This window comes from Talpa occidentalis, unplaced genomic scaffold (assembly GCF_014898055.3).
Source record: "Talpa occidentalis isolate TD23 unplaced genomic scaffold, MPIMG_talOcc4v2.1 talOcc4.12, whole genome shotgun sequence".
Classification (NCBI taxonomy): domain Eukaryota; kingdom Metazoa; phylum Chordata; class Mammalia; order Eulipotyphla; family Talpidae; genus Talpa; species Talpa occidentalis.
The window spans coordinates 41,537,130-41,594,487 of NW_023601212.1; the positions used below are offsets into that span (position 1 = coordinate 41,537,130).

General features: G+C 51.7%; 6 protein-coding genes across 7 annotated transcripts; 1 reads left to right on the forward strand and 5 right to left on the reverse strand.

Annotated features, from left to right (window-relative positions):
- Positions 1–1,426: 1,426 nt before the first annotated feature.
- On the forward strand, positions 1,427–3,784 carry MISP3 (MISP family member 3). Its single transcript, XM_037504381.2, has 3 exons — positions 1,427–2,504; positions 3,031–3,104; positions 3,379–3,784. Exons 1-3 carry the CDS (start codon positions 1,961–1,963, stop codon positions 3,394–3,396), a joined length of 636 nt encoding a protein of 211 aa, XP_037360278.1. The 5' UTR covers positions 1,427–1,960; the 3' UTR covers positions 3,397–3,784.
- Positions 3,785–7,498: 3,714 nt separating this feature from the next.
- CUNH19orf67 (chromosome unknown C19orf67 homolog) lies at positions 7,499–11,137 on the reverse strand. Its single transcript, XM_037504382.2, has 6 exons — positions 10,701–11,137; positions 9,581–9,725; positions 9,363–9,463; positions 9,088–9,273; positions 8,606–8,740; positions 7,499–7,902 (listed from the first exon to the last, which is right to left on the reverse strand). The coding sequence occupies exons 1-6, from the start codon at positions 11,033–11,035 to the stop codon at positions 7,728–7,730; spliced, it is 1,077 nt and encodes a 358-aa protein (XP_037360279.1). The 5' UTR covers positions 11,036–11,137; the 3' UTR covers positions 7,499–7,727.
- A 1,008-nt stretch (positions 11,138–12,145) lies between these two features.
- Positions 12,146–15,363, reverse strand: SAMD1 (sterile alpha motif domain containing 1). Its single transcript, XM_037504385.2, has 5 exons — positions 14,095–15,363; positions 13,336–13,630; positions 13,150–13,246; positions 12,942–13,053; positions 12,146–12,846 (listed from the first exon to the last, which is right to left on the reverse strand). The coding sequence occupies exons 1-5, from the start codon at positions 15,037–15,039 to the stop codon at positions 12,688–12,690; spliced, it is 1,608 nt and encodes a 535-aa protein (XP_037360282.1). The 5' UTR covers positions 15,040–15,363; the 3' UTR covers positions 12,146–12,687.
- A 1,365-nt stretch (positions 15,364–16,728) lies between these two features.
- On the reverse strand, positions 16,729–33,613 carry PRKACA (protein kinase cAMP-activated catalytic subunit alpha). Of its 2 annotated transcripts, none has more exons than XM_037505991.2 (10): positions 33,359–33,613; positions 25,183–25,244; positions 24,610–24,738; positions 22,596–22,694; positions 21,444–21,526; positions 20,516–20,642; positions 20,332–20,427; positions 20,111–20,233; positions 18,254–18,418; positions 16,729–17,833 (listed from the first exon to the last, which is right to left on the reverse strand). In XM_037505991.2, exons 1-10 carry the CDS (start codon positions 33,402–33,404, stop codon positions 17,708–17,710), a joined length of 1,056 nt encoding a protein of 351 aa, XP_037361888.1. In that variant the 5' UTR covers positions 33,405–33,613; the 3' UTR covers positions 16,729–17,707. The 2 variants fall into 2 exon arrangements, with proteins under 2 accessions (XP_037361888.1, XP_037361889.1); XM_037505992.2 differs by lacking the exon at positions 33,359–33,613 and adding an exon at positions 29,976–30,198.
- SMIM46 (small integral membrane protein 46) lies at positions 27,154–29,968 on the reverse strand. The gene has a single exon (XM_054693321.1). The coding sequence runs from the start codon at positions 28,466–28,468 to the stop codon at positions 28,292–28,294; it is 177 nt and encodes a 58-aa protein (XP_054549296.1). The 5' UTR covers positions 28,469–29,968; the 3' UTR covers positions 27,154–28,291.
- Positions 33,614–35,548: 1,935 nt separating the features above from the next.
- ASF1B (anti-silencing function 1B histone chaperone) lies at positions 35,549–45,492 on the reverse strand. The gene is made up of 4 exons (XM_037505993.2): positions 45,228–45,492; positions 38,841–38,956; positions 37,054–37,230; positions 35,549–36,725 (listed from the first exon to the last, which is right to left on the reverse strand). The coding sequence occupies exons 1-4, from the start codon at positions 45,334–45,336 to the stop codon at positions 36,519–36,521; spliced, it is 609 nt and encodes a 202-aa protein (XP_037361890.1). The 5' UTR covers positions 45,337–45,492; the 3' UTR covers positions 35,549–36,518.
- Between the last annotated feature and the right edge of the window lie 11,866 nt (positions 45,493–57,358).

The following is a 57,358-nucleotide window of genomic DNA, read 5'->3' on the forward strand; positions in this document are numbered from 1 at the left end:
GTTGTGGGATGACCATGCTAACCTAGACTGCTCTCTCTCATCAGGTAGCCCCAGTGCAAGCGAGAGGGGAAGTCCATTGATGTCAGTGAAAGGAAGGTGCCTGGGTGATAGGAGGGAAGCCAGGAGAGGGTGCTGTTCCCAACATCAAGGAGATGTTGGGGACATCCAGTAACCTAGCCTAGCAAATAAGGTCATCAGTGTGCTTGGATGGAGAAGGCTCATTGGGATGGTGGGAATGAGAGCTGGGTGAGCACGGCTGGAGGATGGACAGGAAGCAGTAAAGTGAGGATGCAACTATAGAGATGACTATTTCCAGAAGTGTAATTTCAATCCTCCCTACCTCCAGTCAGTGCTGCTATCCCCACGGAAACAGCCTTGAAGAGGGCAGATGCCCCTCTCAGGTTAGGAGTGGGCCTGATTCCAATTAGGCCAGTGGGATCAGAGGAAGAAAGCACAGAGAAGATCAGAGAGAGAGGGGGGCAGCAATTTGAGACTGGGTTCCAGGAAAGGGAGAGAGGATGGAAGGGGAGGGGTGTCACCAGGGTTGACAGAGTTGGGTAATGTCCCTGGGGTGGGTCGCCGGCCCAGGGGCGTTGATTCTGTCCTTGACAGCCGGGAGCTCCGTCCGGCAAACTTGCTTGCCTCTGACCTCCAATGGGTCTTCTAGCAGCCTGGGCCCAAGGTGACCGCCATCCAACCGCAGCCGCTCCGCTGCGCGCGGCTGCCCCCGCCCACAACCCTCCCTCCCGCCTGCGCAACCCCCCATCTGGGAGGGCAGTTGCCCGCCGACGCCAGGCGAACTTTTCCTCGAGAGAATGAGAAGCTGCCTCCGGGCTGGGCGCTGGCGGCCGCGCGTCGCTATAGCTTCTCTGAGTCCAGGTACAGAGAGGGAGGCCGGGGCGTGCGTGAGGTGGTTCCTGGCGCCCCCTCCAGCCCGAGCGGAGCGCCGCAGTGTTGGAACCGGGAGAAGCCAGGGGCGTCACTGCCTGCCGGCTGGCACTGGCTGACGGAGCCGGTAAGGCTTGGAAAAGATGATTTTGGGAGCCATCCTCACCGGAGGGCTTGTGGTTCAGAAGCCCAACCCGGCGCACCGCTGGGGCTAAGTTTCCTGTTAATGCAGGACACTGGCCGAAAAATTGCCAGGATGGCGCCCAACGAGAGAACGCACGTCACCCAGGCCAGTCCCCCCAGGTAGCAAGCCAGATCGAGGGAAGCCTTTTTTCCAGAAGTCCGGTGTCCTGAGCTGACAGGAGGCGCGCCTGTGGACGAAATCTGGTGACCAGTCGTGGCGCCCTGAACCCATGGGCGGGGCTGGGGCGGGGCCAGAGTCCTCTGGACAGGTGCAGGGGGCGGTGCCCGGCCTGCCCCTGGGGGCCGTTCTCCAAGGCCGGGGGCGGGTCAGAGGAGAGGCCGGTGCCGCCGACACTTAGGATCCCGCGGGCGGCGGCTGAGGCCACAGGTGCCGCGCAGGGCACCGTGTCCCAGCTCTAGGCATCAAAACTCCGTCCCTGAGAACTGAGATTTGTGAACCGCTTCCAACCCTGGACACCGAGGCCCCCAGGCCCGGGACGGAGCCCTGGGGTCGTCCCCAGAGAGGGGCCCGAGCCCCCAGGGTCAGACAGCGAAGTCCCGGGTACTGGCACAGGGGGCACCGAGGTCCCGGGGCCAGGCGAAGAGGTCCTCGTACCCTCCACTGAGCAACGCGCAGAGACCCTCGAGCAAGATAGCATAGTCCTTGGACCATCTACCGGGCAGGGCGCAGAGTGCCCCCGGACTGTCCGAGCCTGGGGTCTTTGAGAGTCCTGGGCCAGGCAGTGACGACTCTGCGCCATCTGAAACGCGAAGCGCGGGGGTCCTGAGACAGTGTCCTTCTCTGGGTACCAAGACCTCCTCTTCAGTCGCTGGGCTGCCTTTTTCTTTGTGCCCTGAGACAACAGAACATCTCCGAGAGGAGTCGCTCATGGAGACGCCCATTGAGCGCGAAATCCGCCGCAGCTGCGAACGTGAGGAAAGCCTGCGCCGGAGCCGGGGACTGAGCCCCGGCCGCGCGAGCCGAGAACTCGTCGTGCTGCGCGTGCGACCCGTGCTCACCCTGCCTGGCCCGGGTCCCGCGCTCCCGCGCGCTTTGGAGCGCGCGCGCGCGGGCGCGCAAATGCAGCGAGACATCGAGAGGGAGGCCCACCGGCAGGCGGCGCTGGCGCGCCCCGCTGTCCCGGAACAGCAGCCGCAGCCGCAGCCGCAGCGGCTGGGCCAGCTCAAGCGCTTCTTCGAGGCCGCTGGCTGGTGTGGCGCTGGTCCGCAGCTGCTGCCAGAGGCAGAAGGCCGGCCTCGCTTAGCAGTGCAGGGTCGGTACCCGGTGCTGGCCCGGGCCCCGCCGCCCATTGCGCCGTCACTACTGGAGCAGGAGGTTCGTGAGGTGCAGGAGCGCGAACTGGAGCTGCAGCGCCAGCGGCTCAGCGTCTATGGCACCGCCGAATTCAAGGAGCCGGCTCCGAGCCTCACGGGTAAGTCATGCGAGCCCCAACACAGGGGACCCCCCAGGGCTCCAATCACAGTCACCGACTGCCCAACTCCCGCTGGCCCCCTGACTCTTAGGGTTCCCCCTTCTGGCTCCGAGATCCTGAGACACCCCTCCCCAACTTTGTTCTCTGCCCTACCCTTCTGGGCAGCCCAATCTTTGTGCTTCAGCGCTCCTCCGCCCCCTCAGTGGTTTGCTCTCAGATCCACCCCACCTAGGTTCGTGTGGGAGGGTGGACTCTACATGTCCTTGTTGGGTTCTAGGGAACCCTCCCTGGGTTCTGGCACTCCTGGATCATCCCTTTGAATTTTCAGATTCCTATCTTCCCACTTTGGGTTCACCTTCCTCCAACCTCAGGTTCCTCCCTTGGAATGGAGGCCCTCCATAGGGAGAGGGGTGTGTGTGAGTGCCTGTGTGTGTGTTTAAGGGGAGCAGCCGGCCTCCTTACTCCGGGCTGCCTCCAGCTGGTAAGAAGGAGGGGCAATCCCGGCTGAGCGCTCCTTCCCCCGAAGCGAGCAGGGGCGACGGAAAGCTGGCGGTGATCTGGCCTCCCCGCAGAAAGGCCGCGGAGAACGGCCTGGAGCAGGTGGGAACCCTTACCCCCCTCCCCGTTCCTCCGGCGTTTGTCAACCCCACCTCACCCCCAACCCAATCCCGGGGCGCCAGAACGCCAGGCCGGAGAAAATGAACTCCTGCACCCCCTGGGAAGCCACTCGTGTCTGGGACACAAAGTCTCACTCTCTCCGGGTGTGATGAGGCGGTGGTCCTGGATCCTAAACCGCCCTACCCTGTGCCTGAGTGTCCCTACACAAGGTTCGCGGGTCTCTGAGGCCGGCCTTCGGTCTGGCACCTCTCCCCAGGATGAGTGGAAGCCTTGAGATTCGAGCAGGCCGTGTCCCTGACCTGAATGAATGTGCCGTTCAGAGGACACAGGCAAGGGCGCTCAGGAGCACCCTCTGGACGGGACTGGAGAAGGGCCAGAGGTCTGCGCCAGGGAAGATGAAATCGACCATCCTTGAATCTGATTTTTGTAAAATTGATCAGTCTCTTCTATAAAACCGTCGGTCCCCATTAGGAAACACCACTACCCATAACCCCTCCAGTGAAACTGTCCATTCCTCTCTTAATTCCAAATCAAACCAGCCTCTCCCTCTGGCCTTGACTGTTAAGAACAGCCTCGGCTGTTCCCCTTCTCCCAATAAAGGCCCTTCTCTCTGGGCAGTGCAGACTGATTTCTTTAGGGTTATCTTCGTTTGGGGGTGGGGCGGGAACACTGTGAGCAGAAAGAGGTCTAAGAAAGCCGCAGAAGGTGTGGGCCAGCATGTCGGAATGTGTGCTTAACGCCTAGTTCCCAGGCTGCGGGTCTTCACCAGTGGGCTGGGCCCGGGTCCCTAATGCCTCCTGGTGGCACGGGCGTGAACTGCGAATTTCTGACAAATGAGTTCACGTCTTCCCCCTCCAGACTTTGTCAACATTTATTGGTGCCAATGGTGTGCCCCGTGCAGGGCGCTGGCTAGACAGAAACGATAAGAAGTCGTTCCTGCCCCGTGGAGGTAAACAATAGCTACAAAAAATAACAAAAGAGGATAGTGGTGAGAGTACAACAAGCTCCTAAGCAGGACATACAAGGCTATTTGTAATTTGTACAGCAATTGCACTCCTCAAATGTCTAGAGGCCCCCGGCAAATAATAAGGAGCAAGATTGGGGGTGTTGGAAAACAAATGCTTTTCAAGGGGCAGGTAGGTATTCCTCCACAGCAGTGTTACGGATGAGGGAGCTGTGGGGTATCAGAGCTTCTGCTTCCCCAAAGCAACTGGAAACCCAGCTCTTAAAAAAGTAATCTGGGCCTCCCTGGTGGCGCAGCGGTTGAGCGCTGGGCTGCAAAGCTGCCCACAGCCTCTGCAGCTCTCCTGCCATGCCCGCTGCTCCCCTCAGCAGTGTATTTCGTCAGTCTGTCTGTTCTGCTCCCTGCTCTGACTCTGGTGAATTCTCTCACCCTCCTGCGCTTCTGACTGTACCCAGTGCTTGTATAAATAAATAAATAAATCTTAAACAAACAAAAAAAAAAGTAGTCTACTGAACTTCAAATAATTGTGACTATTATTTAGAAAACTTTTTAAATGGGGGGGGGGGTTTAGAAGGGACAGCAAACACCTGTTTGCAAAAGAGCTTGTGGCTGTCAGTTGGCAAGCCCTTCTTAATTTTTCTCTGTCCCAAGATAAGGGGTTCAAATGCCTATCAATAGCGTTCAAGAGGGTCTATGAACACCCTAAGTTGTGCAACTGTACCTTTGCAGTTAGCTATATGCTGTGTTTTTAGAGCAACAGCTTCGTAAAGGCGCATTGAGACCCAGAAATGACTGTGATCCAGGATCATTGTAAAATCATCATTTGAATTGGATTTGTCCAACTCTGTGCCCTGGCTTAGCAACAGCCCTGAGGTTGAATGGGGACAGCAAATGAATACTGAAGGATGAAGAATGCTTACACAGCAGCACTGTACCCCAAGAGCAGCTGAGCTCAAGACTCACCCCTTCCCTAGCACACTGACCCTACACTTGCCCTTGACTCTGGGAGGTCTGTAGAGAAAGGCAGGAGGAAAAAATGGCAAGGTGGGTAATGAAAACACCCAGAGCCTGTTCTTAATTCCCCACCAGGAAACTAAGAATTAAGCCGTGTAAAGAGTTGACTAGGTTGTTTCAGTGTAAACCTGTGTTCTCAATTTTTCTGTATATTACAATCACTTGAGGCTCACTTATGCCATGTACATCAGAATCTGATGGAGCCTTGGCATTGGTATTTTTGAGAGCACTCCAGGTGATTCTGACATAAAGCCAAGTTTGAAGCCAGCAGTTCTCAAAGTGTGGTTCCTGGAACAGTATTATCAACATTGTTTGGAAACTTGTTAGAAATGCACATTCTTGGGCCCCATCCCAGACTCAATGAACAAATCCTCCACTTGATTCTGAGGCACGCAAATTTGAAAGTCACTGACATAGATAGTTCCCAAGAGGACCCAGCCTGTTTCTTCCCTCTATTGGTACTGCAACCATCCCATAGCAACATTAAGTGTACTATAAGATTTGTCTAAAGGGAGACAGTCTAAAGCTGTCGTGTGACTCATCCAAATTGAGATGTGCTGTAAGTATAAAATGCAAACCAGATTTCAAAGACTTAATACCAAAACAGAAGGAAGGGTAATCTCGATAATTTCTGACACTGATTATGTGTTGAAATATTTTGGATCTATTGGGTTAAATTAAGATGTCACTAAAATTAGCCTTAAAAAAAAGTGATTACTGGGCCTCCCTGGTGGCACAGGGGTTAAAGACAGCACTATCAATCTATCATCAGCCATTGCAGCATGAGTTCGGTGAGTTGATCCCCCCGCTTCTCTGGCCAGCCAGGGAGCAACCCACATGGCGCAGCAGACCTCTCCTGTCTCACCCACTGCTCCCATCAGCAGTGTATTTCAGTAGATCTACCTCTTCTGCTCCCCACTCTGTCTCTAGTGAATCCTATCACACACACCCTGCACCTCTGGCTTACACCCCAGTTCTTGTATGCATAAATAATCTTTAAAAAAAGTGATTATTAGGAAAATCTGAAATTACATGTGACTCACACTTGTGGCCCACTTTAATCTATTGGGCCTGGCTGGTTTACTTCTCTAGAGAGTCTTACAAAGAGAAAGAGGAGAGACAGAGGAGAGACAGAGGTCACAGGGGCTACCTCGAATCAGTATTAGGGAGCTTCAGATCAGAACCACCTTGAATTCATTCAGACCTGAGCTGTGGACTAAAATGATCCTTGAGGGCCTCCCTGGTGGCTCAGCGGGTTGAACACAGTGCTGTGGAGCTGTCCGCAGCCTCTGCAGCACAGGTTCAATTCCTGGCCGGCCAGAGAGATACCCACATGGCGCAGCAGACCTCTCCTGTCATGCCCGCTGCTCCCCTCAACAGTGTTTACGGTCGTCTGCCTGTTCTGCTCCCAGCTCTGTCTCTGGTGAATCCTCTCACCCTCCTGCGCCTCTAGCCTGTACCCCAGTTCTTGTATACATAATATAAAAAAATAAAATAAAACTATCCTTGCTGCAGTCATAAATTGTGACCAGAAGCATCCTCCACCCCCAAAGCAGCAAGAGTTTTGGGGTTCAATCCTGATTCACATCATCTCTCACGTCTGTTTTTCTTCATCTGTAAAATGAGGCTTAGCATACTACTCCGTGCCAAAGATAGTAGCTAAGTGAGTGCTTTGCTCTAGAGCATCGAGGGTTCTCAGACTGAAAATGACAAGGGGGAGGGGGGGCAAAAAGGTGTCGCTTAAAGTAAGTAACTCGCAGATGAATGACATCCGGGTCTGAAAGACAATCCCCTTTCCCTGGCAAAGAACCACTCGCAATCAAAAGGATCCAGTTCGAATCAGAACCCCAACACCTGCTCGCCGTATCTTTGGTCAGGTGAGTCCTCTCAACCCGGATCTCCTCTCCAATCCAAGGTAGGGGTGAGGCTTAGCTATCCCCAATTGGAGTTTCTTCTGGCTCTCTCATACTGCCCGCGCCCCGACACCCCTCGGGGTACGACGACCTGCCGGCTTCAGCACCCGAAAGTAGCTAGAGAAATACCCGACTTTGGCTCTTAGGAAATTGATCGCCTGCCGGTCCTCGGGGCACGACGGGAGAGAGAGTCTTTCAGGCTACCAAAAAGTCATTTCCGGGTCAAAATATGGGAGTGGGTGGGGCGCCGGGCTCCTTCACCCTAGTGGGCGTTGTATTTCCCGGCTACCCGAAACTTGCGGTTTCTGGGTTCCGGTTGTTGACAGGCGCCGTAACTTCCCTTTTTGCTTCATGTGAAACTGTGCGCATGCCCCAAGCTCTCGCCGCCTGCCGGTGCCTTCACTTTTGCTTTCCAAGGACTACAATTCCCGACGGGCCGCGCGAGGGGGCGGGGACTCTTGTCCCAAGGGGTGGGGCACCGCACTCCGAGCCGACGCTGAGTTGGTGACCTCTCTCTTTTATTTAGCGTGAAACTGCGGTGTCCACGCGCAGGGCCGTGTAGCCGGACAGAACTAGGTGCAAACAGGCGAGCTTAACCTGACCCCTTGGAACGCGAGGCCGAACAGCAGTAGGAGAACGAGCGAGCCCCTCCCAGGCCATCTCTGCTGGAGTTTGGAACTGTCAAGCCCCAGCTCCCACCCTTCTCTTCCAGGTTTAAGACCCCTGCGCGGCCCATGCCGAGGATCCGGCCGCGCTCGGCGGCCGGGCCGGGCCTGCCTGGCCCATGAGGATCTGCACCAGTAGGTCGGTGGCCAGCGTGTGCGACGGCTCCTCGAAGCCAATGGTCAGGAGTTGCTGATAGTCCCCAGGCGGCTGCGGGCACAAAATCCTGGGGACCAGGGACAGACAGGCCTGGACGTGAGCGCCCCTAGCTTACTCTGAGGCCCCGCCCCTTGAGGGAGAAACTGGCTGAAAGAAGCTTTGTTTCAGCTGGGGGTGGGAAAAACCCTGGGGGAAAGTTGCTTGCTTGTTAATGAGAAACCTAAAGGGTAATGGCTTGGGAGGCTAACCCTAACCTGGCTACTCAGCTGTATGTCCTTGGGCAGGTAACTAAACCTCTCTGAACACCTGCTTCTTTTGCAAAAATGGGACCAGTAGTATAGACTTCAGTTAATTGTTACACGAGTCTACATAAAGCATTTTTCAGGGCACAATAAAATGCTGTCGTTATTTGACCTCCCCAGTGGTGCAGTGGGTTGAGCGCAGCCTCTGCACAGCGGGTTCAATTCCTGGCCGGCCAGGGAGATTCCCACATGGCGTGGCAGACCTCTCCTGTCGTGCCCGCTACTCCCCTCAGCAGTGCATTTCGGTCTTTCTGCCTGTTCTGCTCCCGGCTCTGTCACTGGTGAATCCTCTCACCCGCCCGCACCTCTGGCCTGTACCCCAGCTCTTGTATAAAAAATAAATAATTTTTTTTTAAAAATGCTGTAGTTATTACCAAAGGAAACAGTATTGGGGGGGTTTGGTCTTTGGTGGGGTTCTGCTCCTCCCTCCAGAGCCCACATCCACCTTGCCATTGCCCTAGCTCCTACCATGAATAAAGGTCATCCTCCGCTGGTCCTAGGGGAACCCATCTGCCGATGGACCACAGCTTCTGAATCTGAGGGCACGAGTTAGCTGGACTCTTGCCTGTGTCCTCCCATGTATCTCGATAACACAGGAAGTAGCTGGGAAGGGAAGATGTAGCAATTAAGAGTGGTCACGTTTCCTAGTTTTCTGTTGAGTTTTTGTGTTGGAGAGGAGGTGCAAATTCATCAGAAGTTGCCCTCAAGGTCTCAGGTAGGGACTTCACTGAATATTGAATAGTGAAGACTTTTTCTTCCTGCTAGCCTGGTTTTAACATGAGCACTTTTATTTCGATAGGAGGACATTTTTTTAAAGGTGAAGATGCAATGAATGGATGAATGAATGAATGAATGAAAGGTGAGGACGGCTTTCAAAGTTTCTTGGTTTCCTGGTTGGTTGTCCACACTTTAGTGGTATTTGCTTTCCATATAGGAAGGGGAGGACTCACTATTCCACATGGGAATCTTGCCCTCGGCTGCTGGGCTCTGGGGTAGTTTCCAGGTTCCAGCGCATCTTCTTATAGAGGTAGCGGGGGAAGCGGCTGGCGGTGTAGGCGGCAGGGGCACAGTATCTGAAGATGGACACCTCGTGGGAAGGACTGATGGAGAACCTCCCGCAGAAGAAGCAGGAAATGCTGGCAAGAGATGGGCAAGTGGGGAATAACACTGGGCCCTGGATTTCTCCCCTCCAATCCCAGCCGCCTTTTCTTTTTTTTTTTTAAACCTCTGGGGGTCAGTCTCTTCCAAGTCCACAAACCCAAAGGAGGCATACATGAGGACCAGCTGTTCCAGGCGCAGGATCAGCTGTTGGGAGATCTCCAACAGCTGCATGGAAGAGGGCAAAATGAAATGAGCTAGCCTCCAGGAGTGCCTCCCCTTACCATCCCCCAAGACTGAGGGATGGAGAAAGGGTCATGGGGTCTAGGAAACATGCTCACACACCCCCTTTCGGACAAGTTCCTGCAGGGCTCCATAGATAGGGGGCACACTCCGTGCAGCTGCCTCCAGGTATAGGAAGTAGGGCTCACACATCTGTAAGAAGGTGGGCATGGCCTTCGCCAGCTGTTCCTTCTGCACTCTGTCCCTGCTGAAGGGAGAAGGGAGCCTTTGCCTGGGGTCCCCCATCCCTGCTTATTTCACCTATTCTCCTATTCTGGATCCCTGCCCTTTAACCCCTGCCCATACAAAATCCTCCAGTGCCAGGCCTTACCAGGACCACCCTCATCAAAACCACCTGGGGGACTCCCTGGTGGCACAAGGGGTTAAGCACAGCACTGTGAAGCTGTCCGCAGCCTCTGCAGCATGAGTTCCATCCCCGGCCAGCAGGGAGCTACCCACATGGTGCAGCAGACCTCTTTTGTCTAACCTGCTGCTCCCCTCGGCAGTGTATTTCAGTCAGTCTGCCTGTTCTGTTCCCCACTCTGTCTCTGGTGGGTCCTCTCACCCCCCACACCTCTGGCCTATACCCCAGCTCTTGTATGCATAAATAAATCTTAAAAAAAAAAAAAACAAAAACATTTGGAACACTTGTTAAAATGCTGACACCTGAGTCCCACAATCAACTTTGACCCAAAATTCCCTGCAGGGTGAAGCCTAGAAAGCTAGGATTTAAACTGCTTCCAGAGGGATTCCAGTGGACATTGAAATGTGAGAATTACTGTCCTTTATTCCCTGAGCTGGGAATCACATTAATGTTAGGGATCTCAAACTGCTAACCAGAAGGTTAAATCTGGCTCAAATAGGTTTTGTTTAGCTGTGTCCACCCCCCCTCCCCATCCCCACAATCTTGGCCCCAGGTTAAAAACCCAAACTAACAGTTTAAAACTGGGAGCAAAAAAAAAGTCCTACAGATGTGGCAATCCAGGGACCCACATAAGAGGAGGTGCTCCCAGATTCTATAGTCCTCATCCCTTTTTAAAGTTGGATTCCTAATCAGCTGGCTTCATTACCATCTCTGGCTTCAAATGCCTTTGAGTTTGCGATCCTAGGGTGTGCCACCCATCCTGTCACGCTGTTGTCTGCTTCCTTACCCACGGGGACCCAGGACCCCATCCTGAAGCACCTGTAGAGTAAGTAGCTCTGGAAATCATCCGCCTTCTTCAGCAGGTAGCGGAGCTGTTCGGTAATGGGGCTGAACATGGTGTCCAAGGGTAGGCGAGGAGGGGCGGGCCCTGGGCCCGGCGCCAGAGGCCCTGGGGAAGGCGTGGAGGTGGGCGGCTCCAGCAGTTGTCCCTGGGCGTCATCGGGCTCCGTCTCCGGTAGATCCCCTTGTCGGCCAGGGGGCGTCGACCAAGAGTGGTCTCCGCAGGGACGTGCCCCAGGTTCCAAGTCGTCTGGGGGCGGCGTTTCCCCAGAGCCGGAGGGAAGCGGCTCCACGAACCACTGCTCGCTAGCCATGGGTGGGGATTGGGGCGGGGGGGAGCGGCGGAGGCGGACACCCAAGCTCTTCAAGGCCCCGCAGTTCACGCTGGTAGCAGGACCCCTCCTCCCCAGGTACGGAAGACTAACCTGCCCTGCGAGCGCGGTCCCAGCCTACTCACCCGCGCCTAGACCTCAGCCCGCACCGCGCCGCTCAGAGGGAGTTCGCCTCATTTGAATTTCAACACGCGGGAGGGGCGCTGTGCTCCGGTGCGCGCTGCGCGCTCGCGGAGCTCCGCGCACACGCGCGCTCCTGGAATCTGGCGTGGGGCACGCGTGCCCAGCGGCGACCTAGGCCGGCGCTGTGCGGCCACATCCTGGGTGTTCTCTCTCTGAGGTGGTTTACTAGGGTGAAGGGTTCTCCACTGCTTGTCCAAACCCTGGAGCGCTTAGAGAGGAGGTCCGACTCCAGTCCCCTCCAACTCCCAGACCCGGGGATCTGTATGTATTTAAAAAACTAATGGAGCTGAGAAACTACACTAGAACTTAGCATGGACTTGTGATGTAGTAATTACCACTATTACTAATAACAATAAAAACCTTCACTAGGAAATATTTTCCCATCCCATGATGTCATCAGATACCCAATCCCTTGTTCTTTTATGGAGAGGGCCTGTGAGGCCTGGAGACTTACCAGGGCACAGGACAGGCCTCTGCCCCCAACATTTGTCGACTGGATTCTTTGTAGCATGTAAACTATAGCTATGAAGCTAAATACCTAATTGTATTTGGACCCTGAGTAGAAGTGTCAGATCTCACCCTGAAGATCTTTGCTGTGCTGAGCCTGTTGCCATGTCTGTAAAGTGGGTCATTGTGAGCTCTCACCCCAATGGGTTGCTGAGAGCACCTTGAAAATGTTTGAAGGAGTTAACTCAAAAGTATTTGGGCACCTACTGTGCCTACCCATTGTTTTGGACCTGGTGAAAATAACAGAACTAAGCAAATATTCCTGCCCTCCTGGAGCAGTTACTGTAATAGGGAGCAATCATATAGCTTCATTCAAGACCTGTCCCAACCCTGCAATCTCTCAGGAGGCTAACACCCCTCCCCTACTCCATTCATAAAATAAACTCTGGTATTTTTCTTTTCTTTAAAACTTTATTTAAAAAACTTCCGATGCAATATTAAAAAGCAATACAGCCAGCTGGAGAGACAACCAACATAAAGGAGGAGGGGTAGGGAACACCCTGGTACCCAACCCCAGCTGTTTCCAGGGGCTACAGGCCAGGGGCAAACTGGGGAGGGGCAAGGGTGATGGGGGAGGGAGGAAAGGCCACCCACCAAAATGAACAGGCGGAACAAAACATTTATATCAGAAACATCTGGCTGAACTGAAAAGGATTTAGATAGATGAAAAGACCCCATGTTCTTCTTTTCAAAAATGTCCTGGGCTGAGTGGGGGTAGGGTTGGCCTCCTGGGGTAAAATGAGTAGACCCTGTCCCACCCCACACTCCATCATGGAGCACAGGATGTACGTGTGTGTTGGGGAGACATAGGTAAGAGATGAATAGGGAGGGATAACCCCCCGGAATCCGTTATGAGGACACTGAGGGTGCCCTCATCCAGTTCCTGGACTCTGGGGGTCTTGGGTGAGATGGGGGCTGGAATGGGCAGGGGCACAGCTGGGCATTCAGCCTAGAAAGCCATCAGGGTCATCATCCTCAAAGTGGCCTTGCTGCAGCACCTTGATATGGTGCTCGTAGATTTTCAGGGCTGGGCCCAGACGGATGGATAGCCCTGTCAGCACATCTGTGCGCTGCATGAGCAACAGTGACTTGCCGTCAATTTCCTGGGTAAGACAGAGAGAGAGAGAGAGAGAGAGAGAGAACACAGGTCAGAGCAAAGCCCACTGAGGCCCTTGATTTCAGTGGGATGGGAACTCACCTGTTCTTGGAAAGCTGTTGCCTGCTCAGGGAAGCCTGCCTCGGTGAAGTACTCTACCACATCCATCACCGTCCACTCTACAGGGTCCGCTGGCTTTTCCTTACGCCCCGAACTGTGTCAGGATAGAGGGAGCCAGAGAACAGTGATGCCTCTACGATCCTGTTACAAGTACCTGGCAGCACCCCCATATTCAAACACCCCAACTTACGGGCAGCCAAAGGGGGTCCCATCAGCCCCAGGCAGGGCTGGTTTTCCTGGGGGCAAAGGCACGGGGGACGGGGAGTCTGGCCCAGTGGCAGCAGAGGCTAGCAAAGAAAAAGCATATGCCTGTGGGTTTATCACGGGGCTTGGTTCCTCCCCACAGGTACCCTCTTCTACCCAGAGGGATCCTTACCTGATCCCCCCTCCTTATTCATGGCGGCCATGGAGAAGACCTGGCGGGTGCCACTGCCAGGTGCTGGCCCTCGTCCTTCATCCTGGCCCTGGTGGGGTCCACAGGGTGTCCACTCCTTAATCCTCTCCTTGGCATTCTGAGGGCCCCGCTCGCCATTAAGCTGGTGGTGCTGCGCACCTGCAGGGCGGTCACTCTCCGGCACTTCAGAGCCCTCAGACACATCGTCTTCGTCATCTTCATCTTCGTCATCCTCCTCTTCCTCTTCCTTCTCAAGCACTGGCTCTTCTCCACCTCTCTGGTAACGGGGGGGAAAGGCACACAGGGTCAGTAGCTGTTGCGGCCCTGAGTCCAGTGCCTGGGGTCCAAACCCAAAGGGTATGCCTACGGCAGCCTTGAGCAGCAGCAGCGGCTAACTTTTACACGTCCACTCTGTGCCAAGCTCGGGGCCAATAAAGCCCTGGGTAGCCAAATCTCACTAAACTCGCTCAACAACCCCAAGGGGTCGCTACTGTTATTAAGTCGCGTTTTACAGGGGAGGAAACTGAGTCTCGAGAAGATTAAGTCACTTGCCAAGGTCACCAGGCGCTGAGCCCGCAGGGAAGACGCGCACAGCGGCGGCCACCCGGTTCCTCCAGGGACTCGCGCGCCCCCGTCCCCTCGCCCGCCCGCCCCGCACCCCGCCGCCAACTTCACCCGCACCTGCCCACCGCGCAACGCCCGCCCTGCCCGCCCGCCCGCGCGCCCTGCCCGCGCGCTCACCTTGCTCCGCGACGCGCGGGAGCCGGCGGCGGGCGGCGCCCGTCCGGGCCTGTCCCCGCGGGGCAGCGCGAGCGCTCCGAGGCGAGTGCGCTCCAGGCGGCCCCGCGCCGCCGCCTCCTCCTCCAGCAGCCCCTGCACGCGGCCGCGGGTCAGGCGGCCGCCCGCGCCGCCGCTGCCCCCGAGGTAGCGCACGACTTCCCGCAGGCTCACGGGCCGCGCCGGGCCGCCGGTCCGCGCCGCGCCCCCCTCCGGCGGCGGCTGAGGCTGCGGCGGCGGCGGCGGCGGCTGCTGCTGTGGCGGCGCCGGCGGCTGAGGCGGCGGCGGCTCCCGGGCGGCGACGGCGGGGGGCGGCGCGCGGCGCGGGCCGGCCGGGGGCGCCGCCGCCGGGGGCGCGGCGGGCGCGGGCGGCGGCGCGGCCAGGGGCGCGGCCCGCTGCGCGCGGGGGCCCGGCGGCGCGGGGCCGGGCGAGGGGGGCGCTGTGGCGGCGGCCGCGGCGGCCGCGCGGGGCGCCCGGGCCGGGGCGGCGGCGGCGACGGGCGCGGGCGGCGGCGGGGCGGGCGTGGGCGGCGGCGCGGCGGCGGCGGCGGCGGGGCCCCCGCGGGGGGCGCGCGGCGGGGCCGGCGGGGTGGCTCCGCGCCGGGGCGGCTGGACGCGCGCCGCGTTGCGGTACGAGATGCTCCCCTTGTAGCTGACCCGGAGCACGGCGCGCTGCTGGATCAGTTTCTCGAGCTCGGCGCGCGTGCGCTCCGGCTCCGGGCCGTGCCGCCGCCGCACCATCCGGCAGATGCGCTCCAGGTCCGGCCGCGCCTTGCGCGAGCGCAGCGAGTCGATGGTGTCCAAGATCCACTCTTGGTAGTGCGGGGAAGCGGCGGACGACGAGGCGGCGGCCGCCGTGGTGGCGGCCGCCGCCGTCTCCGGCGGGGGTAGGGCCGGGGGCCCCGCCATGCCTCCCGCCCGGCCCGGCTGCACCGTGCGCGCTGCCTCCCTCCCAGAGCGGCGCCCCCCTCTCCCGCTCCCCTCCCTCCGCCGCTGCCCGCCTCCTCCGCCTCCCCCCCGGGGGGCGCAGCGCCTCGGCGGAGCGGCGGCGGCGCTGCTGTTTCTTTGCAAAAAAAAAAAAGCGAGAGAGAGGGAGCGAGAGAGGAAAAACAGTGAGAGAGAAAGAAAAGAGGAAAAAAATATGCACACACTCACTCACTCGCACGCACGCACACCCGGGCCCGCTTCTGCTGGGCGCGCGCGGGGCCGGGGATGCGAGCAGGAGGAGGGAGCGCGGCGCGGCCGGCCCCTCCCCGCCGCCGCCGCCGCCGCCGCACGCGCGCCCTGCGCCCGGGACACTCCGGCCCCCCTCCTCGCCCGCCCTCCCTCCTCCCCGCCGCCCGCCTTCCTCCCTCCCACCCCCACGCGCCCGCTTTTAAGGTGGAGCCCGGGCCCCCCGCCCGCCCCTTTACCCTGCGCTCTCGCTCACTCCGGCTCGCCCCGGCCCCCCCTTACAACTCCCGCGCGCTTTTTAAGGAGGCGCCGCGGAGTTGGCGCCGGGGCGGGGGCGGGGGAAAGCGGAGGGCGGGGGAGGGGGAGGGGAGCGCCGGGGGGAGGGGAGAGGGGCGGGCGGGGCGGGCGGGCGGCGCTCGGCCGCCCTCCAGCCATTGGGCGCGGGACCCAGACGTCCCCGGCGCCCAGCCCCCCTCTCCACGCCTCCCCGGCGCGCTCCGCTCTCGGGACCGCACTTACCGGGAACTCGCCGCCCGCTGGCCGGGCCGTCGCCCTGGCCGAGCGCCGCGGGGACCCCGGGACGGCCACCGCCCCCGCGCCCCTTGGGCGCGCTCGGCCCCTCGCCCCGCGCGGAGGCTGCGGGAGGGGGCGCGCACCGTCTCCCCCCTCCCCCCTCGGTCCGCCCCCGCTGCCGCTGGGCCTCCGGGTGCGCCGGCCCCGGCGTCTTCCTGGAGCGCCCTCGGCCCAGAGCTGGGCGCAGAGGGGCGCGCCACGGATGTGGGGTCCCCTAATTGAGGGTCAAAGGGCAATTTGGCGCCCCCTTCTACGGGGCAGGGGGAGTGGCGGAATTCCAGCAAAGCCCAGTCTTACAAGGCAAGGTCTAGATCAGCGTGAGCGCTAGGGTCTGAAATTCCCTCCCCAACCCCTTTGGGGGTGTGTGTGTGTGCGCGCGTGGGGGGGTGTGTGTGACCGAAGTCGGGAACACCGGAGACACTTTTTTTTAAACAAAACTTTATTGGTAATAGTTTCAAATATGTTTACAACAGCACACTGTTCAAGAGGAAGTCGCGTCTTTCGCAGCACACAGGTTGACTCTGCGCCCACCCGGGGTCCCACCCTAGGCCTGAGAGCTCCACCTGGGATGGGGAGATAGTTCAGAGGGATAAACTTGGGGATGAACGGGGTGGTTCCCCACTTTTAAGAGGAAAATGCACAAATCAGAGAGGGAGAAGGGGTGATGGACAGTTGACAACTAAGCAGAGGCGTGCCCAGGATGGGGGGGGGGGCTGCCCAAGGCTACTAAAGGAATAAAACTGGCGACCCCTCCCCAGCAACCCTGGCCTTCAACTGTGGCCAGGAAGGGGAGGTGAGGGCTTGGCCTCTTCAACATCCTTTTTTTTTTGGGGGGGGTAGGGGGTGGGGGGGGTGGGGGGGGCGGTGGGATGTTGCCTTCCCAACCGAACTGAGAGGAAGCTGGGCATTAAAATCTAATTGAATAAAATTTAAGCTTTTGGGGGAAGTGCTGCTGGGAGGAAAGACCCCGGGCTCAGGGCTCCCTCTCTGTCTTTTCTGGGGACAACAACTCTTTGGCAGGGAGAGCAGGGGCAGCTGCTTGTCTGGGTCCCAGAGGCCAAGGATGAAGAAAGGTCTGTTGAGGCAGAAGCAAGTAGGGACTTCCTAAAAGGGCTGAGACCCTTCCAGGCTTGGCAGGGGATCCCCAGTTATGGGGGTCAGGGGACATTAGCAGCTTGGGGCAGAGGTTCAACCCCAGCTCCTTCCTTTATAAATTCAGCCTGCTTCCCAGCTTTGTTAAAAAGAATTTCAGGAGGGAGGATGGGAGAGGACATCAGAGAGGTAGAGGGAGGCAGGAAGGAGGCATTGGTGGAACTTAAGATTGTAAATTTGTTCTTTTAAAAATTCTTGCAAGCAGCCCCACTGAACATGTCACTAAAAATCTCTCCTTCCCAGGCAGAGTTTTTGTGAAGGGAAGGGTGGACTTTCCTTCATTTGCCCTTAATGAATGGTGCCTGTGGTTTTTTTGGGGGGGTGGGTGGGTGCTGGAGTTAAGTTTGGGCCCCTCTTTCCACACCCTGTCCCTGGATACACCAGCAAGACCTGGTCTAACTGGAACTGAGAAACTCGTTTAAAACAGGCAGAGGTGGGTTTGGGTGGGGAGTTAGGGAGGAGAAAGGCAAAAGCAATAGAAGGGGCAGGAGGACCAAGGAGGTGAGGGGACCAGCTAGTGTTTCCCTCTGACTATCTGGGCTTCCTGCTCCTCCTATCCTGGAGGGGAGATGGGGATGAAAATAGATACAAGGAACTCTGGGGCCCTCTGGCTGTTCAATCCAACCCTCCCCCCCACCCCCCTCAAAAAAAGAAAACCCACTGGGGCACAGGCACACCCCTAAAACTCAGAGAACTCCTTGCCACACTTTTCATTGATGGAGACTCGGATCTCTTCTTCCTCATAGTCGTCAAAGTTACTCGTGTCCCCAGGGCCTTTAAACTTTGGTATGAAAGGAGCTTCCACCTGGAGAGGGGTCAAGAATTATCCAGACCTCAGCAGTCACCAGAATCAGTCTTTACAATAAATGTGAATGGCCTAACTTTTGTGAGCTAACTCACTCTGATCCAGGCCTGTTCTTAGCATTATGTTGTAGACTAACCTTAACAACCCAAGATACTTATAGCTAGCTTACACCCATGGGGAAATTACTCCCCAGAGAAAGTTGTGTCTCCTGTCCAAGGTCAAAAATGATCCCAGAGTGGCCAAATGACTCTGGAATCCCATTTCTAGACTTCCATTGCTTTACTCGGCCTCCTTCAGGTAGACTCAGAGCTCAAGGCCTACTTTCAAATCCCTCCTCCCTTCTCATCTCTCCATTGACACCCAGCTTTTGTCTCTCCTTCCCCCACAAAAGCATTAGTGGGCCAAGAGAGGGGGTCCCACCTTCCTCTGGTAGATGGCAATCCAGTCAGTTGTGGCAAACCATTTGTGGTTCTTGATGTCATTGACCCCATTCTTGAGGTTCCCAAAGCGCTTGGTGAGATCCACCTGCAGGAGGTTCCGCAGCAGATCCTTCAGGTCAGAGCTGAAGTGGGATGGGAACCGCACCTGAAGAGGGAGTATAAGACAGGATGGGGAGCTGGCCAAGAGCCCAGGGAGCCCAGAAAATTGCCTTAGCCATTCAACAGTCCTACTGGGCAGTGGGCCCCAAATGTGAGTGTGCATTTGACTCTCATTAAAACAACTCATTGGATCTGCTGCAGTTTCCCATCCAGGTCTGGGTGGACCTAATAACTTGCAATTCTAGCCAACTCCCTTAGCATGCTTGAGAGGAGGCTATGTTGACGCCTGGTACTCTAAGGTCACTGCTATGATACTTCCCACTTTAGAGAAGAGGAAAATGAAGTTCAGAATGGAAAGTTAAACTGTCTGCTCCTGGCTACAGAAGTGACCTGGACTGGGCGATTCCATCTAGGGTCTGTTGGAGACTTTAGAACTTGCCTTCTTAACTGCTGTTCCCTAAGGTAGTCCTGCTGGGATCTGGAGGTTTCTGGAATATTCATGCTTATGAGAGAAATGATTATTTTTCTACTTCTCTTTGCACTGCTAAGGCTCTTCCAGCCTTAAGACTCAGCTCAACTCTTCCAGAAACTCTTCCAACACCCCGAGTCCATTGCCTTGTATGCAAGCAGTTGCTGAATTTACAGCCACAAGAACCAGCTCTATCCCTGCTCTGCCTCTTACGCGCTTGCTGCATGACCTTGGCCATGGCCTTTAACCTCTCTGGGCTGTTCCTGCCTCTCTGGCAGGGGGCAGATATCCCAGGGTTGCTTGAAGGAGAAAATAAAGCTGAGGGTGCATGGGACTGTATAGTTCTTTAGAATCTTCTATGGTTTTTTTCTTTTTTCCCACTGGGTCATTTTTTCAACAATTTCTATTCTACTTAATTTTTCTCTTACTGGCCTACTGTACAGTTGGTAATTTCTCCCAATCGTCCCAAGAGGCAGGTGGCTGGCACCCCAGTTCCCAGATGTGCAAGATTAGGCTAAGGAGACAGGGGTAAAGGGACTTGCCCAAGGTTTCAAAGTCAGTAAGTGATAGAACCAGCAGCTAGAGTGGGGTTGGCCCACCCAGGCTGACCTCAGAGCTGCTCCCATTTCCCGTGATTCTGCCCCAGTCACAACTCCCATGTGTAAATGCTGGGCCAGGGGGAGGGGTAGGCAGGTCCTCCTGGAGAGGTGGGTAAGTTGAGGACAGAGGTGGGGACCCCAATCCTCTAAGGCCCTTGGTGCCTATGATGATACCACACATATGCCTTTTATATAACTCTGCTTTCTTACTCCCTCAGAGCGCTGGGGTACAACTCAGGAGCACAGCCAGGCTGGGGTCTAAGCAGGGTGGCAACCACTGAATACCCAAATCCTCAGAGGTAGCTCTAGTAAGGAGTTGTATGCTGGACACCCTCAATGATGTGACTCTCAGTGAGTTCTGGGCACAGAGCACACCTGATTTCCTGCTGTGTAACTTGTGATCAGTGATGTTGAGGAGGATACTAGAGATGGGAAGAGCCTTGTATCAGGCAGAATGGGAGTTTGGGTGAGGCCTGGCCTTTTGGAGGTCTTGAAATTAGATAGTATGGTTGTGCCAGCTATTGGCCTCAGCATGGCCATTGTGCCCAGCTTTACTATCTGGCCTAGCTTAATGAACTTCTAGATTGTTCTGACAAGAAGGACTCCTCAGTGAGCAGGATGGGTGAGGAAGAGTCTATCTCATAGCTGAGCCCCCTCATTCAGGCCTCACCTTCCCAGAGACAATCTTCTCATAGATCTGGATGGGCTGGTCAGCAAAGAAGGGTGGGTAGCCGGCGGCCATTTCATAGATGAGCACCCCCAGGGCCCACCAGTCAACAGCTTTGTTGTAGCCCTGGAGTGAGAGGGTGAACAGGGTGAGGGGAATAGATTGAGGCAGGGATGTGAGTGGAGAGCACCTTGGCATCCTGGGGTGGGTGCAGGAGCACCTACTTTGCTCAGGATGATCTCAGGGGCTAGGTACTCGGGGGTTCCACACAAAGTCCAGGTGCGGCCTTTCACGCGCTTGGCAAAACCAAAGTCTGTCACCTGCAGACACAAAAAGAGCAGGTTGGCTGGGAGGGAGGGTTCAGGTCCAGGCTGCCTGGGGCTGCCCCTCGCCTGGCTCGGTGAGCACCTGAATATAGCCCTGCTGGTCAATGAGCAGGTTCTCCGGCTTCAAATCCCGGTAGATGAGGTCCAGCGAGTGCAGGTACTCGAAGGTCAAGACAATCTGGGCCGCATAGAAGCGGGCATGGGGCTCACTGGTGGGGACAAGCAGGAAGGAGATGGGTGAGTGCCACGGCTCATGCCCAGCAGGACTTGCCTGCCCCCAGAGAGTCCAGCAGGTGGGCCTATAGAGCCACCTCTGGTCCAGCTACCCAAAATGCACAAGCAAAGCAGCCTTATTCATATAAACCCAAAGTGGAAAGAGCCCAAATGCCCATCTACAGAGGAATGGAGTCACAGACTGTTCAATTCATACAATGGAATCCTACCCACCATCACCAGCATCAGGACCAACTCTAAACATACTCAAGCATCTATGTCAAAAATAGTTACATGAGGTGAAAGAAGAATGACACAAAAAGAACATGAGTTGTGTGAGTCCATTTATATCCAGCCCAAACCCAGACCAAACAAGTTGATGGTATTTGGAGCTGGAAAGGACAATGGCCTATCTCAGAGCAGTGATTTGCCAGGAAAGGCATTGAGGGAATTTTCTGCAGTGATATAAATGTTCTATATGGGGTTTTCGGTGGGGGTTACACTAGTGGATGCAAATATTAAAACTTAAGGAACAGACCTGTGCATTTTTTGGAAATTAAGTTCCTATTTTCATAAATAAAGAAAATAAAACAAAGCAAGTATTTAAAAACTGCATGGAACTTGGTAACTTAAAATCATGACATCTAAGCTACCATGTTTGTTGTGTTTTATTGTGGCTGAGATCCAGCAAATCCTTAGCTTGGGGGAACAAACAAAAACCCACAAGGACCTGGAGAGATCACTTGATAGTGTTCACCAGATAGCTTGACCTGGTGTGTTGGGGGCAGCTGGCTTACCTGAATCTTCCGATCCGCCGCAGGTGTGAGAACATCTCCCCACCAGGCACATACTCCATGACCATATATAAATTAGAGTTGTCCTGTTGGAAGCAGCAACTGGTCAGGGCTCTACTCCTTGAGCTCTGGACCTATCTGAAGACCTGGTGCTCAGGGCCAGCAGGTGTTCAGAATAAAGTGACAACAGTAACCCTGGCTCCCCAAATGAAGCATGTGCTGAGCAAGTGGTGCTGCGCACAGTGAACTACCTCTCATTTCCTTCTGCCTGGGAGGAGAAAGATACAGCTGTTCTTCTACCTACCGGGGGCAAAAGTGAGGACTGGCATGCCCAGGTTAGAGGGAGGTCACTGTGGCATCTCATGCTAGAACTGTCTTGGGCAAGGCTCTTGGCCATAGTCTGGCCACCTGTAAAATGTGACCAGGATGGACTGCAGAATTTGCAGCAAAATTTTTGGCAAAAATGATTACAGATTTCAATGTAGTTGTAGCACAGAATTAAACCAGGTTGGAGGCCCTGTCACTACTTGGTTGCAGCCCTTGAATGAACTCAAAGTCAGGACTTAGGATGGCACTTCTGAATAGATCAGTTGGGGTGCTCATGATGAGCTCAGAACTGTCAAGACAAGTCTGCCAGGTGGGACTGATATGACTCCCCATTTACAGATAGGAAAACTGTGGCTCAGGACAGTGAACTCCTTTGCCAGGATCACACGGCCAGGAAGTGCAGAGCCGGGGTTTGCACCTGTGTTCCAGGTGGTGTGGCACAGAGTGTGTGGCCATACTCATATGTCAAGTTCTTGCTGTAAACAGTGGTAGCAATGCTGGTGGAGTCAACAATGTTGGGGGGCTCACCCAACATTGAACAAGAGGCTGGCAGGTCCAGAAGTTGGATTTGGATTTAGCAGAGTCCCAGGGCACTCCTGTACAGGCATGTTCCTGTACTCCCTACCCCCATATCCCTCTTCAAGGGGTCTCGTTCTTGCCCTTCAGTGGGCCTGCCTTCTTGGACGGCCACTGGTTGTCCTTGGCTCCAGTCCCAGCTTTGAGAAGCAAGGTTGTACCTAGTCATCCTGGGCTGCTCCCCCTTCCCCTGATGGCTGGTACTCACTGTAGTGGCCCTAGCATTTTGCCCTCAGCAGCTGGGAATCCCACCTTGAAGGAGAACTCGAGTTTGACGAGGAACGGAAAATTGACAGCCTGCAGGATGCGCTTTTCGTTCAAGGTATGCTCGATCTGTTTCAGTTTCACCACCTGCAGGGGTGGGAACAAGGCAAGATGAGGGGACGTGAGAGGCACCTCCACTCCCTGGTGCCCAGATTAGGGTTGCCACTTCCTTTGAGTGCCTGAGGTCTGCTGGGTCAGGTGCTGAGGACACAATAAGATGACAGGGGCTGCCTGTTCCTTCATGGCATGCAGTTCAAGGCAAGAACACATGAGTTATCTAGCCTTATGGTCCAGAAGGGTCAGAGCTATGGTGGAGGAAGTGTAGGGACTGTGGATGCCCAGATAAAGCATTGGCAAAGTCTAAGAAGGAATCAGAGAATGTTTCCTGGACAAAGGGGCAGCTGCACTAATACTGAAAAGATACATGGGAGTAGCTACTCAGGAGTAGGGAGCTTAGAAACACCTTCCATCGAAAGTACCCCCCTACACCCACCAGAATCCTGGGCTAATTCCTGCTCCACCCTCAGCTGTCCCCAGCAGGTGCTTCGACACATATGACAAGAGTTCCTAGGGGTGTGCACTATGAGCATGCAGGCTTCGAAGTCCAGACACAGAGAGGGAAGAGACTGGCCCAAGGTCACATGCAGATAGTTAGGGTCAGGCTGGAGCGTGACACTCACAAATGACTGGGGAAGCAGGATTAAAATTTTGAGTAAAACAAAAATTTAAAAACTGACAACATGGGCCTCCCCGGTGGCACAGGGGATAAAGACAGTGCTATCAAGCTATCGGCAGCCACTGCAGCATGAGTTTGATCCATGGCCAGCCAAGGAGCAGCCCACATGACGCAGCAGACCTCTCCTGTCTCGCCCGCTCCTCTCTCAGTAGTGTCCTTCAGTAGATCTACCTGTTCTGTTCCCTGCCCTCTCTGGTGAATCACCCCCACCACCTCTGGTCTGTACCCTAGTTCTTGTATGCGTAAATAACTAAATCTTAAAAAAAATAAATAAAATAAAAATTGACAACACAATTAGTGCACAGGTTTTCAGCCTGTTTGGGACAACTTAAATTATATAAAATCAGCTCTTTCAACTTCTCTTCTTTTTTTCTGATAAAAATTTAACATCCAACAGAGAAGCATCATACGACACACGTTATGTTTTAAAGACTTAGTATAAGAAAAAAAATATGAAATGTCTCATTAAAAATACTTTTAACGTGGGTTACCTAGAATGAAATGATGCTGTAGATATATTCTAGCTTAATTATAGCACACTATTAAAGTTAGCTCCACCTGTTTCTTTCTTTTTTTTTTTAAAGATTTATTTATTTATGCATAGAAGAACTGGGGTGCAGGCGAGAGGTGTAGGGGGTAAGAAGATTCACCAGAGACAGAGTGGGGAACGGAACAGGCAGACTGACTGAAATACACTGCTGAGGGGAGCAGCAGGTGAGTCAGGAGAGGTCTGCTTTGCCTTGTGGGTCAGCTCCCTGGCCAGGGATCGAACCTGTGCTGAGGTAGCTGAGGATTGCCTCATAGTGCTGACATCTAACCACTTGCGCCACCAGGGATGCCCTCCACCTGTTACTTTTAACTTTTTAAAAGAAACTTCTAGAAGATTCAAAACCACATGTGGCTTGCGTTACATTTCTACCAGAGAGCACTGCCCCTGAGTATTTATTGCCTGGCCAAAAAGTGGGGTCTCAGAAGTATTTAAAGAAAGAAGGGTAATGTCACTTCCTGTGGGAAGATTTCAGGCTTTCTTGATACCTGGGAGGTGTCTGACCTGTCATAGTGCTTAGGTTGGCAGTGGTGGCCTACCTGGAAGGGAAGCTTAATGAAGGCAGCACCCTGTTCTCTGGCCCTCAGTCCTAGTACTTTATGGAGGCTAAGGAAATAGCTGGTGAGTGGATAGGTGGCAAGAGCACTCCAGGTGGCGAGGACAGCCCAGGCAAAGGCCATATGGGTGGGGCTGGGCTGTCTAGGAAGGCCGGGACTCACCTTCTGTTTGTCGAGGATCTTCATGGCAAAGTGGTTCCCAGTCTCCTTATGCTTCACTAGCATCACCCGCCCGAAGGAGCCCGTGCCAAGGGTCTTGATTCGTTCAAACTGATCCAAATGGGCTGTATTCTGTGGGTGGAGGGGTTGGGAGGGTCAGGGAACCCCTCACTGTGGCCTGCTTGTGGGGGCGGGGGTCTGTAGCATCCCCTCTGCCACCAGCAGAGGGGGCCCTGGGCAGCAGGTGGAGTGAGGGGGTTGAGGACAAAGAGTGGAAAAACAAGATGGCAGAGGGTGCATTCCTCCAAGAGGGCAGCAGAGGCCAGATCCAGTGCTGGCTTGGGGCCCAGGAGCTGCTGGCAGCTGCAAGGGGGGCAGGGGCTGCCAGTTGAAAGAGGGTGTTGGGGTAGGGGAGCATGGCAGTGGGCAACTGGGTACCTCCCCCAGGAGTCCCCATGGGCATTTAGGGGTAGGTCTGCAGCCCACCACAGGCACTAAAATCCTACCCATGTTACAGGGATGAAGCCAAGGGCCATTAACGTCCCCTTCCCTGAGCTCTGTACCTGGGGCGCTTACCTGAGCAGGACTTTCCCATTTTTTAAGAAAATCTTCTTTGGCTTTAGCTAAGAATTCTTTCACTGAAAGGAAGAGAAGGGAAAGTTAGGTAGAGTCACCATCACAACAGGGTGGACCCAGGCTTTTCCTTGGGAGATGCCCATTGGTGGAAAGTGAGGTGCAGTTGTCTCAACCCAGAACATGACCTTTTCCCTGTGCCTTCCTGTGCCCTGGCTGAGCCTGAGGGCAGCTTGCGGGGGGGGGGGGGGGGGGGGGGGGGGGAGGCCCTAATCTGGGCTGGGACCTGGGCTCCCTTTACTATAGAGAGGTGGGATCCAGTCTCAACTCTGCCCAAATGAGGTACAGAGTAACCCAGGGGTCACTCTCAGGGGGACATAGAGCAACACCCAGTCCAGCCCACCCCCACTCGCCCCAGTTCTGACCAACATTCCATGGCCAGGGATGCTGCCAGCTGAGGTATTTATAGCCTCAGGATTTGGCTGCTGCTCCCGCTCTTCTCTGGGGAGGCTGGCCCCGGGTGGAGGCCTCTGGGGCTCGGGTAGCAGGCGCCCTTGGGGGGCTCAGCTGTCGCCTTGGCCCCCAGCTAGCTATGTTACTGCCTTTGCCAATTGAGGGGCCCTGGCTCCTGAGTTGGTTCAAGGGAGGCCTTACCCAATACCACCCCTCCATGGGTCCCTCAGCACCCCAAGGTAAACACTGTTATCCTGCTAACAATGAAAACTTCCCTGGTGGACCCTAAGCCTGATGCTTGTCTTATTATCTTATTTGGCTCCTGGGCCAACTTTCTTTTTATCTGCCCTTCCCATTTAATACCCTAGAAAATGGAGGTTTGGAAAAAGGCATTCTTGCCAAAATGCTGAGATGCAGCCCAGCAAAGGACTCTGGGACCAGGTGGCATTCAGGTCCCTGGACTGGCTGTATGACCTTATGCAACTAATCTTACCTCTTTGGGCCTCAGTTTTCCTCATCTGTAAGATGGGGATAACAAGTAATGACCTGGCAGGGTAGTTGTGAGGACTGAATGAGTTAATCTTGGCAAAGGGAATTAGACAGTGGCTGGCACAGGGTTAGTGCGATAAAAATAACAGCTATGACTTTTGCTTTTTTTTTTTTTTAAAGATTTATTTATTTATGCATACAAGAACGGGGGTACAGGCCAGAGGTGTGGGGATCAATGAGATGATCCACTAGAGACAGAGTGGGGAACAGAACAGGCAGACTAACTGAAACACACTACTGAGGAGAGCAGCAGGCAAGACAGGAGAGGTCTGATGCGCCATGTGGGTAGCTCCCAGGTTGGCCAGGGACTGAACTTGTGCTGCAGAGGCTGCAGATAGCTTCACAGTGCTGTGCTTAACCCCTTGTGCCACCAGGGGGCCCGACTTTTGCTTTTAAGTAGTTTAATTGAGGCATAAAACACAGGGGAGGCGGTGGCGCAGCGGTTGAGCGCTGGGTTGCGAGGCTGCCCGCGGCCTCTGCGGCGCCGGTTCCATCCCTGGCTGCTCCCCGGCCACTGGAGGAGGGTCCCACGTGGCGCGCAGACCTCTCCTGCCGCCCGCTGCTCCCCTCAGCAGTGTACTTCAGTCCTTCTGCCTGCTCTGCTCCCCACTCTGGCTCTGGTGAATTCTCTCACCCTCCTGCGCTTCTGACTGTACCCAGTGCATGTATAAACAAACAAACAAAAACTAAATAAATAAATAAATAAAACATGCCTCTATAAAAAAAAAAAAAAAAAACAAAAACACAGGGGAGGGCCTGAGTTCAATCCCCAGCCAGGGAGCTAACCCAGATGGCACAGCAGACCTCTCCTGTCTCGCCTCCTGCTCCACTCAGCAGTATATTTTGGGAGATCTGCCTGTTCTGTTCCCCACTCTGTTTCTGGTGAATCCTTTCACCTTCCCTTCCCCCCCCCCCCCAACTCTGGCCTACACCTCAGCTCTTCTACACAAAATACAATCTTTAAAAAAACAAACAAAACAACAACAGGAAAAACACAGGGGTGTATCAAGTTCTCAAATCCTAGATGCTTAGCCTGACAAATTCTTCCATCATGAACCTGTCCTCACAACCTACCCGGAGCCAGGCATGTTGTAGGGGCTCCTCTGTATGCCATTCCTATGATGAGTGCTTGATTTCTATGCTTCATTCTGATCCTGCCCGGTCAGAGCTGCTCTTACTCCCACTGTACAGCTGAGAAGACTGAGCAAGCCTGAGGTTGCCTGCCCCACTAAGTACAAGTGGTCCAAGCACACAGGGCAGCCCGCAACAGAGCTGTCCTCAACGCCCTGATGTTCCCAGGACGGGCGCTACCCTGATGTGTCCGGCCTGTCCCATCTGAACAGAGAGCTGGGGATCCACCTGGCCTTTGCTCCCCCACTGTCCCCAAAGCTCTCCCTTAGTGTTAAGAGTGAAGAGCCCTCTATGGGGCTACAAGAGTGGCAGAATGGAGAGTGCTGACCAGACAAGTCTTGTTGAGGGTGACTGGGAAAAGAGGGCAAGAAATGGTCAAGACTCATAGTCTGGCACTTGACTGGGTGCCAAATTGTCCAAGAGACCTCCCTGAACCTGGGACAACACACTTTACCCCAACGCTGTCACCAGCAGAAACTTTTAGACACACAACACCTCCTTTGGAAATCTCGAAACAATGCGCTCTGAATTCTAGATGGGGTTGGGGAGGGAAAGGATACCTCCTTGGGACTCTGATCTACCCACCCAAGAAGGCAGAGAGCAAGGGGCTTGGGAAGAATCTAGAATCAGCTGGCCCAAAAGAACTGCCATGTCTGTCTTGTTCTTTTTCGCGTCTCAGTGGGGCTGCACCTCTGCTGTCTGCTGATACCCTCCTGACAGGTCCACAGGGTGCCTTAGTTTTACCATAGCCCTGCAAATGGTTCCCCCTGGTGCCAGAAGCTTGCCAGATTTGGGGATAGGACATGGGGGTGGGGGGTGGGGCAGACATAGGAGAAGCTGGTTCACAAAGGGATAATGAGGCGGGAACCACCAGAAGCCCCCCACTCACCTCTGCTTCCTGCCTCTTCAGCAGAGAATGTAATGAGGGGTGCAACAGGATAGGCTGATCTAGGGCCCACCTGCCCCTGGCCAGTGTGGCTCAGGAAGCAGGCTGTGGCTTAGGAGCCCAAAGGGTGCGGCACAGGTAGCCCAGGAAACGGACAGCCAGGTGGGCCCAGAGAAACAGCTGCAGCCACAGCTGGAAGGTGATCTCTGAGTCCCCACCCTGGCCACTGCCTGATCCCCTTTCCATCCCAGGCTTCCCTGGACTTTCCATGGACTCTCCCCTTTGCAGGGGGACCAGTAAATAGCAGGCCTCTGAGCCAGCTTTCTTGGGAGGGTCTCCAGGGACTGGGGAGGAGGAGCTGGTTGCCACGGATGCATTTAAAGGTACCTGCTCCTGGATGGCCAAGGTTTGCAAAGGACCTCCTTGGCAGGAGGCAGTGGGAAGATTTTCCAGAAGGTGTCCCTCTTGGCTGGCCAGTCTGCCCTGGGGTGGGGTGCTAAAGCTAACTTCCTGTACCAGGGACTTCACTGTTTTTGGATGCCAAGTTCTACCTCCCCTAGTGGGTGCTAGACTACCCAAAGGATGGCAGTGCCCACTGGGTAGAGGAGAAGGAGTTAAGACTCAGGTCCAGGCAGCAGCTAGGGGCTCCCTGGGGGCTAAAGAGGCCCCAGAGCCCTGTTAATTAGCTGAAAGAGCAGCCGGAGAGAAATGAGGCGGGAGTGGTGGTGAGCACCACCCTAACTCCTCCCTGATTCCTCTTTGAACCTGTAGCCCTCAAATCCTGCTATCCTGGGAGAAGTGGGTACATCTGCCTTTGTCTTGCTGCTCTATGGGGGTGGGTTGGGGAATGACTTTCTGGGATTTCCTTGGCCTCTGTCAAACCTTGCCCTGTGCTTGGCTTTGCTCATCCATGAAAGTCCAAACTGTAAATGAAAGGCTAAACCCAGAGGTAGGGGAGAGGGAGGCGGCTTTCATCATCTTCCTCCTTTCTGAATTCCAAAAGTAGTAGGGGATTAGTGGGAACTTCATGTAGAGTGCCCAGCACCCATAGCCCTTGCTGACAAGTCGCAGAGCGGGGAAACTTAGCCAGTTGCTGGCTTGCAGATTCTGCCACCCTACCCATGTCTCCACATGGGGGGGTGCCAGCTTCCACTCTGGCTATGATTCAGTTGGGGCTTGCACAGGAAACCCCAGACATCCCTTGAAAAGGCAGCAGGAAGGAGTCCACCACACTCCCATCCTGACAGTACCACCACCTCCTCCATCTGAAATAAGTGTCTTGGGAATTCTGGGGCATGGATACCCAGCCAGAGCTGGGGCTCCTGAGTTGGGCTGGCTAAGTCATCTAGTCAAGCTTGGATCTCCTGCTCTAGGCTGCACCACCTTCCAGTCTGAGCTGGATCCCAACATTGGACCAAAGCCCCATTCTGAACAGGACCTATTGTGTATTGGATAATTCCCCAGTCTGACTTGTAACCCAATATTAGGCTGGATCACTCTCCAGTCCCATAGACCCCCATTCTGTACTGGACCATTTGTCCATTATGATTTGACCCCAATACTGAGCTGGACCCCTACTCTGAACCATCCCTCTTTTTCTGAACTGGCCCAACCATCCCCCCAGGCTTTCCCAGATCACCAAATCCAGGACTGTTGGTAAGGGAGGGGTTTCCAGGGTCAGCCAGGGTTCTAGAGAGTCTTCCTCTCTACCTGCTCCCCAAGACTTGAGGGGCAGGGAGTATCTGGGAGTTGCTATAGCAACAGGGCTCAGCCTCACCATCGATGGATGCCATCACTCAGTCTTCCTCTCAAGGCACCAAAACTACGGTGGCTGGGAAGGCTCATGAGACCTGTGGCACCAGCGGGGCTGCCCATTCTCAGAGCCCTCCCTACAAAGGGAGTTAGGGGTTGTGAGGTGGTGGCAGTGAGAGGAACCCAACCGGAGACTCAGCAGATGCAAGGGAAGGTCAGACAGGACCTTCAGGCTTCTGTAGGCCACACTAGGCAAAGAAAAAAGCTACTTATGCAGGACCCTCTTGGGCACCCATACAACTGCCAATGGAGAGGTGTTTGGCTCGCCTGGACGTCTATAGGATGTTAGAGGGGAATAATACTTTCCATTGGGGGACTTCTTGGGGACATTTCTCACTCTCAGTGCTTGTCCCTGGAGCCTGAGGGATTCTGGGGGGCTTCTTCTCCCTGGCTCTGCCCGCTTTCCTGTAGGCCTGCTCCCAGGGGTGCTTTCAGCCAGTGCCAGCCAAGGCCTGCGTCCCATTTGGCTACCTGTCCCTGGGGCCTCTTGGGGCCGCTGTCCTCTCTTAATTCCTGCAGCTTGGTCAGAGTCCAGGGCTTGTCTTTTTTTTCCTCTGCTGTCTTAGCGTCTTACCTGAGCCCTTGCCCATGGCTTTAGCATTTTTGAGTATAGATTTCTCCCACCCCACCCCACCCCACCCCAGAATTTTTTCTTGACCCCTGCCCTCTTGGGAGAAGGCTGATGCTATCCTGCCCTGCACTGAGACATAGCACAAGTGGTTGCAGGATGCTGAAATGTGCCTGCTGAGTGAAGTTTAGGCATTTTCCCTACCCTAATCAGGCTAGTGTCTGGCAGATGAAATTCAGGTGCCCCCTGCAGGCTGGCCTGGCTACTGCCCCCACCCCTGCAAATTTTGTCTAACTCCATCCTCTCAGAATCAGAGCTTGGAAGCAAAAAAAGGTTGTCCTTCCTCATCCTTTTTCCTTCTCCTACAAGCCCCTGGAAAGAAGCACAGCTTAGTTTCTCCAAGTGTGACATAGGTCCCACTGGCAAGGCATGAAATAGTCTTAGAAATGTTTCACTTTCCTAGTTACACTGTACTTCAACATGCATCAAAAAGAATATAGTTGACATAGCTATCCCATGATTTCATTCGTATTACTGCTTAGGATGGATCAGGGTTTACATTTGAACCAAAGTGATTCCAAATTTTTATTATATTAAATTAATATAAGTGACTAGAGCAAAATCAGGGCGGCAGCTTGAGAATGTCTGGGGTCCAGGAAGTTGGCTGGTAGGTGGGTCTGGGTGTGAATCCTGCCTCTGCGACATCGTCCATGTCAAACTCAGAAAGCTCTTTTGGAAGATTCATATAATGGCTGGTTATGAAAATCACTTGAGAAGATAAATCTACAAAACCACTTAGCTGGTACATCCTAGTTGGTCAATAAACAGTAGCACTATTTCATCATTATACTTCATTTCTGGGTGTCAAGCCTATCTTCTGAGAGAACTAGTGGTTCCTTCAGGAGCCTCTGATCTATTTCTTGGGAATACTTTTCCCTGTTAAGCTTTCCACTCCCCACCCCATGTGTCTGATATGTCTTGAAAGTTTTCCAGGACTATGTCATCTCCCCAACTTTCAAATGAGGCACTGCAATATATAGCTGCCTGCTTCCATCTCCCACCTCCTAGCCAGCCTCACCTGCTAGGGGCCCTGTTGCTCCCCTCTGCCAAGTCCCCTCCAAGCTCATGCCCAGACCTTTTTTGGTCACTATCCACCTGCTCCTCTGTCATCAAGTGCTCAGCTACAGGCACTTGCCTCCTCACCCTCCGCCCATTGGTGACATGTCAGGCCTCCCCATGGCTACTCAATGACTTTTCTGCCATTATTTGAATCTGTATGGGGATAAAGTTTTGGGGTTTTTATGCCCAGATCTTTCTGGGAAAGGACATTTGAAGCACTAAGATGCTGGGGTTTGAGACCAGTAACTGGGAAGGGTATATTTAGATGTGACCTCTTCTTTTTTATTTTTTCCCCAGCTCTGAGTATTTCTGGGAAGCAAGAAAGGGATCCGAGCTTCTTGGCCTTTAGGCCTGGAGTGATAACAATATTTAAGAATTGGAGGAATTGAGGAAGGGGCTTGAGGCCATTCTGAATGAAGGCATTTCTAGAAAAAGGATGTCTTTCTCTGCCTGGTTGGAAAAGGCCAACAATCTGGGAGTTGTGTGTACATGTGTGTGTGTGTGGGGGGGGGAGGGGACAGACCTCTCTCTAGCTGAGCCAAGGGAATGATCAGAATTTGTGTGTCCCTGGGCAAGGCAAGTCATTAGATGTCACCCATTACTCTCTCCCACCTGCTCTGATTCCCCTTCTCACCATCCCAGCTCAAGCTGAATGAACCCTGCTAAATCCAGACTCTTCATCACCCACTTTTCATCTTGAGCCAGGAGCCGGTGAAGAAGCCCAAGGGACTGGGTGAATGACGGAGCCTCAATTGTGAAACAACCATTTATTGAGGGGCCCTTCACAGAACCTAGAGCTCACTGCACAGCAGGCCTTGGGAAGGAGTTCTGCTGCTGCCACCCACCCCAACTCGGGAAAGAGGGCGACGCAATGAATCCCAACACAATTGGCTCAAACTTGGCTTTGAAAGCACCAAAACAGTTCTCTAGGTTCACGAACAGTCTGCCACCCCAGCCAGGGACAGACGCGTGTTTGGAGGAGGGAGCACAAGCAGAGCGGCAAAGTGACAGAATGAGAGGGGGGCAGAGAGACCCAGAAAGATCCTGTCCCCCATGCCAAGTGACACAGAAGGGAAATACAATGCTGGAGGTGGCTCTGGGAAATGCATAAGGGGGGCAGAATGTTTGTTTTTTTTGGGGGGGGAGTGATAAGGTGAAGAGGGAAGGGCATGAGAAAGATGGCGGGGGCTGGAGGGGGGAGGGGTGTGGTCACCAAGTGGCCAAGGTTCCTGCATGGGGAAGGCAGACCCCACAGCACTCCCAGACTGGTACAAGCCTGGGGCAGGGCCTGACAGTGCGTCCCACCTGTGGGAGAGGTGAGTTAGGAAGAGAGGGATGAGAATGTGGAGAGAGGGGTCAGGAGAGGAGGGGGTGGGGTGGTGACAGGGGCCCACGTAGGGCCCAGGCGGTCATACGTGCCACGGTTGGCAGTGACAGCTGGGGGGGACACAATCTTTGCAGTGGAGGACGGCCTCTGGCCACAGGGGTCCCTACAGGAGTCTTCTACTTGTCCTCAGGCCCAATCTTAGACAAACAGGGGAAAGGGGCGCTGAGGGGCCATCAGTAAGAAATGGGGGGGGGTCTGGGGGAGGGGCCGGGCGGTGATGGGCGGGGGGCTGGCAGCGCGGGGCCGGGATCGGGGTCACGGCCCCGGCACTCACCGCTCTCCTGCTCGCTGCCCTTCTTGGCGGCGGCGGCGTTGCCCATTGCGGCGGCGGCCGGGGCCGATCCCGGAGCTGTGGCGCGGCGGGTGCTGGCGGCGACCGGCGGCCCCGGAGCGCGCTGGGCGGCGGCGGCGGCGGCCCCTCGGGTTGGCTGCGCTGGCTGCGGCGCCGCGACCCCCGCCCAGCCCTGCTTCCCGCGTCTCTCCGCGCCCGCCCGCCCGGGAACCTCAGCCCAAGTCCGCTGCTGTCCGTGACGCCCCCGCAGCCCGCCGCTCATTGGCCTAGGCTGTCCTGACTGACGGCGCCACGCCGCCGCGCATTGGCTTGCCGCCACCCTCCCGTGCCGCCATTGGCTCTCGGCCCGTGACGCCAGCCGCGGACACAGGCCCACTAGCGCGCTCGCGAGGCCCCAGTGGGGCGGGCAAACGCGCCCGATTGGCCCGGGCTCCGCACAGGGCCCGGGGCCCACCCAGCGAAGCCGCCAATTGGCGGAGGTGCGCTGCCCCGACAGCCTTCCGCAGAACGTACGGTGTCAATACCGGGGTGAGAGGGCGGGGCGCAGACGCTGCCTGCTGCTCGGGCCGGCCGGGCGGGGCGGCGGAGGCTGGCGGGCGGCCGCGGCGCGCTGCGCTCCGAGACCAGGAGGCGGTCCGGAGGGCCCTAGTCCTGCCTCGTGCGCGCCGCAGTCTCCCGCCCCCGCTCAGTGCGGCAGCGGCCGCGAGCCAGCCAAGGTTGGCGCCGCGGCCCCCACCCCCGGCGCAGCCGCCGTCCACCTGCCAGCGGAGGAGGGGCGCTGCCTGCGCCGAGGGTCAGAGGTCGGCCGGCCGCCGGCAGTCATCCTACTGAAGGCCTGGCGCTGGACAGTTGCGCAGGCCCGGGGTCCAGGCCAGGGTGGGAGAGATGGAGTGGGACTGGGGTCCTTCGGTCTTCCCCAGCCACAACCTGATCTGCGGGAGGATGCTGGGTCCTGGGAGCAAGGAGCGGTTGGAAGACCGCCCACCCTGGGCTCGTGCCTCTAGTAAGAGTAGGCACACGTTAAATACATTACTTAGCACCACACTCCTCTCACGTTGGTAGTTATCACTCCCATTTTACAGAGGAGGAATTCTGGGGCACAGCCAGGCTGAGGATTCCCTTTGTCTGGGCAAAGGGAACTTGTTCTGGAGCAGAGAAGTGGAGAGATGCCTCTCCCTTCAGGGTGTCCTTTCAAATTACACACAGCCTGAGAAAGGTCAGGATTTCCCAACTGTCTCATTACTGTCATTGGGGTCTGGATTATTCTTTGCCAAGGGCGCTGTCTCGTGTACTGTAAGGTGTTCAGCAGCATCCCGTTTCTACTCCCTGGTTGTCAGCAGCACTTCCTCTCCCCCACCAGCTGTGACAACCAAAACCATCTAGAGACATAGTTAAATGTGCCCTGGAGAGCAAAATTGCACCCCCACCCCAATTTAGGACCACTGAAGTGGAGGAAGGCCCAAAGGCTGGGAGAAAGGCAGGGAACTAGATGGGTCAGTTTTCATTTGGAGGGGCTAGCTGGTTTCAGGTCTGTAATCTAAAGGCTGCTTTGCCTAGACACACACAAGCACTCTACCAAGCAGCTATCTGCATTCAGTTTTGAGGTCCACCAGTTCCACCAGTCCCAGGGAGGCAAGAGCTGGGGTTCTTTTGTGAGTTACAGGGATATGGCTCACTGGCCAAACCACTCCACTTTGGGATGTTGGGTTACAAGGTTAAGTGAAATTTTTTATTTATGCACACAAGAACTGGGGTATAGGCCAGAGGTCTGATAGGTGAAAGGATTCACTGGAGAGTGGGAAGAGTGGGGAGCATAACCAGAGAGTGGGGAACATAACAGGCAGATTGACAGATGGCCAGCCAGGGATCAAACTCATGCTGCAGAGGCTGTGAATAGCTCCACAGTGCTGTGCTTAACCCCTTGTGTCACCAGGGAGGCCTGGTTAAGTGAAATTTAAGAAAGTGTTGATGTATATGTGCTTGGATCACAATGTTAATTTCTTCTTGTGGGTCAAGGACAAAATGAAAAATCACTGGTTATGCTCTAGCTCCAGAACAGATGGGTTGCTCAAGTTTTGATAAAGGAAAATCCCTCCCTGAACATCAGTCAGGAATACGAGACAAGTTTATCCCTCATGTTAAGAGATGGACAAAGCTGCCTCAGTCTACCAGACATGAAAACATAAGAAGTCCATCTAGATGAAGTGCTTTTTATTTTTAGACCAACCAAACATTTAATATAAAAACCTTTAATATACAAACTGCAATCATAACAGCATCCACATAGCAGCGAGGGGATAGGGCATGGGGATGGGGAGGGAAGTTATTTTGTTTCCTACCGCTTCCCTTGCTTGCAATCACTCCTGGTCTGTGGAAGAATCAGGTCTTCGGCAGAGGGCAGATCATAACAGCCAGAGGCAGAGGGGCTCTGAGGCTGGCACTGAAACCAAGAACAGCAAGACCCTCTAACATGTCATTCCCCCACCAAGGCAAGCCAGGTCCAGTTAAGAGAGAAAAGTAAAGTGGTGATCAAGAGGAGCATCAACCACCAATTCTCAGCATCCTGATGATCACAACTTTGGGACTCATGGATTGGACAGACTTAAAAATTGTCCTGGGAGGACAAAAATTGTATGAGTCCATATTCTAACCAAGATTCCTTGCCTGTGACTCCAGAAAGCTGGGTGGATCTGCTCAGATGTTTGGGAAGGGCGAGGAATGACAGAGGCTTTGGCCCAACTGGACTGAAGCTTTGCCAGTCACTGACCAAGAACATTAAGGCAGACTGGGGAGGTCTTCGGGAAGAGCTTTGGTTCAATGGTACTCACAGAAGTGGTGTGGCACAATGGCCCAGTTGGAATGTATAGTATGTGTGTGTGTAAGAGACAAAGGACACAAATTAAAAAGAATTCAAAACTGAAGTCCTGCCTCTTACAGCCCTGGGCAGTAGAAGTGAGGTGATCCTTCCAGACCAGGGCCAGGAAGAGACCTGAGGCTTGTCTTTCTTTGGGGCCAAGTTTGACTGGCCTAGATATGGTTGATGGCCCCAGAGACTTCCTCATGGCCCCATAGGACTCTCAGGGAGGTCTAACTTTCTCTCCAGATGTTATGGCTGGACCCAGGTAGGCCTGGGTTCTTGCAGTTAGATGCAGTCCATGGAGTTCTCGGGGAGGAGGCTAGGGATGCAGCCAGGGAGCCCCAGGCCCTTCATGGGCGTGCAGCTGAGGGGGAAGCCACAGCCCAGGGTAGGGTCCTCATTCTCCAAGGCCTCCAGCTTATCCACATTGTTGTCCCAATTGATGTGGAAACGGGTCACCCGGGGGTTTGAAGCCAAGATGTTTCGCTGGAGCTAGGAAGAGGAATGTCAGCCCTTGTTAGCATGCCCCCCTTACAACACCCACAGAGCACCCCCCCAACTTCCCCACCCCAAGCCCAGGAAGAGCAGATCTTGCTTATTCCATCACCACCAATAACTCCATATGGAACTTCAAACCTATTTAATCTTCATTCATTGAAGTGTATTTCTGAGAAATAGAGACCCTTTTTCTCTTTGTAGCCTGCAGCTCTAAGCTAAGCATTGACTTGAAAACCTAAGTGACCCCAGCTTCCAATTTCACCATCTCAACCGTCCCCCGAATGCAAAGGAGCTTGTCTGAAGCATTTAGTGCAGGCCCCACCTGAGAGAAGTCTGGCTTTGGGGGTGGGTTCTCCCGAAGCTCGGGGTTTGGGTACTCGTTGTTGACATAGTAGCCCACTCGGATGAACTCTTGTCCACGGTAGGTACAGGTGATGAGGACCACAGTCACACCCACCGCATCTGTCTCAGGGATCAGGGATGGGTTGGGGGCATCAGCCTAGAGGAAACACATCCTGGGCCTTAGCATTGATTATCAGTCATGCCTTGACTAGTAATACAATGATTCTGAAGCAGTAATTTACTAAGCTAAATGTATGATCTCTGCCCTCAGTCTTCAATCAAATGGGGAAGTGTTTCAATCAAATATGCAAATATCTAGAAATGCTGAATGTCACAGCTGCCATAAAGGAGGAACATCTGGTGTGGAGAAGTGAGGAAGGAGGAGGATGGCATTAGGTGAGGCTAACTAGGTGAACAGGTAAGGACCAAGTCACACAGGGTCTGTTGGGCCAGTGAAGGACCTGTGAAAGAGTAAGAATATTTAGCAAGAGGTAAGTACCACATCACCTGTGGCCTGAAAAAATGAAGCTGGCTGTGTGTGGAGCTGTGACAGAAGGAGAGCTGTAGTGGGAGCAGTGGGTCAGGCAGGAGGGGCCTATGGTCAGAGGATAGTGGCCTAGATCAGGCAGCAGAGAAGGACAGAGGTGGGCAGACTTGGGGTTTATTGTTATGGACAGGACTGGCTATATAGTTGGTGCAAAATGAAAGCAAAATAAAACAAAAAAGCAGAGGCCCATATTCAAATAGAAGTTTCTACCAGCAACAGAATGTTATGGCAGGTGTTGACAAATGTGAGGACATGGATTGTAGATTTAGGAAGCTGGCCCTGGTTGTGGAGTGGATGCAGGTGGATGAGGGGTTAGGTGATGAGATGTGGTGGCTGAGACTGGGGAGGGGACAGTAGAGGTGGAAGGAAGTGAGTGGGTTTGAGCAGAGGCTCTCCAACTTTATTGTGTGTAAGAATCACACTAAATCTGCATTCTGACCACCTCTTTGATGCTGCATTAAAGATCTATTCAGCAGCTACAGTGGATCTTCATTATTCATGGAGTTCATATTTTCGAATTCACCTACTCACTAAAATTTATTTGTAACACCAAAATCAATATTTTGGGTATAGATTCATAGTGTTTGAGGACATGTACAGGATGGGGTAGAAATCTGAGTTGTTTGATGAGTATTACCAGCTGAGGTCGAACAAGGCAACACTCCAACTTCCTATATCAGTGCTTACACTGTTAACAAGTGTCCTTTTCTCAAGTCTATTTAGTGTCACATTTTTATACTTTTTGTTGTTGATTTAAAATGGCTCCCAGTGCTGAGTGCTGCCTCTGAGTGCAAGAACATTTTGATGTCATGAGTTACAGTGTTGTTGGCTATGAGTTCAATGCAAATGCACCAACAATAACTCTAAAACAGAACAGAGGATTATGTATTGTCTGGTTGACACAGATGTAATAGCAGAAGCCTAACCATATATCTCCTCTAGAAGCAGTGGTTCAGTATTCAGTAATTTACTACTTCAGTGTTGACAGCAGCCTTATAGAACATAATTTCTGTGAATAATGAGATTCAAATGTAAATGAGTGACTTACGATAATAGCTATGATACGTAAGTGGAGGAAAGGTACCAATGAGAGGTCAGACACTTCCTGAAAGCAGAGCCATGATTTGAACCTTAACTTTCCATCAATGAGCCACACATTGTACACTTTTGGTAGAAAGGATATTTCAAAATGTCAAGGCCTAAGGCCTCATCTTTCTTACCTGAAAGACAAACATGTGTCTCCCTGCTGGGACAGGGCCAACCAGTACAGAGTCTAGGATTTGATCAAACTCCTCACTCTCAGCTGAGCCAACGTAGATGATTTTCCACTCTAGGTCTGCAAGGAAATGACTGTTAAGGAATTGAAATAGTTTGACAGCAAGAAGGCAGAGAAAAAGTTTTTTCATGTTAGTTTGGGACAGATACTTAATACACTGAAAGATTCTTATTCTCAAGAACACTTGACACCTGCTGGGCATTGGGCCCTTGACACAGGGGCGGATGTGAAGCTCTGCTTCCAGTGGGGATATTTCCGTGGGCCCAGCTTTGCAGGGCGACCTTGACTCTGTACCTCCAGGGTAACGCTCAGAGCCTAAGGATGAACCGTATGGCAGAGGCTGAATTAAGAGCCATGTGACTGAACCATGCTTAGGAGGGAATAGCAGGGAGTTGGGCCATTTCAGGGCCCTGCCCACTGGGTGCTGGGATAGAAAGCCGCATCCTCTTTCACACACAGGGACTGGTGCCACCAGACTGAGTAGATCCCTCGACAACTGGGACAGGGCAGTAGATTCCAATTCAGCAGGAGAGCCAGGCCGTAGGAGGGCAAGATGAGGCCACTAGGGGAGCTAGCCAGGCCCCAGGTCTTCCAGATCCGGGACCAAGTTAGGTCTACTCATGGACATCCAGGCAACAGAGACTCAGTCAACAGATGCAGCATCCTAGGGCTATCCTCGGAACCCTAGCTCTCATGTACCTTATATATTAGGAGGGCCCCATTCCTGAGTATGTAAGATATGAAAGGAAAAGAGCTTAAAGAGACCCTGCCTGTCAATCACAGGAGGTTCCCAGTGACCACTGCCTCTTGCAGAAGGTCCAAGTGTATCAGGGACAAGGTCAGGCTAGTACAGGGAAGCTTGGCAGAGACCTGAAAATTATTTTAGGTTCTTTGAAATTACACAACCTACTGCTCCAGCAACTGGGGGATGTTTCACAAGTTGTGATTTTCACAGGAAGCAAACACTCTTGGAAGCTGCTCTGGTCCTTGGTCCGGTGTCCCATAAGTGCATCCAATTTCTGAAGCACACAGATGCCGGGCCATGTCTGTGGAGGTTTGTCACCTGAGCTCCAAGCTCTTCCTCGATACACTGGCTTCCTGTACCTTGCAGCTTCACTCTGATCTCCTACTCAGTGGCTCCAGCAGGTGTGCGGGACACATTGACCATCAGGCTCAGTAGGGGTCAGTCAAGCTCTAGTCTCTTATAATTTGCAGGGAGGAGTTAAGTTTTTTGATTTATCTTTCTTACTAATAGTGACACAACTAGGCATAATATTTTTTGGATGGACAAAAACCAAACCAGTTCTGTTCTTACCTCCTAAGAACAAGCTTCTAAGCTCTATATTTTGGCATCTTTCTACTGGCTTTTTCCCCATCACCAGTGAAGTCAAATATATGTGTATTTAACTTATATGCTGGGGGAGAGACAGAATGTGGAGAATGAAATAGAGCAAGCCCCAGTGAATGCCATAGGTACTTAAGTCCAATACTGTTGGCAAAACCTAAATAAAGATGGTGTGGGTGCTGACCAGAAGAACAAGTTCACTGCAGTTGGCCAAATGAGCCACAGTAGGCCAGCAAACAGGTCAGAAAGAAACCAGAGAATGAACTGAGGACCACAGAGAAATACTGAATCAACAATTAGAGGAGCTGACAAAAACATCCAGAGTAGGTAAAGGATGACTAAAACAAGAACCTACAAATTGGAATCACTTAAACTGGCTGAAGTTTAAGTGTACATTTCAGTTTTGACTGTAACCGTTTTTTAGAAATAGTCAGAGGACGTCAATCACTAGTATAGCACAAACTTACTCCTATGGAAAACAGGACAGGATTATACTTTATATGTTGTATACCTAATCATTAAGGCAATTTTCAAGGGTAAATTGATAGCATTACATTTTGTCTTTATGCCCCCAAATTAACAATCTAACCCCTGTGCAAAATTCTATATGAAAATCAAACCAAAACCAGCCACAAGACTAAAGATATGTAAAAAATTATTGTACTTGAGGGCCTCCCCGGTGGCGCAGCGGTTGAGCGCTGGGTTGTGAAGCTGTATGCAGCCTCTGCAGCGCCTTTTTGATCCCCGGCCACTGGGTGAGGGTCCCACATGGCGCGCAGACTTCTTCTGCCGCCTGCTGCTCCCCTCAGCAGTGTACTTCGGTCCTTCTGCCTGCTCTGCTCCCCGCTCTGGCTCTGGTGAATTCTCTCACCCTCCCGCATTTCTGACTGTACCCCAGTGCTTGTATAAATAAATAAACAAATCTTTAAAAAAAAAAATATTGTACTTGAGCTAGCCGGAGAAATTTGTTTCCTGTCTCTCTCTCTCTTTTTTTTTTAAAGATCTACTTATTTATGCATACAAGAACTGGGGTGTAGGCCAGAGGTGGGGGGGGGTAGAGGATTCACCAGAGACAGAGTGGGGAGCAGAACAGGTGAATCAACTGAAATACAGTGCTGAGGGGGAGCAGCAGGTGAGACATGGTCTGCTGTGCCATGTGGGTTAGCTCCCTGGCAGGGGATAGGACTCATGCCACAGTGGCTGGCAATAGCTTGATAGCACTGAGACTTTAACCCCCATGCCACCAGGGAGGCCCCACTCTTCCTGTTTTAATATGTCTTTTTCAATTTATCCTTCACCTTTGTTCATAATCGTGTTGTGTAGATGAACATGGTCTGACTACTGTGTGTTCACTGTAACAACCGACTTCATGACTTATTCAGACAGTGTCTGTTGAGTTTCTCAAAGAAATGGGGGGGACATAGTGAATGTATTAAACGTGGACCCAGGCATTGGAAATATCTATTTCCACATGCTGATGAGAAAAGAGAGCAAAAAGGGCCTGGAGCCCTTAGGAAATGGGATCAGCTGACGGGGTTTTACGTGTTGTCAGATCTCCAGTTGCCAGTGTCAGGGTAACAGGACTGATAGGCTTCTCCAGGATCTGAGAGATTTCTAAAGCCAGGCCCACTCAAACTGGCCCACTGTTTGAGAGGCAGAAAACGGATTCTCTGCTCTGTAGGAAGGGGGCCAAGAGGCAGAAAGCAAGTCAGCAGGCCAGAGTCACAAATAGCCCGAGGGGTAGAACCAAAGTGCTTGGATTTCCAGGCCAGAGCTTGCTTTTAGACTGGAATTTCTCGGAGCAAAAGCTTTCCTGGCTGGGTGTAATTAATAATAGCACCCCCTTCACTCTTTCAAGAGTGTTCTGATGTGGAAATAGATCTATGGTCAGTCCTATTTATGTTCCTCTTCTAAAATAGGAGATGCATGCTTTCTTTCCCAAGTTATAGCAAAGAGAAAGAACCCTGGACTCAGAACTCTGACATAAATTCTAGTGTCAACATTTCTACAAACTGGCTGTGTGACCTTGGAGAAGTCATTCCATCTCTGTTAAAAAATAATGACCAGGGCCTCCCTGGTGGTGCAGGGGCTAAAGACAGCAATGTGAAGCTCTCACCAGCCACTGTTGCATGAGTTCCATCCCCCGCCAGCCAGGGAGCAACCCACATAGTACAGCAGACCTCTCCTGTCTCCCTGCTGATCCCCTCAGCAGTATATTTCTGGCAATCTGCCTGTTCTCCCACTCTCTCTGATGAATCCTCTCTTCCCCCCACTACTCTCACCCCGCACCTCTGGTCTACACCCCAGTGCTTGAATACACAAATAAATCTTTAGGGCCTCCCTGGTGGCGCAAGGGGTTAAGATGCAACCTATGAAGCAATCCGCAGCCACTGCAGCTCAAGTTCGATCTCCGGCCAGAGAGCAACCCACATGGCGCAGCAGACCTCTCCTGACCCGCTGCTCCTCTCAGCAGTGTATTTCAGTCAGTCTGCCTGTTCTGTTCCTCACTCTGTCTCTGCTGGATCCTCCCACCCTGGCATGCCTCTGGCCTGTACCCCAGTTCTTGTATGCATAAATAAATAAATCTTAAAAAAAAAATCTTTAAAAAAATAAATAAAGAAAAAATAATGACCAGCAGCAGGTTGACTTTAGTCTTTCCTACTCTGAGTCCATAAACAGATTCGTAAAGTAACAGGGCAGGGGGCTTCCTAGGATTAAAAGTACTAGATAATGACCCTGAAACCACTTTAAACAGCAAGCAGTGCAAACAGGCCCAATTGAAACCCGATCTCCTGCCATCTGGGAACTGTGAATCCCATAACCTATTAGGTCTTTACATCTCCTCTTGGTTTTAAAATTAATCTTATTCCACAGTGTCATTCTACACTTTATTTATTTATTTACACCCTGCCTTGTTCCAGAAAGGATTTAACTGGGCTTATTCTATAGTTAGTCACAGGTTGATTCCTTAATTCAAATAGGAGAGAAACCAGGAAGAGATGGAACCATTGGCCCAGCTCAAACCCACATACATCTCATAAGGTATCAACCTCAAACTAATCCAGGTGGTTACTTTTTCCGGTATACCACCCACCCACCAAGAGGAGCTAGTCAACCCACCCAGACCTCTCAGTCTTCCTGATCTGCACTTCCTGAGCTGTTGCCAAGTCTCTTTTAACCATAAGTGGAAAAGTAACTTTATGCAGTATTTCCTCTTAAACATGGTGCCAGGACTCCCTGGGTGACCTTAGATTTTCCATTTTGATAAACATTTATTTAAAAGGTCTTTCACTTGGGCCTCCCTGGTGGCCTAGGGGTTAAGTCTCAGCACAAACACCACTATGGCCTGAGTTCCATCCCTGGCCAGGGAGCTGACCCACATATGGTGCAACAGACCTCTCCTGTCTCGCCCGCTGCTCCCCTTGGCAGTGTATTTCAGTAGATCCGCCTGTTCTGCTCCCCACTCTGTCTCTGGTGAATCATCTCTCCCTCCCACCCCCTTCTTCACCTCTGGCCTATACCCCAGTTCTCCTATGCATGAATATAAAAAAAACAAAAGGTCTTTCACTTTGTGGCTCCTGTCTTCTCATCTGTAAGATGAGAGCCATGTCCATCTTAATGCCACACAGATGAGTAAGTTCCTCTGTGAAAGCACCTTGGAAACATGCACAAAAGGTTGTGACTTGGGGCCTCCCTGGTGGCGCAGCGGTTGAGCGCTGGGTTGCGAAGTTGCCCGTTGCCTGCAGCCTCTGCAGCGCCGGTTCGATCCCCGGCTGCTCCCTGGCCACGGGAGAAGGGTCCCACATGGCGCGCAGGCCTCTCCTGACGCCCGCTACTCCCCTCAGCAGTGTACTTCGGTCCTTCTGCCTACTCTGCTCCCCGCTCTGGCTCTGGTGAATTATCTCACCCTCCCGCGCTTCTGACTGTACCCAGTGCTTGTATAAATAAATAAAAATAAATCTTTAAAAAAAAAAAAAAAGGTTCTGACTTCCCAGCTGATTATTTGAAGCCAGATACTGTCATGACTTAGCACCCCCAATCCCTTCCAGGTGACATCATCAAAAGTTTTGAAAAAATTTCTGCAGGTCAGCTGGAACCTGGCAGGCAGGCAGTGGGAACCTGCTAATGCTTGCCTGGCTATGCCACCTTTCAGATTTCAGTGTGTTCTCTGAAGCCCAAAATCAGAGAGGAGGGAGGAGCAGGAGATAGAGCCTCAAAGACTGGAGCTAGAAGCTGGGCTTCTCAGATGGAGCTCAAGAAGGGGCTGGGGGTCAGGCTAAAGAGAAGGGACACATGCTTTGGGGTATGTATTTTTGGATAGAAAATAAAATAGAAATGGGTGGGGAATGGGGTAGTTCGAATACCAGCAGGTTGGGGAGAGGATTACAGGGAGACAAATGAGGAGATGGGAGTGAGTGAGGTCTTGAGGCAAAGGGAAAAGAGGATCATCAGAGGGAAAAAGGATGAGTGGAGGGGTTCCACTGGGAAAAAACGGAGGGAGCTTGGGGAAGAGGTCTCCACAGGGAAAGTGGGAATTTCACGAGGAAAATGGGAGTAAGCTAAGGGTTCCCTAAGGAAAAATGGGAGGGAGCAGGAGGTTGGGGCCTCCCTAGGAAGAAAGGGAAGTGTAAGTGTCTCCTCATAGGAGAGTGAATGGATGGAAAGACTGGATGAATGGATCAGGGGTCTGGCCAGAAATAGAGTGGGGGGTTTCTTGCTACAGGGAAGAGAGAGTGACTGAGGGTTTCTGTAGATTAAAGAATGTAGACCAGGAAAACGGGTGCCCAGGACGGGCTCTACAGGAAAAATAGGGAGAGGCTGAGGTCTCCAAGGGGGAGATGGGAGTATCCTTGGGAAGGGAGTGGGGTTATCTGTGGGTAGGGTTGCAGTCTCCACGGGGAGTTTGGGGCTGGTGGGGAGGGGGCTCTCAGGGAGGTCAGGGTTGGCCCGGGGAAGGGGAAGGTCTCCACACAGGCCCAGGCTCACCGTCTGCCAGGGCCTCATTGCACTCGAAGCTGATCTCGAACCGGAAGGGGCTGTGGAAAGGGCTCGGATTCTCCAGCACAGTCACGTTCAGCACGGACACCTTGGCCATTGCCTCGCGGGGTCTCGGCTGAGGCCAGAGCCGGAGTCGAGCCCACGCCTGTGTCCTCTCCGGTGAGCCGAATAGCGTTGCCCGAAACCGCTCCCGCCTTCTCTCTCCGCAGACCAAAGTGCGTATCTCTTCCGCGCGCCTCCTTCAAATAGCGGGCCCCACCCCCCGGCCAATCACAGTCAACGCTCTCGGGAGGCGCGAGCGCATCCTCAGCCAATCCTGGAGCGCCTATCTGAGCGCGCCGAGACTTTCTGGACCAATCCGCGGAGCTCCCTCTCCGGGATGCGCGAGTGGGGCGGGACCATCTCTTGACTTCTTTGGGCGTTTGACAGGAACCAATCCTCAGCTTCTCCGACACGGAGGTCGCGGGAAGGGGTGGGCGGAGTCAGAGCGCGGAACTCCTCTCGGCCAATCCTGATGGTTTCCGCACCAACTTGTCTCGCCCCTCTGCCCGCCCTTCCAAGAGACACATTCCACTGCGGCAGCGCCGCCAACCGCCGAGCGGTGGCGCGCGATTCTCACTTAAGAATGTAGGAAGGGCGATGCTCCCTCCCGCGGTGATTGGCAGGCGGCAGTGGGGGCGGGAATAAAGCAGATTCTCTGAGAGATGATTGGCTAAGTTGACGGAGGGAGGCGGGAGAACAGAAAGATTGGTGCGGGGATTCGTGGGAAGGAGCGGAAGTCGGCGCGGTGAGGCGGCGTGAAGAGAGACCGGAGCAGCTTGCACTTCGGTCGGTAGGTGAGCGGTGTCTGGAGCGTCTCCAAGCGCCTCCTGGCCCCTCAAAGCCCAGCGGCCGGGGAGTCCGTTGTGAACGTTGTGAACGTTGGACACCCCAATGAGGGAAGACGGAGCGGCGTAACGCGACGGCGCACTCGGACGCGGGCCCCGGGAGTCGGTCTGGGTTCGAATCCCGCCCTCGCCCCCTCGTTGACCGCTGGGAGGTTTCAGGTGCACTTTATTTGTGGGAGTTCGAGGCCAGCCTCCGCCGCTCGGCTCCCGAGGCTACGTTTCTCTGCCTGTGACGGAGGCCGTGAATATTCGCTGACAAGACTTGTGCCTGTGTAAGACCGCTGAAAACCCCTCTCCGGCTCTGGTGGCCTCCAGACGCCTGCGCTCCCGCTCTGCTGCTACCCGCGACCACGCTGTCCTGGGAAAATAAACGCCGGCCACACAGCTAATATTATTTTTCTAGTAACCGCGTGTGTTTCTTTTCAGTTACAAAGGTGAAATTAGGGTCTTCCCTGGTGGCGCAAGGGGTTAAGGCACAGCACTATGAAGCTCAGTCCCGGCCAAGGAGCTACCCACATGGCGCAGCAGACCTCTCCTGACTCGCTGGCTGCTCCCCTCAGCAGTGGATTTCAGTAGATCTCCCTGTTCTGCTCCCCACACTGTCTCTGGTGAATCAGCTCACCCCTATGCCCCCCACACTTCGGGCCCCCCAGTTCTTGTATGCATAAATAAATCTTTTTTTTAAAGTGAAATTAATTGCATGTTGTGTATATTCCAGTATAGCCAGGATATTATATATTCTTTCTTTCTTTCTTTCTTTCTTTTTTGTGGGACCCTCGCCGGTGGCTGGGGATGGAACTGGCGCTACAGAGGCTGCGGGCAGCCTTGCAACCCAGCGCTCAACCGCTGCGCCACCAGGGGAGGCCCAGCCAGGATATTATTTCAACATACCATTAGTATGAAAAATGCAAATGAGAGATGTTCTTTTACAAGGTGTGACAGTGACAGCACATCTGTAATCTGGGGCACCACATCTTGTTCGGAAATGGTCTTGTGTTAGTTTTCATAACATTGACAGCTAATAAACGTAGATTTCATGTGCCCAGTGACCTGCAACGTTTTCCAGGAGCTCAGCTGTATGTCAAAATGTTTTTATATTAAAATGTTGACTGAAATTGAGCTACACCCAAAGGTTTGGCTGCACAGTGGCATTGACCACATTCAGGTGCTCCTGAGCCCCTGTGGCAAGTGGCACAGGCCTGAAACAAATTGAATCAATTATCTTAAATGTGAACTTAAAACATGAGTGGTTTTCTGTTCTTGGGATGAGAACAGCTCTTCAAGACTCTGCTTGCTTTGGTTCCTACTACCTACCCAGCTCCAACTTCAATCCAGTCAGATAGGCCCTCTTCCTTTGAGTTCTGACAAACTACTCCCAGCGAAGCCCCTGTACCCAGAACTCTTCCAGTTCTCAGCATGTCTGGTGCCTTCTTGTCATTCATGTTTCCCTGTTCAAGTGTCCCCAAGTCACAGAAACCTTCCCATGGTCCCCCAGGGTGTTAAAACTCACAGTGTGTTAGGGCTGAATAGCACTGATGAAGCCTGGAGCATTTCTCCTCAGCCACTTCTGTCTCCTTCCAATATTAAAGGTTCATGATGTGAGGCTTTTTGTGTTTACATCTCACTGTAAGTAGGGAAGGGGATTCTTTTTTTTGGTTAAAGGATTGATTTTTTTTCACTCCTTTAAAACAGTTTGACTACAAGAAAATTCACATTTATGGTTGGCTATACTTTCTTGGTAGTCGTTGGGCATATTTAGGACTTTATGTGACTGGAAAATCTAATTTTCCAATTATTCCCAAATGTTACCGGTTTACAAATGTTGTTTTCAATGATAAAATTGCCAAGTTGTTACACCTTCTAGATGTTTAATTTAACCTGTATTTATTCCAACTTTGTAGTTTCTTTTTTGCATTGTGGACCTTTTTTACCCTTTTTTTCTTTGCTCCAACCTCTTCATGGCCCCTAAAAACTCATCAGCCACAAGCATTATGTCTGTGTTGCTAGTGAAGAAAACTGCCCATCTATAATGCGTGTTCCACATCGCTGGCTGAATAATCTTCAATTGTAAATCAGATCATGAAACATATCTTAGAATGAAACTTAAGATCTTTACTGTGGCTTAGGAGGCCCTGCACGATGACCTCAGCTCACCTTTTGGGCATCATCTACCAGTCTCCCTCTTGTCAACACTCTCAAGCCCTGCTGGCTTTGTTTCCCATCTTTCAACACACGGGCTTAGTCCTGCTGCAGGGCATGGCACTTGCTGTTCCCTCTGCCTCAAATGTGCTTCCTTCACATAATTGCATGGCTGTCTCACTCCCATCATTTATGGTTCAACTCAAACGTCTCTCTCAATGAAACCTTCCCAGACTACCCTCATTAAATTAGCCTTTCCTAATTGTACCACCCTGCTTTATTATCTAAATAGCACTTACAGAATCTGTGCTTTCGCTGGTTTTAAATTGTGCTTATTATCCTGCATATCCCTCAGTAAATTGAAAGCTGATTGAGGGCAGAGATCTCACCTGGCTTATATTGACTTTTCTTTTTTTGTTGTTTTTGTTTTAAGATTTATTTATTTATGCATACAAGAACTGGGTTACAGGCCAGAGGTGCTGGGGCAGGGGATAGGGTTGAGAGGATTCACCAGAGACAGTGGGGGAACAGAACAGGCAGACCGACTGAAATACACTGCTGAGGGGAGCAGTGGGCAAGACAGGAGAGGTCTGCTGTGCCATGTGGGTCACCTCCCTGGTGGGGATGGAGCTCATGCTGCAGAGGCTGTGGACAGCTTCACAGTGCTGCACTTAACCCCTTGTGCCACCAGGGAGGCCCTATATTGACTTTTCAATGTCTTTCCAGAGCTTACATGGTAAGTCTTCAATGGATTTTAAGGCCTTAGCATAGTACCTAGAATGTGAAAAGAGCTCAATAAACACGAACTGTGAGTAGTAACATAGTAATAAGCAGATAAATTTTCATTCTTTTTTTTTTTTGGTTGGACCCTCGCCACCAGTGCCGCAGAGGCTGTGGGCAGCCTCACAGCCCAGTGCTCAACCGCTGCACCACCAGGGGAGGCCCAAATTTTCATTCTTATGTAATGTTTCATGTTTCACTTTTTCAGATCCACTTGATAAAGTATAAAAAATGCTCTAACAAAACATGCTTTGACACATTACTCAACTTAAGAAATAAAACTGTTGAAAGACTTTATATACCCCTGCCTCAAACCCATTCCTCTCTTTTTCCTCAAATGTAACTACAATCTTGAATTTCATGTTTATTTTTCTGTGTATGTTTGAACATAACTATAGGTAGGTGTCTTTAAACAATATGTATTCTATTTGCTATGTTCTACAGCTTTACAAATGGAATCTGTGCACAAGAGTTATAGTGGGCCTCAGACTGCTATCCTCAGATAAGCCTGTTTGCGGGGCCGCCCTGGTGGTAGAAGGGGTTAAGATGCAACCTATGAAGCTACCCGCAGCCACTGCAGCACAAGTTCAATCCCTGGCCAGGGAGGTGACCCACATGGTGCAGCAGACCTCTCCTGTCTCACCTGCTGCTCCCCTCAGCAATGTATTTCAGTCAGTCTGTCTATTCTGCTCCCCACTTGTCTCTGGTGAATCCTCTCGCTCCCCCCACTCCCTGCCCCAGCACCTCTGGCCTGTACCACAGTTCTTATATGCATAAATAAATAAATCTTAAAAAAAAAAAAAGCCTGTTTGCAAGATTGGCCCCTTGGCTGATCCCTAGGAACTTAGATTTCAGGAGGATTCCCATCTTTCCCTGAAAAGAGTTCCTTGTGGTATCTAAGCTGTACAAACAATGTGGTTTATGTTGAACATCTGTTCTGGGGATCTGGAATTTTGTACTTGACCAGCTCCTCCAGGCACTGAGTCTCCAGTGAGCTTTCTTGATAGACATTTCACTCATGATACTGCTCTACGTAGGAACTGCGTATATCCCATAAGACCCCACTTGGAATCCTGACCTGGTTTTTAATTAATGAAGTGCCATTGTTTTACATCCTTGTTAATATTTTGACAATAGAGGATTTCTCCCCTCAGGTGTGGTCACCGAAGCTCTCCCTCCATCAAAGCACTCATAGTCCTCCATGATAATCCATTGTGCTCTTCCCCCTTCTCATCCACTCTTCCCTTCCCCCTCCCCCATTCTTCTTGGATGCCTCAGATCTATGGTCATCTTTGAAGGGTTGGTTTTTTAAAGTTTATTTTGGGGACCTCCCTGGTGGCGCAAGGGGTTAAGACACAACCTATGAAGCTATCTGCAGCTTCTGCAGCATGAATTCGATCCCCAGCTGGCCAGGGAGCTACCCACATGGCAAAGCAGACCTCTCCTGTCTCGCCTGCTGCTCCCCTCAACAGTATATTTCAGTCATTCTGCTTGTTCTGGTGCCCACTCTGTCACTGGTGAGTCCTTTCACCCCCTGCACCTCTGGCCTGTACCCCAGCTCTTGTATGCATAAATAAATATTTTCAAAAAGGAGTTTATTTTTGTTTGACCCTTTGTTTGGTTTTGCTATAAGTTCACATTATGTGACTTCTGGCTACTTCCCCATGTGCCTTTTGCACTGGCTGATTTTGCTTTGTACCCTTGCACTGTAAGAATTCATAGCCTTGGGCCTCCCTGGAGGCACAGAGGGTTAAGTTCCAGCACTATGAAGCTATCCGCAGTCACTGCAGCATGAGTTCAATCCCCAGCCAGGGAGCAACCCACATGGCACAGCAGACCTCTCCTGTGTTGCCCACTGCTCTCCTCAGCAGTGTATTTCAGTAGAGCTGCCTGTTCTGCTCCCCACTCTCTGGTGAATCTTCTCATCCCTTGCACCTCTGGTCTACACCCCAGGTTTTAAAAAAAAAAAAGATTTATTTATTTATGCATATAAAAGCTAGGGTACAGGCCAGAGGTGCAGGGGGGTGAGAGGACTCACCAGAGACAGAGTGGGTACAGAACAGGCAGACCGACTGAAGTACACTGCTAAGGGGAGCAGCGGGCGAGTCAGGAGAGGTCTGCTGCGCCATGTGGGTAGCTCTCTGGCCAGCGGGGCCGGGAATTGAACTTGTGCTGCAGAGGCTGCGAACAGCTTCATAGGTTGTATCTTAACCCCTTGCACCACCAGGGATGCCCCATTTACATTTCTTGGTGAATTGCTTCTCCATATCTTTGCTCATTTCCAGCAGGAGTATCTTCATTTTCTTGAATGCAGAGTTCTCACATCTGAGGCTTGCCTTTTCATTTGTATGGTGTCTTTTTATGTTCCAAATTTATTATATATTATTTGATGTGATCATATTTATTATATATTGTTTAATGTCACCAATCGCTTATGGTTGATTTTTTTGTGCCTTGCTTAAAAAATCTTACCCTGGGTTACTCTATTTTGGAAAGCAGTAACATAGCTACATCTCTAAAGCATTATATTGGATGAAAAAAGCAAGTTTCAGAAAACAGTCTAGGCTTTAGAATGAAGCAAGCAGGGTGTCTAGAGTGAATGTTTTATTTATTTTTTTAAAGATTTATTTATTTACGCATACAAGAGCTGAGGTACAGGCCAGAGGTGTGGGGGGTGAGCAGATACACCAGCAACAGAGTGGGCAACAGAACAGGCAGAATGACCAAAATACTTTGCTGAGGGGAGCAGTGGGTGAGACAGGAGAGGTCTGCCTCGCCATGTGGATTTCTCCCTGGCCAGCCAGGGATCGAACTCCTGCTGCAGAGGCTGTGGTTTGCTTCATAGTGCGGTGCTTAACCCCTTGCGCCACCAGGGAGGCCCTAGAGTGAATATTTTAGGAGGTATAGGTTGAGCACTTGTGGGTCCTCCTGGCAGTTTGTGCTATAGCTGCCCTGCTTGCCTCATTCTAGCCTGAACCTTTTGGGGTATATCTGATATGACACTGTGCTGGGAGTCTTCAACATGGCACCCAGGTTCAATGATTCATTAGGACAACTCATAGGACTTAACATGTAGCTCTACAAAAGGCTATGAATTCTTACAGTGAAAGGATACAAAGCAAAATCAGCCAGTGGAAATATTTGGAAACTGGTAAACTATCTTTATGATATTTTCTTCTAGAAGTTTTACTTTTCATATTTAACTTAAAAAAACAAATCTAGCTGAACTTGATTTTTGTTTGTGATGTGGTTTAATTTTTTCCACATGGATAACCAGGTGGTCCAGTACCATTTATTGAGTAGTCCACTGGTTCTCAAAATGTGATTCCCTGGAGGTCCATAAGACCCTTTCCTAAACTCATAGAAATTCTAAGGCATTATTGGCCTTCCTCATGTGCTTTGCTCTCATGTACACTATGGCACGAAGTCAGTGGTGGGTAAAACTGCCAGCACCTCAGCAGAAATCAATGCAACATGGCCAAATGGTAGTAGCTGTCATTGTGATCACTCTCAGGCACATACTCAGTGTTAAAATGGAACAATTTCACAAGAAAGTCCTTGCAGTAGCAGTGAAAGTGATATTTTTATCAAAGTCCCTGTAAACAGGTCTTTTAATATAGTAAGTCCTCACTTAACATCCTTGATAGTTTCTTGGAAACTAACTTTAAGCAAAACAAAGTAGATTGAAACCAATTTGACCACAGACTAGTTGATTTAAATAAGATCTAAGTGTCTATGCTTATTTCTGGTCACAGAGACATCACCAGGCAACTCTCTTGCCCACCTGTGTCTGCAAAAGCATCTTCTCCTTTCCCCCTTTTTCATATAATAAACCTGTCCTTTAAAAGAACAACAACAGGGTCCTCCCTGCTGGTGCAGGGGTTAAAGACAGTGCTATCAAGCTATTGCCAGCCATTCAGCACGAGTTCTATCCCGGCTGGCCAGGGAGCAACCCACCTGGCGCAGCAGACTTCTCTTGCCTCGCCCACTGCTCCCTAGTATATTTCAGTAGATCTGTTCCCTACTCTCTCTGGTGAATCCTCTCACCTCCTGCACCTCTGGCCTAGACCCCAGTTCTTGTATGCATAATTAAATAAATCTTTTTAAAAAAAAAACAAACAAAGACATCACCAGAGTTCTAAAGAATGACCTTCTTTTTTTTTTTTTTTAAAGATTTATTTATTTTTTTATATAAGAGCTGGGGTACAGGCCAGAGGTGCAGGAGAGTGAGAGGATTCATCAGAGATAGAGCACGGAGCATAACAAGCAGACGGACTGAAATACACTGCTGAGGAGAGCAGTGGGCGTGACAGGAGAGGTCTGCCGCGCCATGTGGATATCTCCCTGGCCAGCCAGGAATCGAACCTGCACTGCAGAGGCTGCGGACAGCTTCACAGCACTGTGCTCAACCCGCTGTGCCACTGGGGAGGCCCAAGAATGACCTTCTAAAGAATGACCCAGAATACTTCTAATTATATGACAATTTATATTTATCATTCATTCATTTTCCAATCCACTGACCCCAGCTCAGGGTCTGGTATGGCTGGAGCCTATTCTGGCAGCTCAGGGTGCAGGGTTGGACCCACTCTGACAGGACATGTATTGCACATTCATGCCCAACTCACCCCAGTAAGTCTCTCGAGCACAGCTTTTGAGATGTAGGGAGAAACTAAATCCTGTGGAGAAAACACACAGACTTGGGGAGAAAGTGCAAGCTCCACACAGGCAGCGACCCCAACTGGGAACTGATTGTTTTTCTCCCGCAAATATTATAACAAAATAATGTTAAGCCAAACAAGCTTATCTGAGGACCTGCTATATTCTGGTTGGTGAATGGGAGTCTGTATATTGAAGAATGATGGTGTTGAGCTAATTCTCTTGTATAGTTGCTAGAGTTTAGGTGCAACTGGTGCCTTTTTCATGGAACGCCTTCTTTTCTTGAAAGAATGGCAGACAGACGGTGGCAATTCAGATTAGGCTATTTGGCAGATATTTTCTCAGAAATGAAGGAAGTGAACTCATCACTTGAGGACAACTGGCATTTTTTGGCCAGTGATAAAATGTGAGCATTAAGCAAAACTTAGACATTTAGGAAACTTTCATTCACCGCCACGGACCTCACAACTTTTCAATGTTTAAAGACTTTTCTGATGAGGTCAGGTGATAATAACAAATATAAATTGTAAAATATTGCACAATGAAATTGTAGTAACTCAGTAGTACATTAATGTTTTCCAGAAGACCAATGCATAATGTTATAAAATCATGCAGAGATAAAGACCAATTAAATTTTAAGACAGACCAGTGGGTCTTAATGTAATAGAGTGAGAAGAGTTCATCACTGCAGTGTCACATTTTTGTAGCTAACTTTAATACACAAACTCTTGTGGAGTTTGGTATAGTGACAAAATGGAATGTCCCTAAATAACTGAAAAGGCTATACCAGTCCTTCCTTTTCCAACTGGGTATCTGTGTGAGGCTGGATTTTCCCTCATATTCTTTTAACCAAAACAGCATTTTGCAACAAATTGATTGTGGAAACCTAAGTGAGAATCCAGCTGTCTTTTATTAAGCCAGAGCTTTACAAAAATGTAAAACAATGCCATTCTTTTTATTATTTTGGTTTAAATAAAATAGATTATTAATGTAGACATGTAATAGATTAACTAATTTAAATGTTTAATATTAGAAAGTCTCTGTTTGAAGTTACAATCTTTATCTTAATAAACAACAGCTCTTTAGGTTCCTTATTATTTCTTTTAAAAGAAATTTATTTAAAGCAGTTTTGGGTTCACAACAAAATTGAGAGAAAAGTACAAAGATTTCCCATATACCCCTCTACTCTCCATAAAATGATGCCTCCTCCATCATTAATATCTCCCATTTGATACATATGTCACAATTGATGAAGCTGCATTGACAAATTATTATCCTCCAAAGTTCATAGTTTATATTACAGTTCACTCTTGGTGCGGTGCATGGGTTTGGACAAATTTATGACACATAGCCATCATTACAGTATTATACAGAGTAATTTCACTACCCTGAATATCTTCTGCACTCTGCCTAGCCATGCCTCATCCCCATCCTCATTAATTTTGAAGAGGGTAAATGGGATTCCAAGACCAAAAACTTTGAAATCCTCTGGATGGATGTATCTTCCCCGTGGTGATGTGTATGCTCTGTGGAGAGCAAGTCTCAGTCACAGGTCTCTTGCATTGCCCTGTTCGTCTCTTCCCGTACCAACACCACACCATTTTTCTACTACCACACAGTAGCATCTTGGTAAGGTAACCCACTTTGTTCTTTCTTCTTTTTTCAAAGATTTCAAAGATTTTCAAAAATTTCTTTTTTTGAAGATTTATTTAGGCATACAAGAACTGGGGTACAGGCCAGAGGTGCGGGGGGTGAGAGGATTCACCAGAGACAGAGTGGGGAACAGAACAGGCAGAGCTGCTGAAATACACTGCTGAGGGGAGCAGTGGGTAAGGCAGGACATGGCTGCGCCATGTGGGTTGCTCCCTGGCTGGGGATCGAACTCATGCTTCAGTGGCTGCCGATAGCTTCATAGCGCTGGGACTTACCCCTTTGTACCACCAGGGAGGCTCTGATATTTGTGATATTTGAAAGGGTAAAGGAGGAGAAGAGTAAAACTGTGGATGTTTAAGGAATGGGGTACTACACTTAGCCTTGTCCCCCAAGCCTTCCCAAGAGTTCACGTGTGATAGGAGGCTTTCTGAAGCCTCCTGGAAGGTAGAGTTCCTCCTTCTTGCCCCCTATTTTCCATCCTTTGGAAATATGAAAAGAGAAGAAGTTGATACCTCAAATCCTCCATTGCTTTGCATAAAGACCTTTTCTCTGGCTTGAGTCACATGGGCCTACTCTGGACAGTCCCAATACTGGCTATGAAAGGGACCCTCAGGGCTGGCATAGTTAGTGGGCATCTCTTCTGATACAGGAGGCCAACTGTCAGCCTCTATTGCGTTAAGAGTGGGGTTGGTGGCAGTCATAGGGAGTGGGCAACTGCAGCTGATTTACACAGTCCTAGAAGTACCCCCTGGGATCTGAGGACCATGGTGGAGGCCTGGGCCAGCTCCACTTAACAGCTGAATGAATATTCTCTAACCTTTTTGGTCTTCAGCTTCTGCAATTGTAAAATGGAGCTAAGTAATACCTGTCCCACTGGGTTGTTGAACAGATTAATTTGGACAGCTCATGTAAAGCATATATAGGGTGTGGGCATTTTAAACTGCTTAGTAGGCTTATTTGAATAAGTGAGCCCATCACTCTAGTTTAGTTTCCTTATCTGATAAATATGCATGATAACATATACCTTGTGATGATTAAATCAGATGAAATGTAGGAATGAGCTTTGAAGTGGTACATCTCAGTACAAATATTGTAACTGGACTTGTGCAAATGGTCACCCCAAGTATGTACAGGGGCCACTATCTACCCTCCAAGGGTTGCAGGTTGTCAGGTATCACAGATTTAGACTGTATATACAGAGTGGAGCAGATGTGTACCATTGTAGGAGGGTAAAGGACACAGAGGCAGAAGAACTGGCCCTGTTGCTGAATCTCATTTTTTGCTGGGACTTGATTTTAAAATCTATCATGAGGTCAAAATCATACACAGCATGTATAGCTTAATGACAAGGATATATTGAGAAAGGTGTCATTGGACAAGTTTGTTGTGCAAACATCATAGAGCTTAATTACACAAACCTAAATCACCTACTACACACCTAGACTAGATGATAGCAGCCTGTGGGGACCACAGTGTATATGTGGTCTGTTTGCGACTGTATACGGCTCTTCTTCAACTTAGGATGGAGTCATGTCTCAGTAAACCCAGAGTAATTTGAAAATAGGGCAACTAACCTACCGCATAGCATATCTTAGCCTAGTCTACCTTAAAGGTTCTCAGAACTCATTAGTCTTTAGTTGGGCAAAATCATCTAACACAGCCTATTTTATACTAGAGTGTTGAATAGCTCATATAATTTACTGAACGCTGTACTGAGAGTGAAAAGCTGCTGTCTGGGGTCTCACATGAATATGCATAGCTGGAAGCACACTGGGCCTGAAGGTTTGAAGCACTAAACTAAAATTAATTACTGAATGATGGGGATGCTAAAGCTATCGGTCATCAATTTCTCTCTCTTCCCTGGGGCTTAAGAATAGCTGGTCAAAGACATTGTACTGTGGTTGTTAACTCTTGTGGTCATAGGGCTGCGTGGGGCTGTGCTTGCTGCCTCTGCCTGGAATCACCAGGAGAGGCGGTGTGGCATTTCAAGTCCAGGGAAGGAGA

Excerpts from the sequence above, each read along its gene's own strand:
- PRKACA (XM_037505991.2), bottom strand. The coding sequence starts at position 33,404 with ATGGGCAACGCCGCCGCCGCCAAGAAGGGCAGCGAGCAGGAGAGCG. Across the intron at positions 24,739-25,182 it reads AATGGGAAAGTCCTGCTCAG|AATACAGCCCATTTGGATCA; the intron begins GTAAGCGCCCCA and ends CTCCACCCACAG. Across the intron at positions 22,695-24,609 it reads AGATCCTCGACAAACAGAAG|GTGGTGAAACTGAAACAGAT; the intron begins GTGAGTCCCGGC and ends CCACCCCTGCAG.
- SAMD1 (XM_037504385.2), bottom strand. The coding sequence starts at position 15,039 with ATGGCGGGGCCCCCGGCCCTACCCCCGCCGGAGACGGCGGCGGCCGCC. Across the intron at positions 13,631-14,094 it reads CCCGCGCGTCGCGGAGCAAG|AGAGGTGGAGAAGAGCCAGT; the intron begins GTGAGCGCGCGG and ends CCCCGTTACCAG. Across the intron at positions 13,247-13,335 it reads GAATAAGGAGGGGGGATCAG|CCTCTGCTGCCACTGGGCCA; the intron begins GTAAGGATCCCT and ends TTTCTTTGCTAG.
- SMIM46 (XM_054693321.1), bottom strand. The coding sequence starts at position 28,468 with ATGGAAAGTCCAGGGAAGCCTGGGATGGAAAGGGGATCAGGCAGTGGC.
- CUNH19orf67 (XM_037504382.2), bottom strand. The coding sequence starts at position 11,035 with ATGGCTAGCGAGCAGTGGTTCGTGGAGCCGCTTCCCTCCGGCTCTGGG. Across the intron at positions 9,464-9,580 it reads AGGAACTTGTCCGAAAGGGG|CTGTTGGAGATCTCCCAACA; the intron begins GTGTGTGAGCAT and ends TCTTCCATGCAG. Across the intron at positions 8,741-9,087 it reads CAAGATTCCCATGTGGAATA|CTACTTCCTGTGTTATCGAG; the intron begins GTGAGTCCTCCC and ends TTCCCTTCCCAG.
- MISP3 (XM_037504381.2), top strand. The coding sequence starts at position 1,961 with ATGGAGACGCCCATTGAGCGCGAAATCCGCCGCAGCTGCGAACGTGAG. Across the intron at positions 2,505-3,030 it reads GCCGGCTCCGAGCCTCACGG|CGAGCAGGGGCGACGGAAAG; the intron begins GTAAGTCATGCG and ends CTTCCCCCGAAG.
- ASF1B (XM_037505993.2), bottom strand. The coding sequence starts at position 45,336 with ATGGCCAAGGTGTCCGTGCTGAACGTGACTGTGCTGGAGAATCCGAGC. Across the intron at positions 37,231-38,840 it reads GACACATGTTTGTCTTTCAG|GCTGATGCCCCCAACCCATC; the intron begins GTAAGAAAGATG and ends TGTTTCCTCTAG. Across the intron at positions 36,726-37,053 it reads CAAAGCCAGACTTCTCTCAG|CTCCAGCGAAACATCTTGGC; the intron begins GTGGGGCCTGCA and ends TCCTCTTCCTAG.